This window comes from Triticum aestivum, chromosome 1B (genome assembly GCF_018294505.1).
Source record: "Triticum aestivum cultivar Chinese Spring chromosome 1B, IWGSC CS RefSeq v2.1, whole genome shotgun sequence".
NCBI classification, from domain to species: domain Eukaryota; kingdom Viridiplantae; phylum Streptophyta; class Magnoliopsida; order Poales; family Poaceae; genus Triticum; species Triticum aestivum.
This window is the reverse complement of record NC_057795.1, coordinates 503,484,014-503,556,102: the sequence shown is the minus strand read 5'-3', so window position 1 is coordinate 503,556,102 and position 72,089 is coordinate 503,484,014.

The window sequence follows — 72,089 nt, the reverse complement described above, 5'->3', positions numbered from 1 at the left end:
TGAAAGGTAAAGTTTTACTCCCCCTCTTCCAACAAACACAAGCCATGGCTAGTCGAATCCTCGGGTGCCCTCCATACCAACAACAATCTGGGGGAGTTTTGTTTCATTATTATATTTTAATTTTGCTCATAGGACTGGACATCCCAACTACCATCCACTTTCTCGTGAATGACAAGCGAATAAACACTCATCGTGAGAATAACCAACCTAGCATGGAAAATAATGACCGCCCCCTGTCACTTCATGAGTGATTCGGGCATACAAAACAGATTATTATTTGAAGATTTAGAGTTTGGCACATGCAAAATTATTTGGAACGGCAGGTAATTACCGCATATAGGTAGGTATGGTGGATGCAAATGGAATAACTTTGGGTTTACGGAAGTGGATGCACAAGCAGTATTCCCGCTTAGTACAATAGAAGGTTAGCAAATCGACTGAGGAGTGACCAACTAGAGAGCGACAACGGTCATAAACATACATTGAGATTAATCAACATTGAATACGAGCATGTGAGTAGGATATAAAACACCATGAACATAAATATCGTGGAGGCTTTGTTGGTTTTGATTCAACTACATGCGTGAACATGCGCCAAGTCAAGCCACTTGAATCATTCAGAGGAGGATACCATCCTGTCATATTGCACCATAACCATTCTAAATGCATGTTGACACACAAGATAAACCATTATCCACCCCTAGCTGTTAAGAATGGCATGAGTAACTATGATCTCTAATTGTCTTGCAAACATGTTTACTCATAATAGGCTGAATCAAGAATGATGAGCTATTCATACTTACAAGAACAAAATAGGTTGAGTTCATACCATCTTTTCTTCACCTCAATCAATTCATCAAATTTCGTTATTATTGCCTTTCTCTTGTACAACCGAACAATGTGAATAATAATAATAAGAGTGCACCTGTCGTGGACTAAGCAGGAATCTGCAAATATTTATCCAAAGGAGAAGACAAGGTACTATGGGCTCTTCGTTAGATCAACAATAATGCATATGAGAGCCACTCAACATTTTCATCATGGTCTCCTCCTTACAACCCAAAGAAAAGAAAAGAATTTCAAAGAAACACACTGAAATATTTTTGGAGTTTTTGTTTTTCTATGAAGGAAGCAAAACGAAAGAGAAACAAAAAACGAAAAAACTATATACACAAGAAAACCCCCAACAAGCAAATGAAGAACGAGAAATCTTTTAGGATTTTCTTTTAATATAACGAACTACTAAACACATAAAACCGGAGAGAAAACCCAGAAAGAAACGAGAAATATTTTTTAGTTTTCACAATTTTTCAAACACACGAGAAGAAAGAAAAATAAAGCTAACATGGATTATACAATGAAAAGGATGAACAGCGACAACTGGAATGAATATGTGATGCATGAATGTAATGTCGGTGAGAAATACGTACTCCCCAAGCTTAGGCTTTTGGCCTAAGTTGGTCTATGGTCATGGCTGGCCTGGATGATACCCGAAGTCGTAGTTCGGGTTGAACTGGATTGCAGGTGCCACTGCTTGGCGGGCTGCCTCGTTGAGGCGAGCGGTCTCCCTCGCCCTCTCATACTTCTCTACCTCCTCCATATGTATGAAATATCTTTGTTTTTCCTGAAAGTTAAAGAAGGCAGGAGCGAGAAGAGTAATATGGAAGACGCGGCGCCTGTTAAAAATAGTATGTACTGGAATGGCATGTCGCCCCTTTCAAGAAACTGGAAATGTTCCATAGCGGCATAATCAAGGAAAGCAGGCGGCAACTGAGTATCATTTTCTGTTATCGGTACCCCAAGATAATTATCTAAATGAGTGGCATAAATTCCACCATAGAAATCTCCATCTAAGGATTATTATGTAACCAATGTGCAACAATGGCCCCCAAGTTAAATAGTTTATCGTTCATTACTACAGCACTCTTAAGAATGCTCAGATCAGAGGCGCAAAGGTGACTATGGTCATGTTTACCATTAATGCATCTACCTATGAAGAGAGAAAAATAATGTAAAGCAGGAAAGTGAATGCTCCATATAGTAGCTTGTGTTATGTCTCTAGTCTCACCCCTAGTGATGCTAGCAAGGAACTCAATACAATCAGATTTACGAAGTTCAGTGTTAGTGCCCCATTGCGGAATTTTGCACACTTCATTAAATTCTTCAAGGTCCATGCAAAATGAGTTTTCATAGAGATTAAATATAATAGCACGCATATTGCGATGGACTCAATACTCAAATTTCCGCACAAAAGAATCAGTGAGATTATAATATTGCAAGCACTTATCTGACATGAAGTCCGTCAAGCTAGAATTGTGCACGTACATATCGAATTCTTCCTTAAAACCGGCTAGAGTCATGAAGTAATCTCAGGCTATTCGCAAGGTTGCACTAGAGCTTCCCGTGGTGATTCAAGGTCCAGCTCACGTAAAGAAAGCCTTGGGGATTTCTTACTCGAGGAACCACCTAGGAACATCTTCCTAAACATTTTCTCCCTCCGAAAATTTCTGAAAAAAATTAGTAACTCAAAATAAAAGTGAAACAAACTCAACAAAATCGATAGCAACTACTCCCACAAGTGTCTAGAGGCCATATCATGTACCAAAACTAGTTTGAGCCATATAAATTTGGCATGCAAGCTCAAGAACATGGTCAGCAACAGTTGCTAAATGTGCAAATAATAAACCACTAGAACAAAAACTAATTGGACCAACGGAGGAGTCGCATACCGATGAGCAATCACCCAAAACAGTTTTGGAAACGGAGTTACGAGCAAGGAGATTGAAAATCGTAGCAAGAAGAGCAAGAACACGGGCTATGGAGCAAGTTTGATTTTTTCTGGAGGAAGAGGATGAGCATGGGTGGCGGCAATAAGTGAGAGGGCCTACATGGGCCCTGTCTATGTCAAAACCGGCGGATCTCGGGTAGGGGGTCCCGAACTGTGCATCTAGGTGGATGGTAACAGGAGACAAGGGACACGATGTTTTACCCAGGTTCGGGCCCTCTTGATGGAGGTAAAACCCTACGTCCTGCTTGATTAATATTGATGATGTGTGTTACAAGAGTGGATCTACCACGAGATCAAGGAGGCTAAACCCTAGAAGCTAGCCTATGGTATGATTGTTGTTCGTCCTATGGACTAAAGCCATCCGGTTTATATAGACACCGGAGAGGGCTAGGGTTACACAAAGTCGGTTACAATGGTAGGAGATCTACATATCCGTATTGCGAAGCTTGCCTTCCACGCCAAGGAAAGTCCCATCCGGACACGGGACGAAGTCTTCAATCTTGTATCTTCATAGTCTTGGAGTCCGGCCGATGATGATAGTTCGGCTATCTGGACACCCCCTAGTCCAGGACTCCCTTAGTAGCCCCCGAACCGGGCTTCAGCGACGATGAGTCCGGCGCGTATATTGTCTTCGGCATTGCAAGGCGGGTTCTCCTTCAAACTTCATATTCCTGTCGAATAGTGTCCGGCTTCCTTATAAATGTTGCGCTCCTTGGCTTCTACGCCCAATAATGGCCTTCTTCCACGTGTCGTATGAATGCGAAAAGCTAGGGTATTTTTACATTTTACCCCCTAGCCGTGCGAACGAGCCGCCTATAAGAGAGGCGAGGATCTAGATCCAGCTCACACCATCCTCCATCCGCAAGCTCTCATCGAAGCGCCTCTGACAAAAATCCATTCTATCATGGATAGTTGACGCGGCTCCTCCTCTCGCACTCCCAGCCCTAAGCCAGGAGATTGGGGAAGATGCTCAGTTCCACACAGCGAGCTAGTGGCGCTCCAAACCGAGGGATATCTTCCCCCAGCTTTCATGGTTCCGGTTCGAGCCGGACTGGCCACCTTCTGGGGTGGAAAGCAGGCGGAGAGCGTCCCCAACCCTTCCAAAGGAGAGCGGGTATGCTTCGTCCCTTATCTAATAAGGGGACTCGGATTTCCCATACATCCATTTCTCCGGGGGCTCCTGGAGTTCTACGGACTCCAGCTTCACCACCTCACACCTGCCTCCATTTTGCACATCGCGGGCTTTGTAGCTCTTTGCGAGCTGTTCCTGGGCATCGAGCCCCATTTTGCGCTGTGGAAGAGATTGTTTTGCCTCGTACCCCGTTCTTACAAGGGGTCGATATATCAAGTGGGCGGAGCCGAAATATGGCGCATCGCCGGGACCGGATATCTATCCGGCACCCCGAAGAAGGCGTCCGAAGACTGGCCTTCGGAATGGTTCTACATGGAGGACGCCCCTCTGTCGGACCCATTTCGGATTGGCCTCCCGGAGTTCAGCAATGCTCCCTTGAAGAAACGCCTGAGTTGGCGCCCGCGGAGCCCTCAATGGGAGGATGATGGGAGTGTCCATTATCTGATGGGTCGGATTAGGTTACTGGCCCATTCCGGATTGACCATGATTGGAATCATGGCCACGTGCATTATGCGAGGGGTGCAGCCACTCCAATATAGGGGCCACCCTATCTGGGATTTCAACGGGGAAGATGACGCCACCCGTCACGGCCGCAGAGGGCCGAGCTCGGCAACCGATCTGGCAAAGATCCTGTCTGGCTTGTACAAGGGGGAGGAGGAGGACTTCCTTCGCACGAATCCATTGAATGGATTCTCCATGAATAACCCTCGGAGCTGGGTAAGCGAATGCTTATCTACCCGATCCATACTTCCAAAGTCAAGTATCTTACTTCGTGATTTCGACGCAGGAGCTGCGCCGGGACGTGGAGGGCATACGAAGCTTAACTCCACAGCCCGAGGATCCGGAACTATCCCTTGATCTGGCCTCCGAAGAGGATCCGGACATAAAGGTGGAGCTGATCAACGGGGTGTTCCACCAACTTAGCGTGGACAATGCCCTAGTCGCCATTACGGCTGACTACCCCGGTTTGTTTCCGGCCTCCCAGGTGACTACGATTGAGGTCTTGACACCATCATTTGATCCATGCTCAATTCTGACCACCCTATACTGATGGTGCATCGCAGGAGGTGCCATTGAGGCGGGAAGCCAAACCTGCGGCGGCTGACCAACAAGGGTCAGTTCGGCCCAGCAGGCGGAAGAGGAGTGCGACGCAAATAGAAACGTCGCCGCAACGGTACGGCGCACCGCTGTTTTTAAGGGAAGGATCCCTAGGAGGTATATTAATGCTCATAGCTTTTTCCAGGAGAAAGAGCGCTCGCTGCACAGTGTCCGGAGAGGTTGCCAATCAAGCCTCCGCCAGCCATGCTCCATCGCGTGGTCCGGAAGTGGAGGCGAACACAAGGCAAGAGCCGGATGCTCCTCCGACGGAGGATGCCGACAGGCTGTCCGCCACCCGGTCTGAGGTGGAGAGCGCCATGAATCACAGGCGTCGCCGGACAGTTCTTCGTGACGCGTGTTTCTCCCCAGAGGCGTTGAATGCCTTTGATGCGGGAAATGCGCACCTCCGTGCTGCTCAAGATGGTTTAACCAGAGCCACGGAGTAGTATGTGAAGGACATACGGGTAAGTAATTTTAATAGTTATATGTGCTAGTAGCCCCCAAGACTTAAAATAGTTAAAATAACTGATTTAAGGATCATTTATTATGCAGGATCTTACGGAGAAGAATACCCACCTGTCCCAGGAGCTCCAAGAGTGCAAGGCCCAACTTGAGGCCGCACTGGCCGCCACAGGGGGAGCCACAGAGACCCCCACTGGTAATACGTACTTCGAAAAGATAAGTAGTTAACAAAGTGCGGCATGTGCATAAATCTGACAATAATATTGCAGAGGGCACCAGACTAGATCCGGACAAGCAACAGCTACTGCGTCAGCTAAAGGCCGGCGAGAGGGTGCTTATGAAGGTGCAGCAGGAGAGGAACAAGCTCCAAGATGCCCACACCCAGCTAGGAAAAGAGCTGAAAGGTGTTCAGGCCCAGCTGTCTGGCTCCATGAAGGAGAATCAGCGGCTTCGTCGCGGCATTTATAGTAAGTGCTTGAGCAAATTCCTTTGAAAAGAAGAATTCGGCGAGGAAGTCGATTGACAGAAATGTGTCTTTAGGTGTGCTCACAGGTCGCCCTGTGGAGGAAATGCCCGGTTCAACGGGTGACCAACTTCCCAAGCTGGTGCAACTGCTCGAACGTGTTCGGCAGGCGATGAGTGGCGTCGTTCAGGCCTTATGGCCTTCCGTCTCCCTACCTGAGGGCCTTGGGGGGCTTGATGAGAAGCTTCAGGGAGTACGGCGACGTCTCCGTCTTTGGAAGATATCGGCCTACTGTCAAGGCGCCAGGGAGGCCTGGGCCATGGTGAAGAGGCGGTACCCGAAGGCTGACCCAAACCACATGGCCGAGGTCGGACCTGTGGGGCCTGATGGGAAGGAGATCCCTGTGAGCTTGATGTACGGCCAAGTAGAGCTGGCCGCGAAATATTCCCAACAGGACTATAAATTAGACAGCCTGTTAGATGGGATTGAAGAGGAGTACAATCAGTCAGTTTGACGATGTAATTTAAAATGACATGTAAAATGCCTTCTAGCCGGATTGTAGATCGTTTGTCTTTGCGGACCTTTTCGCTTCAACCTCGGGACCCAACAGTTTGGAGTGTGTCTGAATACCCTTACGGTTATAAAAGAACCGGGGCATGCATGGAGACAAGGCGTCGGGGTCATGATTGCTTTATCAGACAAGTGCCCAACTAGCTATGTTATATTACATGGTTAGTAAGAAACATCTTCCAGGGAGAATAGTTCCGTTAAGGGTTCCTTTCCCTGGGAGGCATGCCCTAAAGTGCATGTCCGGACTGCGAAAATAGCAGGAAAAGCATCTGGGGGCAGATAAATAATTTAAGTAATAAATCATCTTTCAAGTCACCGACCGAATATTCTCTTAAGAACGCTAGCTTTCGGCTTCACCCAGTCTGAGGTACACATCCGGCTGACCCGGCAGTAACAATCGCAGAGGTGCTCCCTTTACCTCCTAGCCAAACAATCGAGAACGTAGGGGTAAGCATAGGAGCCAAGCAACCCAGCTTGGCCAAAACTTAAGTCATATCGATGCATATAATGGTGAATAAAAGGTACATGCGGAAGTATGACACATGTGTTGGGCATGAAGCCCGTATAAATAAGCTTCTGTTAAAGAAGCCCCCAGGTATAATGAGTGCTAGGAGCACATCAAGTGTGTGCGAACCATGTGCAAATCAGCCTATCAAAGGTATTGAAAAAAAGGTGGGAAGAAGGAGGGGGACAAGAGACAGTGAAAATGTAAAAAGGTGGATGGAGGAGTGAGACGAACTCTGAGTCCGGCGTTAGGCGTAGAATCTTCGGAGACGGGCTGCGTTCCATGGGTTCGGCTCGAGTCGGTTGTCAGATGCGTTGCGTAGACGGTATGCTCCGCCGGTCAGGACTTGGTCGATGATGAAGGGACCTTCCCACTTGGGCTTAAGTTTGTCCTCTTTCTTATCCGGCAGGCGTAGAACAAGTTTGCCAACGTTGTAAGTTTTGGCCCATACTTCTCTACTTTGATATCTTCGAGCCTGCTGCTGATAAAATGCGGAACGAGCTTTTGCCATGTCCCACTCCTCCTCTAAGGCGTCCAAACTGTCATGTCGATCCAACTCGGGTTCTCTTTCTTCGTACATGCGCACGCGAGGTGAGTCATGAATTATATCGCAGGGCAGAACTGCCTCTGCGCCGTACACCATGAAAAATGGTGTGAATCCGGTAGTTCGGTTTGGCGTGGTCCGCAGCCCCCAGAGTACGGAGTCGAGATCCTCTACCCAGTGTGTGTTAGATTCCTTGAGGGACCGCACTAGTCTGGGTTTGATGCCGCTCATGATTAGACCATTTGCTCGCTCGACTTGACCGTTAGTTTGGGGGTGATAGACTGAAGCGTAGTCGAGCTTGATGCCCATGTTTTTGCACCAGAGTTTAACCTTGTCGGCTGTGAAATTCGTGCCATTATCGGTGATGATGCTGTGGGGGACGCCAAAACGGTGTACTACCCCGGATATGAAGTCTATCACAGGTCCGGATTCTGCCGTTTTAACCGGCTTGGCCTCAATCCATTTGGTGAATTTGTCCACCATGACCAATAAGTATTTGTGCTTGTGGGTTCCCCCTTTAAGGGGTCCAACCATGTCAAGCCCCCAGACCGCGAAAGGCCAGGTGATGGGTATAGTTTTGAGGGCGCTGGGTGGCATGTGGCTCTGATTGGCAAAGAGCTGGCAACCAACGCATCGTTGAACTAAGTCCTGAGCATCTTCCCGGGGTGTCGGCCAATAAAATCATGTACGGAAGGCCTTGCCTACAAGGGCCCGGGCTGCAGCGTGGTGCCCGCCGAGTTCGGCGTGAATTTCAGCCAGGAGATTTCGCCCTTCCTCTTCGGAGATACACCTTTGAAGGACTCCGGTTGTGCTTTTTTTATAAAGTTCTCCCTCATGGACCTTGTAGGCTTTAGATCGCCGAACTATGCAGCGGGCCTCATTTTGGTCTTCGAGAAGTTCCTGCCTGATTAAGTAGGCTAGGAATGGTTCTGTCCATGGGGCAATTACTGCCATTATTTCGTGGGCTGAAGGTGTTATTTCATTGTCTGAGCCACCGATTGTGTCAGAGTGGTCTGAGTTGGGTGAGGCAGCTGGCTCTGGATTGTTATTTCCGGACTCCTCTTCCCATAATACGGATGGCTTAAAGGGCCATTCCAGGAAGATGTTTGGAGGGACAGCGTCTCGTTTTGCGCCGATGCGTGCCAACATGTCTGCTGCCTGGTTATTATCCCGGGCTACATGGTGGAATTCGAGTCCTTCGAACCGAGCTGACATTTTTAGGACGGCGTTGCGGTAAGCTGCCATTTTCGGATCTTTGGCGTCAAAGTCTCCATTTACTTGGGATATTGCGAGGTTTGAATCCCCGCTCACCTCTAGGCGTTGAATGCCCATGGAGATTGCCATCCGGAGGCCATGTAGAAGGGCCTCGTATTCGGCTGCGTTGTTGGAGTCCATGTACATTATTTGAAGTACGTATTGGACTGTGTCTCCAGTTGGGGACGTCAAGACGACGCCAGCCCCCAAGCCAACCAACATTTTGGATCCGTCGAAATGCATGATCCAATTGGAGTACGCGATGTACTCTTTAGGGAGTTCGGCTTCGGTCCATTCGGGGATGAAGTCAGCCAGAGCTTGCGACTTTATAGCTCGCCGTGGTTTGTAGGTTATGTCAAATGGTAAGAGCTCAATGGCCCATTTTGCAATCCTGCCCATTGCGTCGCGATTGTTTATAATATCGTTGAGAGGTACTTCGGAGGCCACCGTTATGGAACACTCTTGAAAGTAGTGTCGCAGCTTCCGGGATGCCATGAACACCGCATACGCTATCTTTTGATAATGTGGGTACCGGGACTTGCATGGAGTTAAGACAGTGGATACGTAGTACACTGGTTTTTGAAGAGGGAATCTGTGCCCTTTTGTTTCTCGTTCGACGACGAGTACCGCGCTGACAACTTGATGTGTTGCTGCGATATATAATAACATAGGTTCGCCCAGGTTGGGCGCGGCCAGGACTAGATTTGTTGCCAGTATGGCCTTTATTTCCTCGAGTTCGGCCGTGGCAGCATCCGTCCATTCGAAGTGTTCGGTGTGCCGCCCGATCTGAGGCTCAAAGGCCAAGAAGCTTCCGGATTGGAAGCTTGGTTTGCTGGACACTTTCCAACAAATCCGGTCCGATGCCTGACTTTAGGTTTAGTATTTGATTAGCGTCCATCCCTCCGCGGGAATCCGGCATGGAGGGATCAGGAATCCAGACATAGTTGGTTTTTAACATAGAAGAAGAGTCGCCGCATTGTTCTTCTACCACAACAACGTGGTGGGTAACCTAGGGAGAGTTAATTTCTCTCAGATCGGTTTTAAGCCCAATCCGATCGTAGTCGGTAGCGGCTCCCAGGGCAGCGATGCGATCCAAGAGCTCGTTTACGGAGGAGAGCTCAATCGGATCTAGCTGCTCGGCGAATTCCGAGCTGACGTGAAGATCGCTTTTAATGACCTGAGAGGTCATTGCCGGAGCGGTGGCCGAACAGGCGGTCATAAGAAAACCGCCTAGCCGGATAGTTTGGCCGGCGGCCAAAGCTCCCTTGACGACGGTGCCGTCTTTAAAGACAGGAAAAGGCATCCTTCCTGATGGTGACAGCACAGAGGAACTCTCAATGAAAGCACCAATGTCGGTGTCAAAACCGGCGGATCTCGGGTAGGGGGTCCCGAACTGTGCGTCTAGGCAGATGGTAACAGGAGACAAGGGACACGATGTTTTACCCAGGTTCGGGCCCTCTTGATGGAGGTAAAACCCTACGTCCTGCTTGATTAATATTGATGATGTGTGTTACAAGAGTGGATCTACCACGATATCAAGGAGGCTAAACCCTAGAAGCTAGCCTATGGTATGATTGTTGTTCGTCCTATGGACTAAAGCCATCCGGTTTATATAGACACCGGAGAGGGCTAGGGTTACACAAAGTCGGTTACAATGGTAGGAGATCTACATATCCGTATCGCGAAGCTTGCCTTCCACGCCAAGGAAAGTCCCATCCGGACACGGGACGAAGTCTTCAATCTTGTATCTTCATAGTCTTGGAGTCCGGCCGATGATGATAGTTCGGCTATCCGGACACCCCCTAGTCCGGGACTCCCTCAGGCCCCACAAGCTTGCTAGCTAGGCGCGCCTTGTGAGCTTGTGACTCACAGGTGCACCCCCCCCCGGGGTGTGTTCAGTGCCACTAATTTTTATATTTTGCAGAAAAAATCATATTAAATTTTCAGGGCATTCTGAGAACTTTTATTTATTGCACGGATCATTCAGAAAACAGCATAATCATGTTCTACTTTATTAATTCTAATTAACAGAAAGTAAAATGTGGGTACAGAAAGTTGTGTTTACTAAATTCATCGACCACATGCCTGTCAAAAGGAATCCATTAATAAGGTTGATCAAGTCTTATTAACAAACTTCTTCTGAACGACACGAGACCGGAGAATCTTCGTATCACTCTAGGTTACCTCAACGGGGATATGCATGTCCCTAACAATAAGAATTTCATATATTTTTTTGACAGTAGTAATAGGGAATTCAAAACCTCCAATAGTAATTGTTGAAATTTTCCCAATGGAATTGATACTATTCACTTGAGGTTATTTCTTCGGGAAGTGTACTGTATGCTCATTACCATTGACATGAAGAGTGACATTGCCTTTGTTGCAGTCAATAACAACCCCTGCAGTATTCAAAAAGGGTCTACCAAGGATGATCGACATACTGCCATCCTCGGGTATATCAAGAATAACAAAGTTTGTTAAGATAGTAACGTTTGCAACTATGATGGGAACATCCCCACAAATACCAATAGGTATAGCAGTTGATTTATCATCCATTTTCAATGAGATTTCAGTTGGTGTCAACTTATTCAAATCAAGTCTTCGATATAAAGAGAAAGGCATAACACTAACTCCGGCTCCTAGATCACATAAAGCAGTTTTAACATAGTTTCTTTTAATGGAGCATGGTATAGTTGGTATTCTTGGGTCTCCTAGTTTATTTGGTATTCCACCATTAAATGAATAGTTTGCAAGCATGGTGGAAATTTCAACTTCCGGTATCTTTCTTTGGTTTGTAACAATATCTTTTATGTACTTGGCATAAGGAGACATTTTCAGAATATCAACCAAATGAAGGTGCAAAAAGACAGGTCTAAGCATTTCAACAAAGCGCTCAAATTCTTATTCGTCCTTATTATTTGAAGCTTTAGGTGAGAAGGCATGGGTTTCTGAACCCATCGTTCTCTCTCTTTACCATGTTTCCTAGCAATGAAGTCTCTCTTATCATATCTCTTATTCTTAGGTTGTGGGTTATCAAGATCAACAGCAGGTTCTATTTCTACATCATTATCATTATTAGGTTGAGCATCAACATGAACATCATCATTATCATTGTTATTAGGTTCATGTTCATCACCGGATTGTGTTTCAGCATCAGAAATAGAAATATCATTTTGATTCTCAGGTGTGTCGACAATAGGTTTGCAAAAGGCATGCAAAGTCCTATCATCTTTCTTTTTCTTTTTAGATGGACTAGGTGCATCGGTATTAATTCTTTGAGAATCTTGCTCAATTCTCTTAGGGTGACCTTTAGGATACAAGGGTTCCTGAGTCATTTTACCACCCCTGGTCATAACTCTAATAGCATGATCATTCATCTTATTGTTCATCTCATTAAGCAAATCATTTTATGACTTGATGACTTGTTCTACTTGAGTTTTTATCATAGATGCATGTTTACTCACACCCCTAACATCATTTACAGTTCTAAACATAAAGTCACTCAAGCATTAAATCATATAAGCATTTCGTTTCAGCTGTCTACTAACATATGCATTAAAGTTTTCTTGTTTAACAATAAAGTTATCCAATTCATCTAAGCATTGACCAACAGATATAGTATAAGGAACATCACCTTCATCGAATCTATAGAGAGAATTTACCTCTACTACCTGTGTCGGGATATCGAGACCATGTATTTCTTCAATAGGTGGTAAATTCTTGACATCTTCGGTTGTAATACGTACCTTTTTCTTTCATAGATTTCTTTGCCTCTTGCATATCTTCAGGACTGAGAAATAGAATACATCTCTTCTTCGGAGTTGGCTTGGGTGCATGGTGGTTTAGGAAGAGTCCAATCATTATCATTCCTCACTATATTATTCAATAGTTCTTCAGCTTGTTCAACAGTTTGTTCCCTGAAAACACAACCAGCACAACTATCTAGGTGGTCCCTAGAAGCATCGGTTAGTCCATTATAAAAGATATCAAGTATTTCATTTTTGTTTAGAGGATGATCAAGCAAAGCATTAAGTAATTGGAGAAGCCTCCCCCAAGCTTGAGGGAGATTCTCTTCTTTAATTTGCACAAAGTTAAATATTTCATGTAAAGCCGCTTGTTTCTTATAAGGAGGGAAATATTTTTCAGAGAAGTAATATATCATATCTTGGGGACTATGCACACAACCAAGAGCAAGCGAATTAAGCCATATCTTAGCATCCCCTTTTAATGAGAAAGGAAACAACTTAATAATATAGTAGTAGCAATTTTTTTCCTCATGAGCAAATAGGGTGGCTATATCATTTAGTTTAGTAAGATGTGTCGCAACAGTTTTAGATTCATAACCATGGAAAGGATCAGATTCAACTAAAGTAAGTAACTCTGGGTCGACAGAGAATTCATAATCCTTATCAGTAATGATGATAGGTGAAGTAGTAAACTTAGGATCATATTTCATTCTAGCGTTCAAAGATTTTTCTTTCAACTTGACTAGTAATTTCTTAAGATCATCTCTATCCTTATAAGCAAGAAAGTCCCTAACTACCTCTCCGCACATAACATAACCCTCAGGTATATCAGGCAAATCATATCTAGGAGACCTAGATATAATAGGTGTTTCAAAATTTTCGGTTTCAATAGTTTCACCTGTTTCAACATTCTCAATTTCTTTAGCTCTAGCAAGTTGTTCATCGAGAAATTCACCTACTAGCACAGTCTTATCAAGAAAAGTATTGGCATCATTCATAGAAGAAATAACATCATCAATTACTAGCAGGTGGCGGTGTCTCAAGCTTACTCAAATAGAAGGTTAATCAAGTGCAGAGCTAGATGGCAGTTCCTTACCTCCCCTCATCTTAGAGGGGACGATCTGAAGGAAATATGCCCTAGAGGCAATAATAAAGTTGTTATTTTATATTTCCTTATATCATGATAAATATTTATTATTCATGCTAGAATTGTATTAACCGAAAACTTGATACATGTGTGGATACATAGACAAAACACAGTGTCCCTAGTAAGCCTCTACTAGACCAGCTCGTTAATCAAAGATGGTTAAGTTTCCTAGCCATGGACATGTGTTGTCATTTGATGAATGGGATCACATCATTAGGAGAATGATGTGATGGACAAGACCCATCTGTTAGCTTAGCATAGTGATCGTTAAGTTTTATTGCTATTGCTTTCATCATGTCATATACATATTCCTTTGACTATGAGATTATGCAACTCCCGGATACCGTAGGAATTACTTGTGCGCTATCAAAGGTCACAAAGTAACCGGGTGGTTAATTATAAAGATGCTCTACGGGTATCTCTGAAGGTGTTTGTTGGGTTGGCATAGATCAAGATTAGGATTTGTCACTCCGAGTATTGGAGAGGTATCTCTGGGCCCTCTCGGTAATGCACATCATAATAGCCTTGCAAGCAATGTGACTAATGAGTTAGTTATGGGATGATGTATTACGGAACGAGGTATGAAGATACCGACGATCGAATCTTGGGCAAGTAACATACCGATGACAAAGGGAATAACGTATGTTGTCATTACGGTATGACCGATAAAGACCTTCGTAGAATATGTGGGAACCAATAAGAGAATCTAGGTTCCGCTGTTGGTTATTGACCGGAGAGGTGTCTCGGTCATGTCTACATAGTTCTCGAACCCGTAGGGTCCGTACGCTTAACGTTCGATGACGATTTTGTATTATATGAGTAATGTGATTTGGTGACCGAATATTGTTTGGAGTCCCGAATGAGATCCTGGACATGACGAGGAGTCTCGAAATGGTTGAGAGGTAAATATTCATATAAAGGACAATAGTATTCGGACACCTGAAGTGTTCTGGGGGTACCGGGTACGTACCAGGTCACCGGAAGGGGTTCCGGGCAACCCCCGGCAAACTATATGGGCCTAATGGGCCAAGATAGGGACAGACCAGCCCCTGAGGGGCTGGTGCGCCCCCCTATAGGCCGAAATAAGAGGGAAAGGAAAGGAGGGAAGGGAGAAGGAAAGGAGAGGATTAGGCATCTCCCTTTCCTTCCCCTCCCCCCTCTCTTTCATTCCCCCTCCGATGCATATGGAAGGGGGGAGGCCGACTTGGAGGAGGCGCCCAAGTAGGATCCCTCCTACTTCGGGCGCCCATTGCTACTCCCCTCCCTCTCCCACCAATATATATGGGGGGGGCACCGCTAGAACACACGATATTGATTCCTAGCCGTGTGCGGTGCCCCCCTCCATAGTTTACGCCTTCGGTCATATTCACATAGTGCTTAGGCGAAGCCCTGCACGGATCACTTCACCATCACTGATAGAGGCAAAGGTGTCCCGTTTTCGATGAGATGGTGGCTATCATTTTGGAGGAAGTCAACTTTGACGATCCGACTACGAACGTGCGAGGATGTCGCGCCTTAGCAATCGCTAAACCAACTCCGAGAGGTTATTGACCACGCCGGAGGACGATCAACCTGACCATGAAGGTCTGTTTCCTGCAGGCAAACGAAGAACAAGCAAGAAACTAAGATTGCAATCTGGATATTGCGAATATAAGAGGAAAGCTTTATTGATCAAGGTGGGGTTCTGTGACGCCTTTGTCTGGTCGTTGAACACAAACAAAGTACGCGAAGTTGCAGCTATGGAGAACTTTAATATAAACAAAACCCAAAGTCTAAATGGTGCCCTAAGGGCTGTATATATGGAGGAAGAGGGGGGAATTTCGTGGCCCTTGGTAGAGGGGTCCGAAATCAATCCTATCTCTTGTTTGCCCACACATATGGACTCTAAAAATAGCCTATACTTATGTATTTCGAAATTACATGGGCCTGGCCCAATAATAAGGTGATGCGGCACCTAGAATAGCCTCGGGACGAAATTTATGAAGTGGCATCTTGTATATTTCGTCCAAGGCTTCATGCACCCATTATGGTGGCTTCAAAGTCCTAAAATCATCACTTGTAACTCCGTTCTTGTTCCCCTTGCGCATGCCATCATCTCCATACTTGTTCTTGCTCCAATGTTCATCATTCTCCAAGCTAGTCCCTTCATTTCTAAGCAAAACAAATGTATCAAATTTAGGCAACATCATATTCTCATGAACATTAGAATCATTACCAAGAAACGAAAGTACCTGATAATTTAATTGGCGTGCGCGAGCTCTAGTAACTGGTCCAGTATATGTAGCAGTAGGGGCTGTGGGTGTAACAATGGTATTGATGTCCTTTGTTGGAAATATGCCCTAGAGGCAATAATAAAATGGTTATTATTGTATTTCCTTGTTCAAGATAATTGTCTATTATTCATGCTATAATTGTATTGACCGGAAACCGCAATACATGTGTACATGTGTGAATACATAGACCACAACATGTCCCTAGTGAGCCTCTAGTTGACTAGCTCGTTGATCAACAGGTGGTCATGGTTTCCTGACCATGGACATTGGATGTCATTGATAACGGGATCACATCATTAGGAGAATGATGTGATGGACAAGACCCAATCCTAAGCATAGCACAAGATCGTGTAGTTCATTTGCTAAAGCTTTTCTAATGTCAAGTATCATTTCCTTAGACCATGAGATTGTGTAACTCCCTGATACCATAGGAGTACTTTGGGTGTACCAAACGTCACAATGTAACTGGGTGGCTATAAAGGTGCACTACAGGTATCTCCAAAGGTGTCTGTTGGGTTGGCACAAATTGAGACTGGGATTTGTCACTCCGTATGATGGAGAGGTATCTCTGGGCCCACTCGGTAATGCATCATCATAATGAGCTCAATGTGACTAAGTAGTTAGTCATGGGATCATGCATTACGGAACGAGTAAAGTGACTTGTCGGTAACGAGATTGAACGAGGTATTGGGATACCGACGATTGAATCTCGGGCAAGTAACATACCGATTGACAAAGGGAATTGCATACGGGATTGCTTGAATCCTTGACATCGTGGTTCATCCGATGAGATCATCATGGAACATGTGGGAGCCAACATGGGTATCCAGATCCCGCTGTTGGTTATTGACCGGAGAACGTCTTGGTCATGTCTGCATGCTTCCCGAACCCGTAGGGTCTACACACTTAAGGTTCGGTGACGCTAGAGTTGTTATGGGAATTAGTGTGCAGTTACTGAATGTTGTTCGTAGTCTCGGATGAGATCCCGGACGTCACGAGGAGTTCCGGAATGGTCTAGAGGTAAAGATTTATATATGGGAAGTCCTATTTTGGCCACCGGAAAATGTTCGGGATTTTTCGGTATTGTACCGGGAAGGTTCTAGAAGGTTCCGGAGTGGGGCCCACCTGCATGGGGCGACCCACATGAACGTGGGTAGTGAGGGCAAGGCCCCACACCCTTGGTCAAGGCGCACCAAGATCCCCCCGTAGAAGGAATAAGATCATATCCCGAAGGGATAAGATCAAGATCCCTAAAAAAGGGGGATAACAATCAGTGGGGAAGAAAATGATGGGATTTCTTTCCTCCCACCTTTGCCAACGCCCCAATGGACTTGGAGGGCAAGAAACCAGCCCCCTACACCCCTATATATAGTGGGTAGGTGCATGGGTGCTTCACCCTGCCCCTGGCGCAGCCCTCTCCCTCCCCAACACCTCCTCCGTAGTAGTAGTGCTTGGCGAAGCTCTGCCGGAGAACTGCAAGCTCCACCACCACGCCGTCGTGCTGCCGGAGCTCTCCCTCAACTTATACTCTCCCCTTGCTGGATCAAGAAGGAGGAGACGTCCCCAGTCTGTACGTGTGTTGAACGCGGAGGTACTGTTGTTCGGTGCTTAGATCGGATTCGGCCGCGATCTGAATCGCTTCGTGAACGACTCCACCGACCGCGTTCTTATAACGCTTCCGCTTGGCGATCTTCAAGGGTATGAAGATGCTCATCCTCTCCCTATCTTGTTGCTAGAATCTCCATAGATTGATCTTGGTGATGCGTAGAAAATTTTGAATTTCTGCTACGTTCCCCAACAGTGGCATCATGAGCTAGATCTATTGCGTAGATTCTATGCACGAGTAGAACACAAGTTTTTGTGGGCGCTGATTTTGTTCAATATGCTTACCGTTACTAGTCCTATCTTGTTTCTACAGTATTGTGGGATGAAGCGGCCCAGACCGACCTTACACGTACACTTACGTGAGACAGGTTCCACCGACTGACATGCACTTGTTGCATAAGGTGGCTAGCGGGTGCCAGTCTCTCCCACTTTATTCGGATCGGATTCGATGAAAAGGATCCTTATGAAGGGTAAATAGCAATTGGCATATCACATTGTGGTTTTGGCGTACGTAAGAAACGTTCTTGCTAGAAACCTATAGCAGCCACGTAAAAACTTGCAACAACAATTAGAGGATGTCTAACTTGTTTTTTGCAGCATATGCCGTGTGATGTGATATGGCCAAGAAGGATGTGATGAATGATATATATGTGATGTATGAGATTGATCATATTCTTGTAATAGGAATCACGACTTGCATGTCGATGAGTATGACAACCGGCAGGAGCCATAGGAGTTGTCTTTATTTATTGTATGACCTGCGTGTCACTGAATAACGCCATGTAATTACTTTACTTCATTGCTAAACCGTTACCCATAGTAGTAGAAGTAATAGTTGGCGAGACAACTTCATGGAGACACGATGATGGAGATCATGGTGTCATGCCGGTGACGATGATGATCATGGAGCCCCGAAGATGGAGATCAAAAGGAGCAAAATGATATTGGCCATGTCATGTCACTATTTGATTGCATGTGATGTTTATCATTTTTATGCATCTTATTTGCTTAGAACTATGGTAGTAAATAAGATGATCCCTCATAATAATTTCAAGAAAGTGTTCCCCCTAACTGTGCACCGTTGTGAAAGTTCGTTGTTTCGAAGCACCACGTGATGATCGGGTGTGATAGATTCTAATGTTCACATACAACGGGTGTAAGCCATATTTACACACTTGAAACACTTAGGTTGACTTGACGAGCCTAGCATGTACAGACATGGCCTCGGAACACAAGAGACCGAAAGGTCGAACATGAGTCGTATAGTGGATACGATCAACATGAAGATGTTCACCGATGATGACTAGTCCGTCTCACGTGATGATCGGACATGGCCTAGTTGACTCGGATCATGTATGACTTAGATAAGTAGAGGGATGTCTATCTGAGTGGGAGTTCATAAGATGAACTTAATTATCCTGAACATAGTCAAAAGGTTTTTGCAAATTATGTCGTAGCTCGCGCTTTAGTTCTACTTTTTTAGATATGTTCCTAGAGAAAATTTAGTTGAAAGTTAATAGTAGCAATTATGCGGATTGGGTCCGTAAACTGAGGATTGTCCTCATTGCTGCGCAGAAGGCTTATGTCCTTAATGCACCGCTCGGTGTGCTGAACCTCGAGCGTCGTCTGTGGATGTTGTGAACATCTGACATACACGTTTTGATGACTACATGATAGTTCAGTAATGTTAAACGGTTTAGAATTGTGGAGCCGAAGACGTTTTTGAAACATCGAGGAACATATGAGATGTTCCAAGGGCTGAAATTGGGATTTCAAGATCGTTCCCACGTCAAGAGGTATGAGACCTTCGACGAGTTTCTTAGCCTGCAAACTAAGGGAGAAAAGCTCAATTGTTGAGCATGTGCTTAGATTGTCTGAGTACTACAATCACTTGAATTGAGTGGGAGTTAATCTTCCAGATAAGATAGTGATGGTTCTCCATAGTCACTTCCACCAAGCTATTCGAGCTTCGTTATGAACTATAACATATCAGGGATAGACATGATGATCCTTGAGAAATTCGCGATGTTTGACACCGCGAAAGTAGAAATCAAGTAGGAGCATCAATTGTTGATGGTTGGTGAAACCACTAGTTTCAAGAAGGGCAAGGGCAAGAAGGGATACTTCATGAAATGGCAAATCAGTTGCTGCTCTAGTGAAGAAACCCAAGGTTGAACCCAAACCCGAGACTAAGTGCTTCTATAATGAGGGGAACAGTCACTAAAGCAGAACTACCCTAGATACTTGGTAGATGACAAGGCTGGCAAGGTCGACAGGAGTATATTGGATATACATTATATTGATGTGTACTTTACTAGTACTCCTAGTAGCACCATGGTAATAGATACTGGTTCAGTTGCTAAGTGTTAGTACCTCGAAATAAAAGGCTACGGAATAAACAGAGACTAGCTAAAGGCGAGGTGACGGTAAGTGTTGGAAGTATTTCCAAGGTTGATGTGATCAAACATCGCACGCTCCCTCTACCATCGGGATCGGTGTTAAACCTAAATAATTGTTATTTAGTGTTTGCATTGAGCATAGACATGATTGGATTATGTCTATCGCAATATGGTTATTAATTTAAGGAGAATAATGGTTACTCTGTTTATTTGAATAACACCTTCAATGGTCTTGCACCTAAAATGATTGGTTTATTGAATCTCGATCGTAGTGATACACATGTTCATGCCAAAAGATATAAGATAGTAATGATAGTACCACCTGCTTGTGGCACTGCCATTTGAGTCATATTGGTATAAAATGCATGAAGAAGCTCCATGTTGATGGATCTGTGGACTCACTCGTTTTTGAAAAGTTTGAGACATGCGAACCATGTCTATTAGTATGTACGCATGAAGAAACTCCATGCAGATGGATCATTTGGACTCACTTGATTTTGAATCACTTGATACATGCAAATCATACCACATGGGCAAGATGACTGAAAAGCCTCGTTTTCAGTAAGATGGAATGAGAAAGCAACGTGTTGGAAGTAATACATTTTTTATGTATGCAGTCCAATGAGTGCTGAGGCACGCAGTGGATATCGTTATGTTCTTACTTCACAGATGATTTGAGTAGATGCTGAGTATAATTACTTGATGAAACACAAGTCTGAATTATTGAAAGGTTCAAGTAATTTCAGAGTGAAGTTGAAGATCGTCGTGATAAGAGGATAAAATGTCTATGATATGATCATAGAGATGAGTATCTGCGTTATGAGTTTGGTATGCAATTAAGACATTGTGGAAATTGTTTCACAACTAATACCGCCTGGAACACCATAGTGTGATGGTGTGTCCGAACATCATAGCTGCACCCTATTGGATATAGGGCTGCAAGAAAAGCTCGAGGCTCATGAGCCGCTCGAGATCGACTCGTCTTTTGACTCGACTCGAGATCGACTCGAAAAGAAACAAGCTGAGTTTGAATACTTTATGTAGCTTGACCGAGAAACGAGCCGATCTTGAGCCAATGTTGGCTCGCTCGATTTTAGCTCGATAGCTCGACAGAATATCATTATGTTAAATGAGCATGCCATATATTAAATGAAAATAAGATAATTTATTACCATATATGTTGTTCATAATTTTTCTCCATTTTATTTACCAACGAACATGGAAACTTAATTAAGTGCAGAGAAGATTTAGGCCTAATTATGGCACGTGGTTGATATGTGTTAAATATCCTATAAAAAATATCCTATATTTTTACCAAAGGTTCCCAGCATATTCACCTTATTTTTTTTGTTTTTATCCATATATTTATAATTTTTACCATCTCATTTAGCTCGAAACTAGCTCGAGATCGACTCGAGATCGTTACAAGCTGAGCACGAGTCATGTTCTACAGCTCGATCGTGAGCTTCACTTAGTTTGAGCTCGCTCGAATTTTCATATGAGTTGAGCTGAGCCAACTCCAACTCGCTCGAGCTCGACTCGTTTGCAGCCCTAATTGGATATGGTGCATACCATGATGTCTCTTATCAAATTACCACTATCATTTTGGGGTTAGGCATTAGAGATAACCGCATTCACTTCAAATAGGGCACCACGTAATTCCGTTGAGATGACAATGTATGAACTATGGTTTAGAGAAACCTAAGCTATCATTTCTTAAAAGTTTGGGGCTGCGGTGCTTATGTGAAAATGTTTCATCCTAGTAAGCTCGAACCCAAAATGGACAAATGCATCTTCATAGGTCACCCAAAACAGTTGGTTATACCTCCTATTTCAGATCTGGGAGCAAAAGTGATTGTTTCTTAAACGGGCCCTTTCTCGAGGAAAAGTTTCTCTCGAAAGAATTGAGTGGGAGGATGGTGGAGACTTGATAAGGTTATTGAACCATCACTTCAACCAGTGTGTAGCAGGGCACATGAAGTTGTTCCTGTGGCACCTACACCAATTGAAGTGGAAGTTGATGATAGTGATCATGAAACTTCGGATCAAGTGACTACCAAACCTCGTAGGACGACAAGGACAAGTACTGCTTCAGAGTGGTACGGTAATCCTGTCTTGGAGGTCATGTTGCTAGACAACAATGAACCTACGAGCTATGGAGAAGCGATGGTGGGCTCGGATTCCGACAAATGGCTCGAGGCCATAAAATCCGAGAGAGGATACATGTATGAAAACAAAGTGTAGACTTTGGAAGAACTACTTGATGGTCATAAGGCTGTTGGGTACAGATGGATTTTAAAAGGAAGACGGACAATGATGGTAAGTATCACCATTAAGAAAGCTCGACTTGTCGTTAAGATGTTTTCCGACAAGTTCAAGGAGTTGACTACGATGAGACTTTCTCACTCGTAGCGATGCTAAGAGTCTGTTGGAATTATATTAGCAATTACTGCATGATTTATGAAATCTTGTAGATAGGATGTGAAAACATTATTTCCTCGACGATATTCTTGAGGAAAGGTTGTATGTGATACAACCAGAAGTTTTTGTCAATCCTGAAAGATGTTAACAAGTATGAAAAGCTCCAGCAATCCTTCTAAGGACTGGAGTAAGCATCTCGGAGTTGGAATATACGCTTTGATGAGATGATCAAAGATTTTGGGTTTATACAATGTTTATGAGAAACTTGTATTTCCAAAGAAGTGAGTGGGAGCACTATAGAATTTCTGATGAGTATATGTTATTGACATATTGTTGATCAGAAATGATGTAAAATTTGTAGACAGCATATAGGGTTATTTGAAAACTGTTTTTCAATGGAAAACCTGGATTAAGCTACTTGAACATTGAGCATCAAGATCTATAAGGATAGATCAAAATCGCTTAATAGTACTTTCAAATGAATACATACCGTGACAAGATTTTGAAGGAGTTCAAAATAGATCGGCAAAGAAGGAGTTCTTGGTTGTGTTATAAGGTGTGAGTATTGAGTAAGACTCAAGACCTGACCACGGCAGAAAAGAGAGAAAGGACGAAGGTCGTCCCCTATGCTTTAGACATAGGCTCTACAGTATGCTATGCTGAGTACCGCACCTGAAGTGTGCCTTGCCATGAGTTAGTCAAGGGGTACAAGTGTGATCCAGGAATGGATCATAGGACAGAGGTCAAGGTTATCCTTAGTAAATAGTGGACTAAGGAATTTTCTCGATTATGGAGGTGGTAAAAGAGTTCATTGTAAAGGGTTACGCCGATGCAAACTTTGACACTAATCTGGATTATTCTGAGTAGTAAACCGGATTCGTATAGTAGAACAGTTATTTGGAATAGCTCCAAATAGAGCGTGGGAGCTGCATCTAGGAGATGCCATAGATATTTGCAAAGCACACACGAATCTGAAAGGTTCAGATCCGTTGACTAATAACCTCTCTCACAAGCGAGATATGATCAAACCCCATGGGTGTTGATTCATTACAATCACATAGTGATGTGAACTAGATTATTGACTCTAGTGCAAGTGGGAGACTATTGGAAATATGCCCTAGAGGCAATAATAAAATGGTTATTATTGTATTTCCTTGTTCATGATAATTGTCTATTATTCATGCTATAATTGTATTGACCAGAAACCGCAATACGTGTGTGAATACATAGACCACAACATGTCCCTAGTGAGCCTCTACTTGACTAGCTCGTTGATCAACAGATGGTCATGGTTTCCTCACCATGGACATTGGATGTCATTGATAACGGGATCACATCATTAGGAGAATGATGTGATGGACAAGACCCAATCCTAAGCATAGCACAAGATCGTGTAGTTCGTTTGCTAAAGCTTTTGTAATGTCAAGTATCATTTCCTTAGACCATGAGATTGTCTAACTCCCTGATACCGTAGGAGTACTTTGGGTGTACCAAACGCCACAACGTAATTGGGTGGCTATAAAGGTGCACTACAGGTATCTCCGAAAGTGTCTGTTGGGTTGGCATGAATCGAGACTGGGATTTGTCACTCCTTATGACGGAGAGGTATCTCTGGGCCCACTCGGTAATGCATCATCATAATGAGCTCAATGTGACTAAGTATTTAGTCACGGGATCATGCATTACGGAACGAGTAAACTGACTTGCTGGTAACGAGATTGAATGAGGTATTGGGATACCGACGATTGAATCTCGGGCAAGTAACATACCGATTGACAAAGGGAATTGCATACGGGATTGCTTGAATCCTTGACATCATGGTTCATCCGATGAGATTATCGTGGAACATGTGGGAGCCAACATGGGTATCCAGATCCCGCTGTTGGTTATTGACCGGAGAACGTCTCGGTCATGTCTGTATGGTTCCCGAACCCGTAGGGTCTACACACTTAAGGTTCGGTGACGCTAGAGTTGTTATGGGAATTAGTGTGCAGTTACCGAATATTGTTCGGAGTCCCGGATGAGATCCCGGACGTCACGAGGAGTTCCGGAATGGTTCGGAGGTAAAGATTTATATATGGGAAGTCCTATTTTGGCCACCGGAAAATGTTCGGGATTTTTCGGTATTGTACCGGGAAGGTTCTAGAAGGTTCCGGAGTGGGGCCCACCTGCATGGCGGGCCACATGAACGTGGGTAGTGGGGGCAAGTCCCCACACCCCTGGTCAAGGCGCACCAAGATCCCCCCTTAGAAGGAATAAGATCATATCCCGAAGGGATAAGATCAAGATCCCTAAAAAAGGGGGATAACAATCGGTGGGGAAGAAAATGATGGAATTTCTTTCCTCCCACCTTTGCCAGTGCCCCAATGGACTTGGAGGGCAAGAAACCAGCCCCATCCACCCCTATATATAGTGGGGAGGTGCATGGGAGCTTCACCCTGCCCCTGGCGTAGCCCTCTCCCTCCCCAACCCCTCCTCCGTAGTAGTAGTGCTTGGCGAAGCTCCGTCGGAGAACTGCAAGCTCCACCACCACGCTGTCGTGCTGCCGGAGCTCTCCCTCAACTTATCCTCTCCCCTTGCTGGATCAAGAAGGAGGAGACGTCCCCAGTCTGTACGTGTGTTGAACGCGGAGGCACTGTTGTTCGGTGCTTAGATTGGATTCGGCCGCGATCTGAATCGCTTCGTGAACGACTCCACCGACCGTGTTCTTATAACGCTTCCGCTTAGCGATCTTCAATCGTATGAAGATGCTCATCCTCTCCCTCTCTTGTTGCTAGAATCTCCATAGATTGATCTTGGTGATGCGTAGAAAATTTTGAATTTCTCCTACGTTCCCCAACATCCTCATCATCATCCCCTTCTTGAAATGAAGTCGTCCTCAATGGAAGCTCATCTTCCTCACCCAAATAAGGCTTCAAATCTGCAATGTTAAAAGTGGGACTAACCCCAAAATCTGCAGGCATCTTAAGTTTATATGCATTATCATTTATTTTCTCCAACACCTTAAAAGGACCATCAGCACGAGGCATTAGCTTTGATTTACGCAAATCAGGAAATCTATCCTTACGCAAATGTAACCAAACAAGATCTCCAGGTGCAAACACAACAGGTTTTCTACCCTTATCTCCAGCAAGTTTATATTTAGCATTCATACGCTCAATGTTTTCCTTAGTTAACTCATGCATTTTTTAAATCAATCCAGCATGTTGTTTAGCATCAAAATTAACCTTCTCCGAAGATGGAAGTGGCAACAAATCAATAGGAGCACGAGGTAGGAAACCATACACAACTTCAAAAGGGCACATCTTAGTAGTAGAATGCAATGAACAATTATAAGCAAATTCAATATGAGGCAAGCATTCCTCCCACATTTTCTTATTATTCTTCAAAACAGTCCTAAGCATAGTAGACAATGTTCTATTGACTACTTCAGTTTGTCCATCAGTTTGGGGGTGACAAGTAGTACTAAAAAGCAGTTTAGTCCCCAACTTAGCCCATAAACATCTCCAAAAGTGGCTAAGAAATTTAGTATCACGATCTGAAACAATAGTAATTGGCACACCATGAAAGTGAATAATTTCACGAAAGAACAAATCAGTAACATTAACAGCATCATCGCTTTTATGACATGGTATAAAGTGTGCCATTTTCCAGAATCTATCCACGACAACAAATATTCTATCCCTCCCCTTCTTTGTTCGAGGTAAACTGTCGGGGAAACTGATCCACGGACACCTATGGGGCCGGCGGACCGAGCCCCTTTCGGTTCGGCGGGGGGCGGAGATCGCACGAAGAGCAGATCGAGGCGAAGCACACGAGCATTTTACCCAGCTTCGGAGCTCTCCAGAGAGATAACACTCCTACTGCTGCTTGTCTGATTGTATTGAGTTCTTGCTCGGGTGCGCTGAATGCTACAGTACACACGAGACCGAGCGTGAGTGTTTTCTGGTTTCGAACCCCACGAACTCCCCCTCTACGTTGCGCATGGGCCTCCTTTTATATGCTCAAAGGGGTCACCGACAGGTGGCAACGCAGACAAGGGCAAAAACGGAAAAGGAGTTGCGGTTGGTACAGCTATCTGTACAGTGTATCCTACCTAACCCTGACGGCAGGGGACAAAGGCATTGAATGCCCGTCTGCTTCGCCCGAATAGTGTAAAAAGGACCGTCAGGGACGCCACCGCTTGCCACGATGGTAATCTTGTCAGCTTCGCTCGCCACCTCGCACCGCTGGCTGCACAGCCTCCTGCCACGCGCGCCTGGAAAGGTCCCAAGGTGACACGTTGGTGGAAGTGCTGGAGCATGGGTACAGAGTGGTAGCCTGCCGCGGCAAGCGCCTTGCCGCGGCCGTTGTCTTGTCGCGTCCGGAAGCTTGTCGCTCACCGGGCCTTGCCGGGACGCGCGGCGCGTCGTGGCAAGTTCCTTGAAATGCCTTGGTTGGCCTTCCCGGCAAGCTCCTCTTGCCGGGGCCTTGTCTCCTTGGCTTAAATACTTTGTTCTTGAATGGCTCCAAAGGAACCACGAAGGAGCTTGGCGGTCACCCGGCAAGCCTTGCCGCGGGGCGCTGCAACTGCCCGTGCACAAGTTCGGGATACTAGGGTACCCCTACTCTAGTACACCGACAGGAGCCCTCGGGCCTGGGCCACACATGGTGCCGAGCGCTGTTAGCCAGGCCCAAAACAGGGCACGGGCACGCGCGGCCTGGGTTACGCCGTATCTTACTCCGTATCCACCGCGCCCTCCCCCAACGGCACGCGTCGAATGCGGCATCGTGGGAGAGATCATGGGTGGTTTCTTTATTCGGAAGGACGAAACGTCCGCCCCCTCCCTCTTTATAAGCAGGGGAAAGAGGGGCAGTTCGCCCATCTCGCTGGTCGTTACTCCAACTTCACAAATCTCCGCCGCTCCCCCCTTCTTCCCGAAGCTGAAAGAGAGCAGCGCTCCGCCCCCCATTGCCACCAGCACCACCAACACCGTCGATCTCCCCCACCACCTCCGCCATGGCTCCGAAAGCCGACAAGGGGAAGGGCGTGAAATCGGTCGAGGCGCAGCGGCTCGCGGCGCTGCGAAAGGAGCAGGCCATCTTCCCCCCTCAGCTCGGCGCGAAGGAGCTAAGGGAGTAGTACTACCTCTTCTGGTCGATGGAGACGCGAGCGCATCCGCGCACAAAGGTACTCCCGGTTGCCGCTTTTGAACTGGCTCCAAACGGGTACCCCTTCTTCGCGCTATTCTTCTACTGCGGGCTCTGCCCGCCCTTCTCTGAATTCTTCTGTTACATCACAAACACCTACGGGTTCCGCCTCCTTGACTTCACCCCCAACGCCGTTCTGACCATGGCAGTTTTCGCACATCTCTGCGAAAACTTTGTCGGAATCCATCCAAACGTAGCCCTTTTCCGCCACTTCTTTATGCCCCGGGTTGAGAGAGGGGAGCCTCTTGCCGGCGGGATCGCTTGGATCTCAAGAGTCGGCAAGAAGGAAGCTTATCTGGAGGGAGAGCTCCGCAGCAAGTGGGAGGAATGGAGAGTAGAGTGGTGCTGGATTGTCGAGGAGAACCCGCAGCCATTTACTGCCCTGCGCCAAACCCCAATAGTACGCGGCAACGATTGGAGCAACGTGGCCCCGGAAGATGACAGGCTGAAGATTGCCGTCACCCGGATCTTACGCCTCAGGCTTGCGGGGCTCACCGTAGGCGCCGTTGGCGCAGACTTTCTTCGCCGCCGCATCGCCCCCCTCCAGGAGAGGAGGAGACCCGCCTGGGAGTTCCAGAACTCGGCGGATATCATGAGGCTGCGCCCAGGCCTCAACTTCAACTTCACGGTCTTGGAACTAGATGCGATGCTCCTGGAGCTGTTCAAGCGCGATCCTCAACATCCATTCATGTTGCCGAGGAGTGTCGTTCCGTTGTGCAACAATTCTTCGCTCGACCGCATCCGTGCAATGATGCCGCTGTGCGATTCGCATGGAATCGTTCCAACTTGGCAAGAGCCGGCAGACGCCATTGTGCAGGAGTTCTTCGAAGGCTTGGTAGAAGTGCCGGTCCGCACCGACGAGCAGAAGAGCCTCACCCGCGACACCACCGATGCGGAGATGCAGCGCATCGCCACCAGGCTGGAAGAGGCGGCGGCAGCCGCTGCCGCAGGTGAATTTGGATTCACCATGGAGGAGGCAGAGGCAGCCGAGGCGGCAAGCCTTGCCGAGCGCGAGGAGTTTGCCGGCGAGGAAGAGCTTGCCGGGCCCGAAAATGAGTCGAGCGAGCCCGGCGAGGGAGAGCTTGTCGGGCCCGAACCTTCAGACAGCTTGCCGCAGGCGGAGCCCCCAGCCCCGCGAAGAAGGCGTCTCCGCAAGGCCGCGGGCGTAGCGGGGCGGGAGACGAGTCAACAGCCGCCGAGCCGCGCGACACGCTCTACCGCGGCAAGCACCGTTGCCGCGGGAGCGCCTCACGCCGCTGCGGCAACTAGAGCGGGGTCTTCCCGGTCCACCGCTACTGCTCCTGCGAAGCGGACAAGGGAACCCACTCCTCCGCCTTGTCGCACCGGAGGCGAGCCGGACTTTGATCTCTCCGCGCTCAGCTCCAACGAGGAAGAAGAAGAGTAAGATTCCTTACTGTTCTTGTAGTTCTTCAACTTTTGTTGTTTTGTCTTGTATCTCATTTGCTTTACTCTGAACTTGTTCCTTTTCAGGACTCTAGCCCAGAGAGCGGCGAAGAGAGCCAAGGTCCCGGTGATTGTCATCGAGGACGAACCCACCGCGACAGCAGAGGGCGTGCCCGAGACCACCTTGCCGGACCCGGCAACTACTCCCCAAAGCAGCCCCAAGCGCAGCCCCCCACGTAAGTATATGGTTTACTTCATGCTGTCAGGCACGCATGGGTGATCTTTCTTTGCTGATATTTGACTGCTGGTTTGTGCAGGAGCAGAGCAGCCTCACCAGGAGTGCCCAGAGGCCGCTCCCGAAACGCTATCTGCTTCGACTACACCGCCAAGGGAAGATTCCCCGGTAAGGGAGCGTTCTCCGGCAAGGGAGAATTCTCTGGCAAGGGGCAGTTCTCCGGCAAAGGACAGCACCAGTGATCCTCCGGTGGTTGAGACCACGACTGCAGATCCTAGCACAGGTAACCCTTTTGCTTGAAAACTTCCCTTGGGTTCTTCTTCTTCTGACTTTCTTTTTGAGTATTTGCTTGACTTTTCTCCCCTCTTTGATCGTCAGATCCATCTGCCGTGGAGCCAATGGAAACCGAGGTCGCCGGCGAGGAGAACGCGCGCGGCAACAACAATGACGCCGCCGCCACCAAAGAAGAGGCCGGTGCTGATGATCCCGCCGGTGAAGAGGCCGCCAAGGCTGCCGCCGCAGAAGCTGGCGAGGAATCCGGCGATCGCACTGACGGCCCCGAGGCCGCAGGAGCGCCAGGCGCTGCACCGACCGCCGATCCCTTTGCTGCTGCTGCAGCGCCAGGCTTCGAAGAGCCCCAGCCCGGCGCCTATTTGAAGGCCGGCGATGGCGTCTTCATCAAGCTCCCCTGGGCGTCGAGCTCCAGGGCGCCGGTCGAAGGAGAAACTTTTGACGAAGAGGTGCTCGCCTCCGCTGGGCTGGCGCTGGTCGACGCGCCAAGCAGCAGCAGCGACGAGCCTGAGGAGGAGCGGCTACTGTGGAAGCTGCTGTCGCTCTACCGCGCCCGACAGGCCAAGCTGGCATTCCGAGAAGCGCTTGTCGCGAATGCGGGAGTGGACATTGAGAAGCGCGCGGAGGAGCTCCGGAGTCTCAAGCAGGAAGCTCTCCGGTCTCTGGCAGAGGAGCGGGAGCAAGTCGCCGAGGAGCGGAAAGCTTTTCTCCTCGCGAAGGCTGAGGTTGAAGAGCAACAGCGGCTCGCTGCCGAGAAGCTGTCTGTGCAAGAAGGAGAGTTGGCGCAGTGCAAGGTCAACCTTGACAGCCACGAGGAGGAGCTTGCCGCGCGCGAGCAAGCAATTAGCGGGGCTCTCAAGGAGGCAAGGGATGCTGCCGCAGCTGCCGAGGCCGCCAAGAAGGAGCTGGAGACGAAGGTGGCGCAGCTGGAAGCCGATCTCAGGGCGAGCGGCGAGGAGCTTGCCGCGCTCAAGCGTGAGCGCGAGAAGGACGCTGCCACTCATGGTGAGCTGCAGGGTCTTCTCGCTGAGAGGAGCAAGGAGCTCAGCGCCACCAAGGATTCCAATGCAGATCTCGAGTTGAAGTTGGCTACTTTGACTCAGACGCTGGACGGCGCCAGGGAGCGGGAGGTGGCCTTGTCGGAGAAGATCAAGGCCGACGAGGCGCTGCTGGCGAATGCTGCTGCCGCCCACGACGCTTTCAGTGAGACTGTGGAGCACTAGATTGAGGGTCTTGTGGATCTTGCCGACGCCATCGACGGGGAGCTGGCGCAGCTGGGGATGGAGGATCTCGGGTACTCCTCCAACGAGCACCTCCAACCCAGCGCCAAGCTCAGCTTGTTCTTCAAAGGCGTGGCGACGGCCCTCCAGCGACTCCGGGAGAAGATCCCAAAGCAGCTGGCTGACGAGTCGCGCAAGATCTGCACAGGAGCTCTCCAGAAGGTGCTGATGAAGGTGGCCTTCCGCAACCCAGGCCTTAACTTCACCAACGTCCTCAAGTCCTTGCCGCCGGATGCTGATCTGGAAGCGCTCAAGGCCCTTGTCGCACCCATTGTGGACAAGGTGAGCGAGATCAAGAGGGTTGAGGGCGATCGCGTAGACTAGGCCGCCCGTTTTCTCTTTTTCCTTGTCACTGCTGGTCATGTTATGAGAACAATCTGTTAGAGCTGCGATAAGCTATCTTGTAATATAACTCTATTTTGGATAGAGATTGCTATGTTATTTCCTTTACTTGATTCCTTTCTTTGTATGTTTTTGCCCTATGCTTTTAGGGAACTTGCCGGTGCAGGCACCTTAGCCGCGAGCGCTGAGTGCGGGACGTCAGCAGCCTGCTGGCGGTGCCGCTACCGGCAAGAAACCTTGTCGCAACTAGTCGCAGCTCACTTAAATTGTTGAGCGGACTCGAAACAAAGTAAGGGCGCAACTAGCTACGAGTTGGTTCCTCCGCGCACAGGTTTTCCATACAAATCACGGTCATTCAAGGAAGATAACTTAAAAGTTAAAACTGATTGCTCAAACTTTGGAAACTTAGCTTTTCTGTCATTTGCTTTCCGGTAAGGCGAAAACTTGCTTGAACGATGTCTGGTCCACACCATTATCTTCTCCTTTCCCCCCCGGCAAACTTGTGGGCGAGGGAACCTTCCTTTCCTTTTTGAGCAAAAGAAAGAAGAGAAAATAAAGATATGGAGCCTCACGGCTCGTTACTGCTTATCGGGAGTAGGTGCTGCACAAAGTGTCAGATAACGCATGCAAAGAAATTAGAAAGCATGAAATTGACAAGATGTGCGGAGCACATGAGCTTTACTTATGCACGGGGTCTGCGCCCGGTTTTGTACAAAGGATTACATGCAACATCGGCAAGACTTGTACAAAAGGTGGTTGCCGGAACGGGTTCCGGCAACCACGCCCTACGGGTAAAACTTACGAAGATGCTCAATGTTCCAGGAGTTGCTCACCGGAATGCCATCTTCGGTCTCAAGGAGGACAGCGCCAGGCCTAGTGACTCGTTTCACCCGATAAGGGCCTTCCCACTTCAGCGTCAACTTGTTGGAATTCTTGGCGGACTGAACGCGCCGAAGAACAAGGTCGCCTTCCTCGAAACTTCTGGCACTAACTTTGCGGCTATGGTAGCGGCGCAAAGCTTGCTGGTATCGAGCAGCTCGTACAGCAGCCTGAAGACAGTCCTCCTCAAGGAGCAGCGTGTCATCTTGTCGCAGCTGCTCTTGCTCAAGCTCATCATAAGCGAGCACTCGAGGTGACCCGTATACGAGTTCCGTGGGGAGAACTGCCTCTGCTCCATAGACTAGAGCGAAAGGTGTCTGGCTAGTGGCTCGATTTGGCGTTGTCCTGATCGACCAAAGAACCACCGGCAGCTCCTCGATCCAGTTCTTTCCGCACTTGTGCAGCCTGTCGAAAGTTCTGGTCTTGAGCCCGCGCAGCACTTCAGCATTTGCCCTCTCCTCTTGACCGTTGCTTCTTCGATGAGCAACAGAAGCGAAGCAGACCTTGGCGCCAAGATCTTGGACGTACTGCATGAAGGTGCGGCTCGTGAATTGCGTGCCGTTGTCGGTGATGATCCTGTTAGGGATCCCGAAGCGGCAAACAATTGACCTGAAGAACTTGACTGCTGACTGTGCTGTCACCTTCCTCACTGCTTCCACTTTCGGCCACTTTGTGAACTTGTCGATTGCAACGTACAAGTACTCAAAGCCCCCGACAGCTCGGGGAAAGGGGCCGAGGATATCGAGCCCCCAGACCGAAAATGGCCAGGATAAAGGGATCGTCTGGAGAGCTTGAGCTGGCTGGTGTATCTGCTTGGAATGGAACTGGCACGCTTCACACTTGGTTACTTGTGTAGTTGCATCCTGGAGAGCTGTCGGCCAAAAGAAACCTTGCCGGAACGCTTTGCCGGCAAGTGCTCTTGTGCCAATGTGGTGGCCACATATGCCTTCATGTATCTCTGCCAATAGCTTTTGTCCGTCTTCCCGGTGAATACACTTCAATTTCACCCCGTTGAGTCTTCTTCTGTACAGTGTGTTGTCGACAAACTGGTACATACTTGACTACCGGGCTACTCTTTCCGCTTCTTCTTGCTCTTCGGGAAGTTCTCCTGTCTGAAGGAAATGGACAATCTGCCGTGCCCATGCTGGAGCTTGCGGCTCGACAACAAGGACTAAAGGCACATCTGCTGCTGTGGGAACATCCGCTTCTACGGCGAGAACTTGTGGCTCAGCCGGAGCTTGATGTTCCCCGGCAAGCTTGCCGGAGCAAAACTTGTCGGGAGCGTCTGCTTCAACGGAACAAGCCCTAGGGCTCGCCGGAGCAGACTGCTCCTCAGCACCCTTGGTGTTGATTTTGATGACCTTCTTGGCGGCGGCTTCGGGGAGCTCTGCCGGAAAATAGTCACCAGAAATCAACTTTCTCTTCTTGCTCTGTCCAGTTGATGGCGTTACAGATGGTTGAGTCAGCTTGAGCACAAAGATCCCTGGTTCCACAGGTAACTTAAGTGCGGCGCACTTCGACAGGCCATCAGCAATGTCATTCTGAGCTCTTGGAACATGCTCCATCTGTAGGCCGTCGAAGTGCTCTTCTAGCTTTCTTACTTCATCAACGTAAGCTTCCATCAACGGACTCTGATAATTCTTGTTCACTTGGCGGACGACAAGATGTGAATCACCCCTGACAATGAGCTTCTTGATCCCAAGGTCTGCTGCGATCCTGAGACCGGCAAGCAATCCTTCATACTCTGCAGTATTGTTCGTTGCTTGCTCCTTGGGAAAGTGCATCTGGACTACGTACTTGAGGTGCTCTCCGGTGGGTGCAACAAGTAGCACGCCCGCACCGGCGCCTTGCAGCGAGAAGGCACCATCAAAGTACATCAACCACTCTTTGCTTTCTTCCTTGACGGGGATGCTCGTTTCTGGAATTTCTTCATCTTGTGTTGGCGTCCATTCTGCTATGAATTCTGCCAATGCTCTGCTTTGGATAGTTGAAGTGCTCTCAAACTTGAGGCCAAAGCTTGACAGTTCTAGTGCCCACTCGACAATCCTGCCTGTCGCTTCTGGATTTTGCAATATCCTCTTCAGCGGAAAACGAGTGACGACTGTGATCTCATGTGCTTGGAAGTAATGGCGCAGCTTTCTCGAGGCCATGAGAAGGCCGAAAAGCAATTTCTGCACACCAGAGTACCTTGACCTAGCCCCCTGCAAAAGGGAACTGACAAAGTAAACTGGGCGTTGCACCATTCTTTTCTGCATCTTCTCACGCTCCTGTGCAGATCCATCCTTGTCGGGACCAGAGCTTGCCGGTGAAGTCCCCTGCTTGTCGCTGGATGCGTCTGCCGTGGTTGCTGGCTCATCGTCCGCCTCCCTCTCCGCTACTAACGCAGCACTAACCACTTGATTGGTTGCCGCTATATACAGCAGCAACTTCTCTTGTGGCTTAGGTGCGACAAGTGTTGGAGTGGAGGACAGGTATCTCTTCAAGTCCTGCAGCGCAGCCTCCGCCTCCGGAGTCCATTTCATTGGACCTACCTTTTTCAATATTTTGAAAAATGGCAGGGCACGCTCAGCAGACCTAGAGATAAACCTGCTGAGAGCAGCTACGCAACTGGCAAGTCTTCGTACATCCTTGACGCGCTTTGGTGCTTCAATCTGCTCAATGGCCTTGATCTTGTCGGGATTGGCTTCAATTCCCCGCTGAGACACGAAGAACCCGAGAAGCTTGCCGGCGGGGACTCCAAGCACACACTTCTCGGGGTTAAGCTTGAGGTTGATCCTGCGTAGATTTGCAAAGGTTTCGTCTAAATCTTGAATCAGAGTTGCTTTGTCCTTGCTCTTGACCACTATGTCATCCATGTATGCTTCCACATTTCTGTGCATTTGTGGCTCAAAAGCGTCATGGACTACCCTTGCAAATGTTGAACCAGCATTCTTTAAACCGAAAGGCATCCGTATGAAACAGTATGTGCCACATGGGGTGATGAATGCGGTCTTCTCCTCATCCTCTTCTGCCATGAAGATCTGATGGTATCCTGGGTATGCATCAAGAAATGAAAGCAAGTCACATCCGGCCGTGGAGTCAACAATCGGGTCGATGCGCGGCAAGGGAAATGGGTCTTTGGGACAAGCTTTATTGACATCGGTAAAATCGATACAAAGCCTCCATTTCCTGTTTGCCTTGCGCACTACTACAGGATTGGCCAACCACGTAGGATGGAGCACTCCTCTGACAAGGCCTGTTGCTTCCAATTTCTTGATTTCTTCTGCAATGAATTCTTGGCGCTCCACTGTCTGTTTCCTGACTTTCTGCTTGACGGGCCGCGCATGAGGACAGACGGCAAGATGGTGCTCAATTACTTTCCTGGGAACACCGGGGATGTCAGACGGTTGCCACGCAAACACGTCGACGTTCGCCCGCAGGAAAGCAACGAGCGCGCTTTCCTATTTAGGGTCGAGAGTGGCACTGATGGTGAAGGTACCACCAGTGCCATCCTCCTTGGCGGACACCTTCTTGGTCTCTGGTGGAGCTACCATTGTCTTCTTACACTTGCCGGTGGAGCTCGATGGTGCGTCCTCGACGGTAGCGCAGCACTCCGAAGAGGTGCGCTTGCCGGAGTGGGCATCAGAACTCTTGCCGGACTTGGTCTTCTTCTTCGCCCCGGGAGCTTCAACGGCAAGTGACTTGCGATCTGTTGCGGCTACTGCTTCCCGGTAGATCTTGTCAGCGCAGATAAGGGCATCCTTCTTGTCGCCAGGGACAGAGATGACACTTATCGGGCCTGGCATTTTCAGTACGTTGTATGCATAGTGAGAGGCTGCCATGAATTTGGCGAGCGCTGGACGACCGAGTATCCCATTGTAAGGCAATGGAAAATCAGCAACGTCAAAAGTGACCCTCTCAGTCCTGAAGTTCAACTTGCTGCCAAATGTCACCGGCAACGTGATCTTTCCCTTCGGCTTGCTCCTTCCCGGATTGATTCCTTGGAATGTGCCGGTCTCCTCGAGCTCGCTATCAGGGATCTGGAGTTTCTGGAGTACCGCGGAGGAGATCAGGTTCAAGCCGGCCCCGCCGTCAACTAGCATCTTAGTGACCTTGAGGTTGCGGATAGTTGGTGAAACCAACATTGGCAAGCACCCGACCGCAGTTATGCGATCAGGGTGGTCCTCAATATCAAAGATGATAGGCGTGCTGGACCATTTCAGAGGCTTGCGTGACTCGATGGGTGGTTCTGCCGCATTGACTTCCCGCACCCACTGCTTGAGCTGGCGGTGTGAAGTATGCAGAGAAGCACCGCCGTCAACGCACAGGACCTCTGTGGCTTTCTGGAACTCCTGCTCATCGGTCTCGTCATCATCCATATCTTCATCGTCGTCGTCATCTTCATCCTTGTCACGGCCGCGGGGAGGTCTGTCTCCTTGCCGCTGCTTGGCCTTGCCGCGGCGTCCTCCTCGGCCGGGACGTTTCTTGCTGGCTCCTCCAGCACCTTCCTGGGCTTTCTCCTTGTCGCGCCGCTCGTATTCAGCCTTTTGCTGCTCGACAAGCTGCTCGACCTTTTTGCAGCTCTGGAGGTCATGGCCCTTGGTGCGGTGGATCTTGCAGTACTGCTTGTTGGTGCCGTCCTGCTTGTCGGCGACCGCCACAGCCTGGTAGTTAGTGCCCGCGACAACCTCCTTGCCGGAGCTACCAGCCTTGGCTTTCTTGCCGGACTGCTCAACGACTAGCACCTCTTTGCCTTTCTTTTTCCTATTGTTCCGCCGCCGGTTTCTCTTTGCCGTGGCAGTCTCCTCACTATCAGATCCTCCTGCTCATGTATTCTCTCCGGGGAGTTTTCTCCCTTCCTCAGCACGCGCACACTTGTTGGCCAGGGCATATAGCTCACTGACGTCTCTGATCTTGCACATCGCCATCTCCTCCCGCATCCTGCGGTTTCGCACGTTCTGATGGAACGCGCTAATCACCGCGGCAGGGTGGACGTCTGGGATGTTGTGATGTACGCGGCTGAATCTCTGAATGTACTTGCGCAGGGGCTCTCCTTCCTTCTGGGCGAGCAGATGAAGGTCACTCTCTTGGCCATGAGGCTTGTGGCCGCCCGTAAAGGCGCCGACAAACTGATGGCATAGGTCTGCCCAGGAGGATATGGAGTTGTCCGGCAAGTGCATGAGCCAGGATCTGACATTGGGTTTGAGCACCAGTGGGAAGTAGTTGGCAAGGATCTTGTCGTCTCGTCCCCCGGCAGCCTGCACCGCGATGGTGTAGATGCTGAGGAACTCCGACGGATGCGACTTGCCGTCGTACTTCTCTGGCACGTCTGGCTTGAAATTCTTCGTACTGGGCCACTGGACTTGCCGCAGCTCACGAGTGAACGCAGGGCAACCTACCGCGTACGGCAAGTCGCCTAGTTCCCCTGGCGCATGCATGTCGACAGAGGGCCCAGCGCGCTGGTCTGATTGACGCCATGTTTCTCTTCGGCGCTCGATGCGAGTACGAGCGTCTTCTTGCTGTCATTCGTGAAGAACTTGGCGCTGATCGCGGCGAGCTCGTGGATCTGATGATGCGGTGGAGTCGCTGTCGAGGTGGATCCGGCGAGTCGGCGATCTTGGCCTTCGGGGTGGAGAGTGCATGGTGGTTGCACCCCCACCAGTCTCGTCGCCACCGGCTTGTGCCTGGCAGTCCTGCCGCGGCCGTGATGTACTCGGCTGCCGCGGAGTGTCGCCGTTGGCGAAGCCGATGAGACTCTGAATGGTGGCCCTCCATCCGTCGATCTTGTCTTCTGTTGGAGGGTAATCCAGGAGCAGTTGAGCTCGCGCCAAAGCTTCTGCTGGAGTGGTGGGCGGCAGTGGCGAACGGTGCGAGGAGCGGGATGTGCTCGGACTTCTAACTATGTTAGAAGGAGCAGCATCCCGTCCAGGCGACCGTGTCTCGCTTGTGCCAGCACGCAGGTGCGCATGCTGGTCCTGAGCACCCCGAGATCCACCAGCTCGATCTTGGTCCAACGAACGCATGGCAATGCGAATACCATGACGTTGTTGGTCTTGCACCTCCTGAGATGGGCGCGGTACATGTACAGACGCCGAGGTCTGCGCGGCCTTGTCCTTGGACCTGGCAGCACCGTGAGCTCCCTCGTCGATGTCCGTTCTTCCGCCGGTGTCTGCCCCACCACTCGTTTGCTCCGGTGGTGGTGGGACCGACATGGATGGAACAGCTGCCGCCGAAGTCTTCTTCTTCGGTGGCATGTCGATGAAGAAGATGAAGATCTAGCTCGTGTGAACGCCGGATCAGGTTCACACAATCTCGACGCCCCCTACCTGGCGCGCCAAAGATGTCGGGGAAACTGATCCACGGACACCTATGGGGCCGGCGGACCGAGCCCCTTTCGGTTCGGCGGGGGGCGGAGATCGCACGAAGAGCAGATCGAGGCGAAGCACACGAGCATTTTACCCAGCTTCGGAGCTCTCCGGAGAGATAACACTCCTACTGCTGCTTGTCTGATTGTATTGAGTTCTTGCTCGGGTGCGCTGAATGCTACAGTACACACGAGACCGAGCGTGAGTGTTTTCTGGTTTCGAACCCCACGAACTCCCCCTCTACGTTGCGCATGGGCCTCCTTTTATATGCTCAAAGGGGTCACCGACAGGTGGCAACGCAGACAAGGGCAAAAATGGAAAAGGAGTTGCGGTTGGTACAGCTATCTGTACAGTGTATCCTACCTAACCCTGACGGCAGGGGACAAAGGCATTGAATGCCCGTCTGCGTCGCCCGAATAGTGTAAAAAGGACCGTCAGGGACGCCACCGCTTGCCACGATGGTAATCTTGTCAGCTTCGCTCGCCACCTCGCACCGCTGGCTGCACAGCCTCCTGCCACGCGCGCCTGGAAAGGTCCCAAGGTGACACGTTGGTGGAAGTGCTGGAGCATGGGTACAGAGTGGTAGCCTGCCGCGGCAAGCGCCTTGCCGCGGCCGTTGTCTTGTCGCGTCCGGAAGCTTGTCGCTCACCGGGCCTTGCCGGGACGCGCGGCGCATCGTGGCAAGTTCCTTGAAATGCCTTGGTTGGCCTTCCCGGCAAGCTCCTCTTGCCGGGGCCTTGTCTCCTTGGCTTAAATACTTTGTTCTTGAATGGCTCCAAAGGAACCACGGAGGACCTTGGCGGTCACCCGGCAAGCCTTGCCGCGGGGCGCTGCAACTGCCCGTGCACAAGTTCGGGATACTAGGGTACCCCTACTCTAGCACACCGACATAAACCTAAAACAAAGTCCATAGATATATCCTCCCAAGGAACACTAGGTATAGGCAAAGGCATATATAAACCATGAGGATTGAGTCGTGACTTAGCTTTTTAACATGTAGTGCAGCGAGCAATAAAACGCCCAACATCCCATCTCATCTTTGGCCAAAAGAAATGTGTAGAAAGTACATCCTCCGTCTTCTTCATGCCAAAGTGTCCCATTAATCCTCCTCCATGCGCCTCCTGCAACAACAAAAGACGAACGGAGCTAGCTGGAATGCATAGCTTGTTAGCACGAAACACAAATCCATCATTAACGACGAACTTGTTCCACATTCTTCCTTCTTTACAATTCTGCATTACATCTTTAAAATCAGCATCATGCACATATTGATCTTTGATGGTCTCCAAACCAAATATTTTGAAGTCAAGTTGTGAATTCATAGTATAGCGACGAGACAATGCATCAGCAATAACATTTTCTTTTCCCTTCTTGTGTTTAATGACATAAGGGAAAGTCTCAATGAATTCAACCCATTTAGCATGTCTACGATTCAGTTTAGCTTGACTTTTAATATGTTTCAAAGATTCATGATCAGAGTGTATAACAAATTCTTTGGGCCATAAATAATGTTGCCATGTTTCTAAAGTCCGAACAAGAGCATATAATTCTTTATCATAAGTAGAATAATTCAGACTAGGCCCACTCAATTTTCAGAAAAGCATGCAACAGGTTTGCCATCTTGTAATAACACACCTCCTAATCCAATTCCACTAGCATCACATTCAAGCTCAAAAGTCTTATTAAAATCAGGAAGTTGGAGTAAAGGAGCATGTGTCAACTTATCTTTCAATACTATGAAGGCTTCTTCCTATGAGGTACCCCAAACAAAAGGCACATCTTTCTTTGTAAGCTCATTGAGAGGTGCAGCAATGGTGCTGAAATCTCTCACAAAACGCCTATAGAATCCAACGAGGCCAAGAAAACTCCTCACTTGTGTGACTGTTTTGGGCTACGGCCAACTCTCAATAGCTTCAATCTTGGCTTTGTCAACTTCAATTCCCTGTGGAGTAACAACATAGCCAAGAAAAGATACTCGGTCGGTGCAAAAGGTGCACTTCCCAAGGTTACCAAACAAACATGCATCACGTAGAGCAATAAAAACAGCACGTAAATGTTCCAAATGTTCTTCCAAAGATCTACTATAAATCAATATGTCATCAAAGTAAACTACCACAAATCGTCCAATGAAAGCACATAAAACTTTGTTCATTAATCTCATGAAAGTACTAGGTGCATTAGTTAACCCAAAAGGCATGACTAACCACTCATATAATCCAAACTTGGTTTAAATGTTGTTTTCCATTCATCTCCCAATTTCATACGAATTTGATGGTATCCACTACGCAAATCAACTTTGGAGAATATTGTAGAGCCACTCAATTGATCAAGCATATCATCTAGCCTAGGAATAGGATGACGATAACGAATAGTAATATTATTAATGCCTCTACAATCAACACACATACGTGATGTACCATCCTTTTTCGGCACTAGAATAATAGGAACAACACAAGGACTAAGGGATTCGCGTATATAACCTTTGTCGAGCAGCTCCTGTACTTGACGCATAATCTCCTTCGTCTTCTCTGGATTGGTACGGTATGGTGCACGGTTGGGTAATGATGCACCGGGAATTAAGTCAATCTGATGCTCAATCCCTCGAATGGGAGGTAATCCTGGTGGCACGTCTTGTGGAAAGACGTCAGCGAACTCCTGCAAAATGTTAGTGACAGCAGGAGCAAAGAGGAAGGCACATCCTCGAATGAAAATAATGCTTATTTGCACACAAAAGCATAACAAACAGATTTGCTAAAATCTAGCTCACCAATATCATATTTAGTGGCAAGTAAACATGCACTTTTCAATTTAATTTCAGAAGCAACACTAGATGGTTTACTATTAAGCTTCATTTGTTGCTCAGATTCTTTTGCCACAATCTGATTTTCACTCTTATTTTTCTCCTGTTTTGTTTTATTAGCTCTATTAATATCATCTTTCAAAATGGACTCGGGAGTCATAGGAAGCAAAGTAATATTTTTATCCTTATGAACAAGAGTATATTGATTGTTTCTACCATGGTGTACAGAATTTTTATCAAATTGCCATGGTCGACCAAGTAATAAGGAACATGCTTGCATAGGTACCACATCACAATCAACATAATCAGCATATTTACAGATACTAAAATGCACACGAACAGTACGTGTTACCTTAACCTTGCCGTTGTTGTTGAACCATTGGATGTAGTAAGGATGTGGATGTGGTCTTGTGGTCAGAGATAGCTTCTCCACCATCTCCATGCTAGCCAAGTTGTTGCAGCTCCCTACGTCTATGATGGCGTGCACAGAACACTCCTTCACAACGCCCTTTGTATGGAACAAATTGTGCCTCTGATTTTGCTCGGCTTGTTTGACCTACACACTCAAAACACGTTGAGCAACTAAACATTCATACCTGTCAGTGTCTTCAGGAGCCATGTATTGCGTCTCATGATCAGAATCATCTCCACCATGTTCTTCCCATGTAATAAGAGCCAAAGTCTCCTCATCATAGTCACTAGCGGACTCATACCCACCATCCTCAGTAGCAATCATCACACGTTGAGATTTGCATTCTCTCGCATAATGACCTCTTCCATTACAACGACGACAAATAATATCACTTGTGTGCCCTGTGGATGCCATGGAAGAAGAACTCTATGCAGGCCCGGCAGGTGCGCTCTTGGCAGATAATGGTGGTTGTGCCTGCTTTCTTGTATCACGGCTGGAGGTGGCACTTGATGGAGGTGCTGGTGCAGTTGAAGTAGAAGATGCACGCGGTGTCCATGATGAAGGTCGGCCTGTAGAGAAGTTAGTTCGCGCCAATGCTTGTCGATCCTGCACTTCACGTTCAGCTTTACAAGCAAGATGGAATAAACGAGTGATATTATTATACTCCTTATACTCTAGAATGGTCTGAATCTCTCTATTTAATCCACCCATAAAACGTGCAAGCATAGCTTCATTCTCCTCAACAATACCACATCTAATCATGCCAGTTTGTAATTCCTGATAATATTCTTCTACAGAATTTTTTCCTTGTCTTAAACGCTGCAATTTTTGAAGCAATTCACGTTGATAATATGGTAGAACCTAACAAGTACGCATAGCAGTTTTCAAAGCAGCCCAAGTAGTTGGAATAGGATATAATCTACAATGTTCAGACCACCATACACATGCAAAACTAGTGAAAGCACAAACAGCAGCAGCAACCCGTCTCTCCTCGGGATATTGTAAACATGTAAAACGTTGTTCAGTTTCTAACTCCCAAGTAAGATATATATCAGGAACATATCTACCCTCAAATGGTGGAATATTCAATTTCAGTTTAGGAATATGGTCATTATCTCGTACCTGAGGTGGTGGTGCAGGCCTACCGTTGCGAATATATACCTGAGGTCGACCTGCTGGTGGTGGTGCTGGTGGCTGCACGTAGTTCTGATTTTGATCAACCTCATCCTCGTAATACTCCTCCACCTCTGCAGTAGCAGGAGGAGCTACAGAAGCACCAACAGTAGTAGCAGCGGCACCAGAATTTTGCCCTGGCTCAATAGGAACACGTTGTGCTCGCCCTACTGTATCGCGGCGTAGAACTGGTTGTGGGAGACGTTTGAGTAATTCATCAAACTTGGCGTCCAACTTGGTGTCAATTGTCTTCTCAATGTCATCCATCCTCTCCAATGCCTTTCCAAAGCTGTCCATCACGTCTTCCATCTGTTGACCCAATATTTGATGAAACTTATCATGAAGCTCCTTGTTCATCATGTTCTCCCAGTCAATCTCGTCGGCTTGTGTTCCTGCCATAGTTAGCAGCAATAGAAACAGACAAGAATATGATCCTACAGACTACTGGAATATGGTGGTGGTGGTGTATCACAAACCCGTCAAGCAAATCTCAAATTCTTACCAGTTCTTACCCTGCAGCAGGAGGTGAATGGCAACCATTGTAGTCAAAACTCTCAAAGCTTGGATAGAGCGATTACCAGGGAGAGTCAAACGCATGACGTAGATGTATGTGGAGTTGGGAAGGCTTATAATATGGTAGCAAAAAGGGTCAGCAATAATCAATTCAGAGATGCAAAGTTGAATAAACGCTCAAAGACGGTACTGTGCTGGTCCTAGGCTAGACCGTGCTAGAGACGCGAGCCTAGAACACTAACAAAACCACGGCACGACACGTAATCAAGGGAGGAGCACACTCTGGATTTTTTTTCCTTTTATTTTTCAGTTTTTTGCACTTTTTTTTGCTCCGCAACATTTTTTTCGAAAAAGTCTACAAATGGCCTAAAAACTGCCTAGCTAGAATTTTCCAGACTTAGTTTTTTTAAACTGGAACTATTTTTTCTACTGCGGGTAGCAAGACAGATCGGGAGTCCTACTCTGTCACGACTCGGAGTAAGGCGTGATCTCGAAATCCAAAACAGAGTAACAAAATACTGGACTCGGACTAGGACTGGTGGCGGAGATGAATCTAGTGGAACTCGGACTGGTGGCGGAGATGAATCTGATGGAACTCGGACTGGTGGCGGATATATGTTGCAGGTGGACTCGGATTGGCGTGATGGCAGCGGATATGTGGTGGCGTATATGGACTCGGATTGGTGGTGAATATGTGGTGGTGGTATATGGCAGCGGCGATGAAGTTGGTGCCGTGGTGGTATATGGCAGTGCTACGTCTTGAGCATGCGTTGGTTTTCCTCGAAGAGGAGAGGGTGATGCAGCAATAGTAGCGTAAGTATTTCCCTCAGTTTTTAAGAACCAAGGTATCAATCCAATAGGAGGCTCCTCACAAGTCCCACGCACCTACACAAACAAACAAAGAACTCGCAACCAACGCAATAAAGGGGTTGTCAATCCCTTCACGTCCACTTGCGAAAGTGAGATCTAATAAAGATAGTATGATAAGATAAATATATTTTTTGGTATTTTATAATATAGATGCAAAAAGTAAAGATGCAAATAAAAGTAGATTGGAAGCAAATATGATAAGAGATAGACCCGGGGGCCATAGGTTTCACTAGTGGCTTCTCTCAAGATAGCATAAGTATTACGGTGAGTGAACAAATTACTGTCGAGCAATTGATAGAAAAGCGAATAATTATGAGATTACCTAGGCATGATAATGTATATAGGCATCACGTCCGTGACAAGTAGACCGACTCCTTCCTGCATCTACTACTGTTACTCCACACATCGACCGACTCCTGCCTGCATCTAGAGTATTAAGTTCATAAGAACAGAGTAACGCTTTAAGCAAGATGACATGATGTAGAGGGATAAACTCAAGCAATATGATATAAATCCATCTTGTTATCCTCGATGGCAACAATACAATACGTGCCTTGCAACCCTTTCTATCACTAGGTAAGGACACCGCAAGATTGAACCCAAAGCTAAGCACTTCTCCCATGGCAAGAAAGATCAATCTAGTAGGCCAAGGCAAACTGATAATTCGAAGAGACTTGCAAAGATAACTCAATCATACATAAAAGAATTCAGAGAAGATTCAAACATTATTCATAGATAAACTTGATCATAAACCCACAATTCATCGGATCTCGACAAACACACCGCAAAAAGAGTTTATATCGAATAGATCTCCACAAAAGAGGGGGGGACATTGTATTGAGATCCAAAAAGAGAGAAGAAGCCATCTAGCTAATAAGTATGGACCCGTAGGTCTGTGGTAAACTACTCACAACTCATCGGAGGGGCAAGGATGTTGATGTAGAAGCCCTCCGTGGCCGATTCCCCTCCGGCAGAGTACCAGCAAAGGCTCCAAGATGAGATCTCGCGGATACAGAAGGTTAGGGTGGTGGAAATTGTGTTTCGTCTACCCCCCAGATGTTTTTGGGGTACGTAGGCTTATATAGGAGGAAGAAGTACGTCGGTGGACGCCCGAGGAGCCCACGAGACAGGGGGCGTGCCCTATAGGGGGGCGCCCTCCTATCTCGTGGAGGCCTCGGCTGCTTCTTGACTTGCACTCCAAGTCCTCTGGATCACGTTCGTTCCAAAAATCACACTCCTGAAGGTTTCATTCCGTTTGGACTCCGTTTGATATTCCTTTTCTTCGAAATACTGAAATAGGCAAAAAAACAGCAATACGGGCTGGGCCTCCGATTAGTAGGATAGTCCCAAAATGATATAAATGTGACGCCCGGATAATTAGGCTACAGTAATCCCACGTTAATGATGCCACGTCACCACAGTTACTGTTGATAATCTCGTGTTAGTCCAAAATCGATTCAAATCCTAATTTGAATTTAAGGCAAACAATCAAAGTTTTCAAATATTAAAACTAAAATGTTCGGCTTGTGGAAAATAATTAACTAATTATTGGTGAGGAAACCACACTTCTGTAAAGTATTTATATGCACTATAGTAAGTAAAACAGCGGCAAAAACAATTATTTAAATACTTTTTAAAAAACTAAACAATTACAAACTATTTTATTTTAGGTGCCAAGTTAATTGTGGTAGTGGCATAACTATTAATACTGTTTTAGGTATAACTTTTTGTATTTTATATAAACTAAAATTTAACAAAACAGAAAAGTATAATAACTAAAAGGTAAAACAACAAAACGAGAAAAAACCCTTTGGCCAACTGGGCCAAACGGCCCAGCTGGCCAGCCCACCAGGCCACAACCGGTCAGTCCACACCCCACTCATCCCCTTCCTCCTGCTACAGGAGGCAGAGGAGGGCGTGGCAGCCATCCCAGCCACCCTGCCCGCCAATGCCGCAGTGCAGACATCCACCGCTTCCCCCATTCGGATAAGGTCGCGCCCAGCCTCGTCTGTCGTCTCCCTCGCGGTCAAATCCTAGCGCCCACTTTCCCCTCTCCTTCGCTCGCTCTCGCATCCGCGTCGCGCAGCCGAGCCTCATCGCCATGGCCGAACTCGCCCACGTAGCCACCGTCGTCCCCGGGCCGTGAGACAGTGTCCGACCGCTCCATCGTCGTCCGCTACGTCGTCCTCGCAGAGCAAATCGAGCAGGAGAGCCCCACGTCGCCACCATCGAACTCGTCTTCGACCGTCTGCATCACCGGCCGCCGTCGTCGATTCGCTCGATCCCGACCTTCCCTGGCCTCCTCGAGCTCGTCTTCGGCACCGCAGTGAGCTCCTCCTCCACCCCCCTGCTTGCCCCCCTCGATTCATTGTTGTAGCCTCCGTCCCCGAGCTCATCCGATCTCGCGCATATGCGTACATACGAGCGTGCGTGCTCGGAGTTGCTGCTGCTCCTGCGTACTTGCTGCTGCCACTCGCGCCGCCCGCGTGGCCGACCCCCATCACCCCGTGGCCGCGACCGTGACCCTGAACCCCGCTCCTGCCTGCTGCCGCCTAGGGTCGTGCCCTGCTCCCCTTACTCGCAAGCACCAGCGCGCCTCCTCCCTGTTGCTGCCCGATGCTTCTGCTAGTTTCTATTCCTTCTGCTGCTGCCGCGTGCTCTAACTGCTGCTGCCCAGCCCGCGGATGCATGCGTGCCTGCGTCCCTGCTGATGGCGTCGCTGGTTTCAGCCGCCGGCACCCTTGTGTGCTCGTGCGTGCTGCGGCTGCAGCTACTGCCTCTGTCCAGGAGGCCGGATCCCATTAGATTAGTACTAATCCCTCTAGTACTAATCTCCTTTCAGTACTAACTCTCTCTTTTTGCTTTAAGCAGAAAATGTATCCTTTATTCAACGTTCAAAAACATAGGGATACAAATGATATCGGGCAAATCAGTAAGCCACAAATGGCGCCCGGGAGGGAGAGAAGCAGCCGCCTTAGCTAAGGCATGGGCTTCCTCATTATGTTTCCTATTCTCATGCACAAACTGAATGTTTTGGATAGAGCGTCTTCTATGCTTTTTTTTACTTTTTAGATAAAAGGCGATAGCCCGACTTTATAAATAAAGTCACCAGGAAGAGTCACAGCCAACCACGAAACCACATAAGTTTAACAAAGCCGACAAAGAAGCACAGATACAAGCCATCCAGCCTAAATGGCACGCAGGCCTCCAAACCAACAGCCAAAACACTAAGGAAGATCCCGCCTAGAAAGCCGCGGCTGGGTGGACGTCGTAGATTTCATTCTGGATAGCATATCGTCGAAAGCCTCTAGATCCCCATCCTTAATCAATGATCTCCACTGCTGCAAAAAGATAATAGCTTTAAATAAGCAGTTGACTGGGTTAGTTGGAAAAATGTGTTCAATAGTGAACTTGTTCCTAGTAGTCCAGAGCGCCCAACAAATCGCAGCCCAGCCCACCATGAAAACCCTCTTAGAATGGCCTACTAGGGAATCAATGCACCGCCTCAAATCACCAAAGGAGGAAGGGTTCCAATTAACCCCAAGCCAAAGTCTAATGCAAGTCCAAATGAATTTAGCTAGAGAGCACTAGAAAAAGACATGCTCAGTATGTTCAAGGGCACCGCAAAGCTGACATGAGTCCGAGCCCGGACCATTCCTCTTTTTAATCTGATCAGCCGCAGGGAGTTTACGACGATGAGCTTGCCAAAGGAAGATCTTGATCTTGGGAGGGATGCGTGCAGACCAAATGAACTTAAACTTATCCGTGCGGGTACCAACGATCAGTTTCAAATACGCCGACTTTACCGAAAACGCCCCGAAGAGGAGTGAGGCCAAACCACGGAGTCCTCTTCCTCCGAGAGCAGGGGGAAGCAGGCAATAAGTCGATGCCAATCTTCCAACTCTACTAGGGAAAGAGAGCGCCAGAAATCTAGAACCCAGCCCTGAGTCGAGAGCTCAAAGATAGAGATCTCGGGATCAGCACAGAACGAGAACAGAGTCGGGTGGGACACCACCAACGTGGTGTCCCCAACCCACCAATCTAACCAAAAACGCGTGGACTTACCGTTACGGACAACGAACTTCACAAGGGACTGGAAAGCCGGCCTAATGCTAACCAGCTGGCGCCAGAATTGAGAGCCTCCACAGGCGGTAGCGAACATAGGGCTGGAAGAAGGGAAATATTTCGCTTTTAGGAGATTAAGCCAAGCGGGGCGATCGACGAGGAACATAGTCTTCCACCACCATTTTAACAGCAGGCATTTATTCATGATTCTGGTGTTAATGATGCCAAGACCCCCCATGCTCTTAGGTCTACAAATGAGATCCCACTTCACCATCCTATATTTGCGTTTATTATCTGAGGAATTCCAGAAGAAAGCACCCCTGTGCTTATCGAAGCATGAGTGCGTCCCTTCGGACAGCAGGTAGAAACCCATAAGGAACATCGGGAGCGAGGAGAGGCAGGAGTCGGTAAGGGTAACCTTGCCCGCCTGGGTATTGTATCGGCCTCGCCACGGCAGAACTCTATTGCCAACCTTAGTCACAACCGGGGAAAAATCTTTAGCCAACAACTTAAGATGGGAGATGGGCAGGCCCAAATATTTCAGAGGGAAAGACCCGAGAGAACAGTTCAGGAGGTGAGCCACTCGCTGCGCCTCCACATCAGATACCCCCGTCACAATAGCCTCGCTCTTAGAAAAGTTGATTTTAAGGCCTGACAAAGCTTCAAAGCATAGAAGAATAAATTTCAGATTTGTGATGGAATGATCATTAAGCTCCACCAAAATGATGGTGTCGTCCGCATATTGTAAGTGAGAAATGCCATTAGGAATGAGATGAGAACTAACAAGTGAAATATGTCCAGCAGCCGCTGCACGAGCCAGAATGCGAGAGAGAGCATCAACCACAAAGTTGAAAAGCAGGGGAGACGTCGGCGTCTTCTATGCTTGATCTCCTCTAAGAGAGCAAAATAACGGCAAGGGGCACCATTATGGATATTTGAAATCACCTCGAGGCAGTCCGATGCAACACACATGGAGTGAACATGAAGATCTGCAGCAAGAGCAAGAGCTTCGTTACACGCCTGGGCTTCTAGTATCGTTGGATCAAGCAAACCCTTCGAAGATAACTGCGGAGGCACCAAGGAACATGCCCTACCAATCCCTGCATATCACCGCTGAAGTGCCACGATCTCCAATTTTGGAGAGGCCACCATCAACGTTCATCTTGTACTAATTCTCTCTTGTACTAACGCCCCCCACTTTGGGCCTATTACATGTGGCCCCACTAGGTAAATTGATTAACTAAAATAATTTTATCACATATTACACTTACATGTGGGTCCACTAACCCTGTTGACTGGTCAATCATTGACCTGGTCAACAGTCAACCAAACCCCCCTGACCCCACTGTCATAGACTAGGCTAGGCAACCCCTGGGTACACTTAGAATTTCTGTTTTAATTTCGAATTAATAATAATTTCAGGAATTTCAAAAATGAATTAAAACTTTGAAAATTATTATAAAATAATCCGTAGCTCGGATGAAAATACTTTGTACATGAAAGTCGCTCAGAACGATGAGACGAATCCGAATACGCAGCCCGCTCGTCAGCCACACGCCCCTAGCATAGCAAACCTGCAACTTTTCACCTCCGGTTCATCTATCCGAAAACCCGAAACACCGGGCATACTTTCCCGGATGTTTCCCCCTTCCGCCAGTATCACCTACTACCGCGTTAGGGCACACCTAACACCACTCATTGTCATGTCATGCATCGTCATGCTTATGTTTGCATTGTATTTACTGTTTCTTCCCCCTCTTCTCTCCGGTAGACTACGAGGCCGACGCTGCTGCTGCCCAGTTCGACTACGGAGTTAACGACCCCTCCTTCTTGCCAGAGCAACCAGGCAAGCCACCCCCCCTTGATAACCAGATATCGCCTATTCTTCTCTATACTGCTTGCATTAGAGTAGTGTAGCATGTTACTGTTCGGTTATTCCTATTCTTTTGCATAGCCTGTCATTGTTGCTACAGTCATTGATACCTTACCCGCAATCCTAAATGCTTAGTATAGGATGCTAGTTTATCATCATTGGCCCTACATTCTTGTCAGTCTGCCTTGCTATACTATTGGGTCATGATCACTCGGGAGGCGATCATGGGTATATACTATACATATATACATACTATACATATGGTGACTAAAGTCAGGTCGGCTCAAAGAGTACCCGCGAGTGATTCACGGATTGGGGGCTGAAAGGACCTTTGTCCCGACGGCCCTCTGTGTGGATCTTTGTGGCGGAGCGATAGGGCAGGTTGAGACCACCTAGGCGAGAGGTGGCCCTGGCCCTGGTCGGCGTCTGCGGTTACTTCATAATAACACACTTAACGAGATCTTGGAATTTGATCTGAGTCTGGCCACTCGCCTATACGCACTAACCAACTACGCGGGAACAGTTATGGGCACTCAACGTCGTGGTATCAGCCGAAGCCTTCTTGACGTCAGCGACGGAGCGGCGCGCGCCGGATTGGACTGGAATGCCTGCTCTTGTATTAGGGAGGCTAGGTCTGCTTCCGGCCGCCCTCGCAACGTGCAGGTGTGCAATGGGCGATGGGCCCAGACCCCTGCACGCATAGGATTTAGACTGGCGTGCTGACCTCTCTGTTGTGCCTAGGTGGGGCTGCGACGTGTTGATCTTCCGAGGTCGGGCATGAACCAGGAAAGTGTGTCCGGCCAAATAGGATCGAGCGTGTTGGGAAATGTGGTGCACTCCTGCAGGGAAGTTTATCTATTCGAATAGTCGTGTCCCTCGGTAAAAGGACGACCCGGAGTTGTACCTTGACCTTATGACAACTAGAACTGGATACTTAATAAAATACACCCAGATAAGTTCCACAGACAACCCGGTGATCGCTTTTCCACAGGGCGACGAGGGGAGGATCGCCGGGTAGGATTATGCTATACGATACTACTTGGAGGACTTCAATCTACTCTCTTCTACATGCTGCAAGACGGAGGCTGCCATAAGCGTAATCTTCGATAGGACTAGCTATCCCCCTCTTATTCTGGCATTCTACAGTTCAGTCCACTGATATTGTCTCCTTACACATATACCCATGCATATGTAGTGTAGCTCCTTGCTTGCGAGTATTTTGGATGAGTACTCACGGTTGCTTTGCTCCCTCTTTTCCGCCGTTTTCCTCTTCTTCTCGGATGCTGCAACCAGACGTTGGAGCCTAGGAGCCAGACGTCACCGTCGACGACGACTACTACACTGGAGGTGCCTACTACTACGTGCAGGCTGCTGACGACGACCAGGAGTAGTTAGGAGGATCCCAGGCAGGAGGCATGCGCCTCTTTCGATCTGTATCCCAGTTTGTGCTAGCCTTCTTAAGTCAAACTTGTTTAGTTATGTATGTACTCAGATATTGTTGCTTCCGCTGACTCGTCTATGATCGAGTACTTGTATTCGAGCCCTCGAGGCCCCTGGCTTGTAATATGATGCTTATATGACTTATTTATGTTTTTAGAGTTGTGTTGTGATATCTTCCCGTGAGTCCCTGATCTTGTTTGTACACGTTTGCGTGCATGATTAGTGTACGATTGAATCAGGAGCGTCACAATAAATGTGTAAAATAAAGCCCATAAACATCCAAAAGGGGTAATATAATAGCATGGAACAATCAAAAATTATAGATACGTTGGAGACGTATCAAGCATCCCCAAGCTTAATTCCTTCTCGTCCTCGAGTAGGTAAATGATAAAAAGAGAATTTTTGATGTGGAATGCTACCTATCATAATTCTTAATGTAATTTTCTTTATTGTGGCATGAATGTTCAGATCCAAATGATTCAAAATAAAAGTTCATATTGATAAAAGAAATAGTAACACTTCAAGCATACTAATCAAAGTAATCATGTCTTCTCAAAATAACATGGCAAAAGAAAGTTCATCCCTACAAAATCATATAGTTAGGCTATGCTTCATTTTCGTCACACAAAGATGTTCCCAACTTCTATACCCCCGATGACAAGCCAAGCAATTGTTTCATACTTAAATAATCTCAAACTTTTTCAACCTTCACGCAATACATGAGCGTGAGCCATGGATATAGCACTATGGATGGAATAGAATATGATGATGGGGATTGTGTGGAGAAGACAAAAAAGGAGAAAGTCTCACATTGACGAGGATAATCAACGGGCTATGGAGATGCCCATCAATTGATATCAATATGAGGAGTAGGGATTGCCATGCAACGGATGCACTAGAGCTATAAATGAATGCTCAACAAAAGAAAACAAGTGGGTGTGCATCCAACTTGCTTGCTCACAAGACCTAGGGCATTTGAGGAAGCCCATCATAGAAATATACAAGCCAAGTTCTATAATGAAAAATTCCCACTAGTACGACAAATACAACTTATGAGACTCACTATATGAAAAACATAGTGCTACTTTGAAGCACAATATATGAGACTCACTACATGAAGAACAAGGTGCTACTTTGAAGCACAATTGTGGAAAAAGAGATAGTAGCATTGCCCTTTTTATTAATTTTCTTTTTTTCTTTTTCTTTTTTTCTCTTTTTTGGCCTTTCTTTTTTTTTTTGGGCCTTTCTTTTTTTTGGGCAATGCTCTAATAATGATGATCATCACACTTTCATTGATTACAACATATGAATTACAACTCGAAACTAGAACAAGATATGACTCTATATGAATGCCTCCGGTGGTGTACCGGGATGGTGCAATGAATCAAGAGTGACATGTATGAAAAATAATGCATGGTGGCTTGCCACAAATACGATGTTAACTACATGATCATGCAATGGCAATATGACAAAAGTAAAGTATGTCATGATGATGAACGGAATGGTGGAAAGTTGCATGGCAATATATCTCGGAATGGCTATGGAAATGCCGTAATAGGTAGGTATGGTGACTGTTTTGAGGAAGATATAAGGAGGTTTATGTGTGATAGAGCGTATCGTATCACGGGGTTTGGATGCACCGGCGAAGTTTGCACCAACTCTCAAGGTGAGAAAGGGCAATGCACGGTACCGAAGAGGCTAGCAATGGCGGAAAGGTAAAAGTGCGTATAATCCATGGACTCAACATTAGTCAAAAGAACTCATATGCTTATTGCAAAAATTTAGAAGTCATCAAAAATAAAGTACTACGCGCATGCTCCTAGGGGGATAGATTGGTAGGAAAAGACCATCGCTCGTCCCCGACCGCCACTCATAAGGATGCACAAGCCAGGTACACTTCATGTTTCAAATTTGTTAGACAACTTTAACCATACGTGCATGCTACGGGACTTGCTAACTTCAACACAAGCATTCTTTAAATTCATAATCATCCAACTAGCATGACTTTAATATCACTACCTCCATATCTCAAAACAATTATCAAGTATCAAATTGATCATAGCATCCAATTCACTCCCTATGATAGTTTTTATTATACCCAACTTGGATGCCTACCATTCTAGGACCAATTTTAAAACCATAGCAAATACCATGCTGTTCTAAAAGACTCTCAAAATAATATAAGTGAAGCATGAGAGACTAGCAATTTCTACAAAAATAAGTCACCACCGTGCTCTAAAAGATATAAGTGAAGCACTAGAGCAAAAACTATCAAGCTCAAAAGATATAAGTGAAGCACATAGAGTATTCTAGCAAATTCTAATCAAGTAGGCTTCTCCCAAAGGTGTGTACAGCAAGGATGATTGTGGTAAACTAAAAAACAAAGACTAGTATAATACAAGACGCTCCAAGAAAAACACATATCATGTGGCGAATAAAAATATAGCTCCAAGTAAAGTTACTAATGAACGAAAACGAAAGAGGGGATGCCTTCCCGGGGCATCCCCAAGCTTAGGCTTTTGGCTATCCTTGAATATCTTGGGGTGCCTTGGGCATCCCCAAGCTTAGGCTCTTGCCACTCCTTATTCCATAGTCCATAAAAGCTTTACCCAAAACTTGAAAACTTCACAACACAAAACTCAACAGGAAATCTTATAAGCTCCGTTAGTGAAAGAAAACAAAACCACCACATAAGGTACTGCAATGAACTCATTCTTTATTTATTTTGGTGTTAAACCTACTTTAATCCAACTTCTCTATGGTTTATAAACTAATTTACTAGCCATAGATGCATCGAAATAAGCAAACAACACACGAAAAACAGAATCTGTCAAAAATAGAACAGTCTGTAGCAATCTGTAACTAACGCAAACTTCTGGAACATTAAAAATCCTACCAAAATAGGAAGTCCTGGAAAATTTGTTTATTGATCAGCGGCAAAAAGAATCAACACAAAAGCACGTTTATGTGATTTAACAAAATTATATTCGTGCGCGTAAAGTTTCTGTTTTTCAGCAGAATCAAATCAACTATCATCATAGGTTATCTTATAGGTTCTACTTGGCACAAACACTAATTAAAATATAAATACACATCTAAACAGAAGGTAGATGCAAGATTTATTACTAAACAGGAGCAAAAACAAAAAAAACAAAGAAAATTGGGTTGCCTCCCAACTAGCGCTATCCCCCTAGCTAGGCATAAAAGCGAAGATAGATCTAACGAGTGCCATCTTTGGCACTAAATTCCTAAGTAGCCCGCATGATAGATTCTGTCACATCCTAGTTAGCCATGCATTAGAGTGTTGCATCATGTTTACTCTTTCATCAAAAACCTGAAATGGGGATGACAGAACCCCCAGTCCCCTCTGAATCCAATTAGGGTTTACTAAAAACTTTTTCAATGAACCTGAAATGCCCTTCTAAAATGCCCATCATTTTTGTCTTGGTTCAGAACCTCTGCCAAAAGTGGTGCACATTTTCCTGGGCCATCCTAGGGTTTTTGAATTAAATCATAAATATTTGAATTTGGGCATTTAAAATTATATAAAATATTTAAATGCTCAAATATCTCCAAACTAAAATGTTTCATGTTGGAAATAATCCAACTATGGACCGGGAGTAGTTTGGTGATTTTAGGAGTTGCCTAAGTATTTTATTTAATTCAACAAAGTTGCAGAAGTATTAAAAAAACAGAAAACAGAAAGAAATGGAAAAAACTTACCTGGCGCCCAGCACCCGGCCCACCTGCCGGCCCAGCCCAGCACCGCTCCAGCGAGCTGCTTGCCGGCCAGGCAGGCAGGCAGGTGCCCGACGGCGACCGCAGCGCGCGCCACGCACCTGCTCGCCGCCTCGCCGCTCCCCTCGCCCGGTGATGTCGTGGACCGGCCTCCCTCGCTCCCCCGAACCCCCCCAGACACCCCCTCTCCTCTCCAGCTCCTCCCCCTCGCGCTCCCCCGCCATGGCCGACGCCACCATCGCCGTGCCTTCGTCGTAGCCGTGCTCCCCGCCGCCCGTGCGTCCTCTCATCGTGTCCAGGAGCTCCGCCGCTGTCCACTCCATCGAGCAAGCCGAGCCCCGAGCGCTCGCAACGCCCGAGTCCACCGCAACGACCTCGCCCGAACCGCCGTCGCCGGAGATCCCCTTCAACGCCGTCGTCGCTCCGGTCCATCTCCGGCCACACCAAGGGCTTCGCCGCACTCACTGTGAGCTTAGCCATCTTCCCCTTCCTTCCGTTCTTGCTCCCGAGCCGTGTAGCAACCTCCCGGAGCTCAACCGCACCCACCGCCGTGGAGCTCGTCGCCGACGTGCTCCCGGTCACCCTCCGACCACTCCACGGTGTCCATCATGCTCACCGTGTCACTTAGCACCTAGCTAGCCACTCCCCGAGCCTCACCGACCCCTCTAGCATCAAGTTCGTCTTCGGCCGAACCCCGGTGGCCGCCAAAGTCGTCGCCGGCGCCAACTTCGGCCACCCCGACCCCAACGGATTCCACCAAGAGCTGCGGCTCGTCCTCAGCTCCACTCCGGTGGTCTCCGCGACCCATTTGGTGGCCGAAACAGCCAAAACCACTCCCGCCGCCGCGTCGGGCTCGCCGGCGGCTAAACGCCGGTGCAGCCGACCCGGGTTTGACCACGGGTGGGCCCTGGTTGACTCCCCTGAGTCAATGACAGGTGGGGCCCAGCCCTGTTAATTAAACAGGTTTAGTTTTAACTAAACTTTAATTAATTTAATCACCCTGACATGCGGGACCCACTGTCAGGTTTGACCCGGACGTGTTCCGTTGACCTGCTGACGTCACACTGACGTCAGGCTGACGCAATAGTTGATTTTCTGGAATTATTCTAATATAGGAGATTCCAGAATATAATTTAAACTTCAAAAATTCATAACTTCTATTCTGTAACTCCAAATCAGACAAATTATATATGAAAAATGATCAGAAAAATCCAATCTATCCATCTGTACTATTTTCATGCATGATTAAACAAGTTAACTTGATGTTTAATGCAGAACAAGGAAAAACACTTTAAAGGGCCATGTTTGAGTTTGAAATTTGAATCTTTGATTCAAATTGGTTCAAACCCTTCTGGTCCTAGCTGCATTAGCCCAACACACTCATATTGCTATGTTTCATGCATACATCATATTGTTGCACATTGTTTGGTGATGGTTGTGTATCGGTGTTCTTTGCGGCAGGATCTGCCTCCGAGGAGTATCGTGATTACCCTAACGAAGAACCGTATTAGTGCATCGAACCATCAGGCAAGCAACCAACCATTTGATCATATCGATACAATCCCATGTTCTCGCTCCTGCTCTCTTTTACTGCATTAAGACAACGCGTTTCAAACTGATGTGTGCTACGGTAGTTGAACCCACTTCCTCTACATGACCTGTCATTGCCACAGTAACTAGATGAAACCCACTAGCATGTGTAGGAGTTGATTGAGCCATATGTATGTGTTGTTCCTACCTTGCTATGCCTGCTATGCTTAGAGTCGTGTCAGGTCTGGTTCATCTGGGTGATGGGCTGGAGTGAAATGATTATGTCGGTAATAAGAGTGGTGTGGTGAACACGATTTGGTAAAGGTATCGATGAGAGGCCATGTAGGAGTACATGGTGGGTTGTTTCATTGAAGCCGACCTTAAGCACTGAGATCTGTATGTGTGATTTAAGAATCAGCTACTACCATGCATTGGGCCCTGAAATATGACCCCGCTCGACTTCTTATTCACCCTAGCTCTCTGTCCAGGAGTTGCAAGTAGTTTCTGGTGTTTGTAGCCTACTGGAGGCCGTGGACAGCGCTGACCGTAGGGGTGGGCTGTGATGCGGTAGGTACGTGGCCGGGTGTACCGAATACCCGTTAGGTATCTCGGGAACCCTGTTCACATCGTTCGGGGCCGTATGGGAAACCTCGGCCAGACTCCCTGCGGATGGAACCCGAATAGGCGATAAACCTGGACTAGAGGCTTAAGTGTTTAGGTAGGTCGTGGTCTACACCCACGTCGGTTTTCGCTTGAAGTCTGCCGAGCACATGTCGTGTGCAGACGCTAAGTGGTGGAAACATGTATGAAGAAGTACACCCCTGCAGGGTTATCATGATCTATTCGAATAGCCGCGTCCGCGGTAAAGGACTACTTGGTTGCCTATACAGTTCATAGACAAGTAAATGGAATCTACTAAAAGCCTCAAGATAAGTGTGAGTGCCGAGGATGGCTCTTCCGTAGGAAGACGGAGGTGGATCCTCGGTAGTGTATTGAATTGGTGAGTAGTGGACTCGTGTGCGCAAAATCATTTCGAGTTGGAGTCTCGTAGGTTAGCCTAGCCAAGAGTCAAAGCTGGCTTGCTGCAACAACTCCACCAACCCTTCTTGATAATATGCATGTATGTAGGACCTGATGTAAGTCTTGTTGAGTACCTTTGTACTCATGTTGCTATAATTTACATTTTTTACAGAAGACGCTGCAACCCCTTCTGATGGGTTCTACGTAGACGTTGACATCAATGAGTAGGCTAAGGCCCAGGTGGTGATCCTGAGCTTGTGAAGGACCTCGTAGTATAGCTAGGCTTTCCAAGCCTCTTTTATTTTACTAGTTGTCTGTACTCAGACAAGTTACTTCCGCTGCTGGTTTGTATGACTGTATGACTTGAATGCTGGGTCGTGTGACCCGTACCGTTGTGTATGTTATGTATGGCTCTCTGAGCCTTAAATAAAGTACTTGTGTCATAGAGTCATGTTGTGATGCCTTGTTGTATTTGCACATATCGAGCATATTGTGTGTATGTTTGAAATGCTTGGTATGTGTGGGATCTGACTATCTAGTTGTTTGTCCTTAGTAGCCTCTCTTACCGGGAAATGTCTCCTAGTGTTACCTCTGAGCCATGGTAGCTTGCTACTGCTCGGGAACACTTAGGCTGGCCGGCATGTGTCCTTCTTCGTTCCTGTGTCTGTCCCTTCGGGGAAATGTCACGCATTGACTACCGGAGTCCTGTTAGCCCGCTACAGCCCGGTTTACCGGAGTCCTGCTAGCCCAGTGCTACAGCCCGGACCCACTTGCTGATGACCGACATGTTCGTTGCTGGGTCATGGATGCCTGTCCCTGTAAGTCTGTGCCACTTTGGGTTTACGACTAGTCATGTCAGCCCGGGCTCTTTATCATATGGATGCTAGCGACACTATCATATACGTGAGCCAAAAGGCGCAAACGGTCCCGGGCAAAGGTAAGGCGACACCCGTGGGGTTACCGTGCGTGAGGCCGCAAAGTGATATGAGGTGTTACAAGCTAGATCGATGTGACATCGAGTCAGGGTCCTGACAGCGTTGGCATCAGAGCCGGACTGCCTGTAGGTTCTCCAAGCCAAACCGGTCGATGTTGAGTCTAGAAATTCTTTAGTTATATGTAGGGGAATTGTTTGTGGGTTGGAACGTAAGGCTCTTTTTACTCCTTTATCTTATGACATTCTGATCTGAGTCAGTCTATTCTTCCACCGGGGGTTAAGGAATTAGGATCTATTCTCTCTATCAGGATCACGTGTTACTAATCAGTAGTACCTTATAGGTTTGATGGTTACAAGCCTAGTTCATTTCTTCTACCACGTTATGTTGTTAGGATGGATTCAGAACTTTGATATGATGATGTTGAGTGTGTATGAAATCCTTTGTCAAATGTCTCAAAATCCTTCTTGAGCATTTACAGCTGTTATGCTGCCGAAATTTTGCTAGAAATTCTAATGCCTTTGCATTATGATTGTGCTTTCAGATGGCCACTCGCGACCTTAATCAAGGGGTTCGCCTGACTCGATGCCTAGATGTACCCGGCCATACTGCCATGTTGGTCAGGGTAATGACTGAGGCTGGATACCGTTGGTATCCTGAGTACACGGTCGAAGAGCAATTGCGAGACTTTAATCAAAGCCAGTATCTCTGCACTGTCAGGATATTTCCATCTTATCCTGGGTCCACCGAGCCCCTTCACTGCTCCTATGGACTCGGGGTTACTATTGAGATGGCTGTGCAGGACGCCGCCTACTCTACGATGACCATCATGCGAGTCAGATCTGTTCTATTTCGGGACTCTGATTTCCGGTATATGCCAGGATCACTTCCGGGAGCACAAGGGTATCTCCAGGCTATCTATGCTGACCCCACCCAGGAGGATTCACGGACTCGCACCACTGTTGAGATGCTCGAGGATAAGGACCGTGAAAATCGGGCCTTGAGGTTAGAGCTCTTCAATACCCGTGCTGACCACTGGGCCACATTGACTCGGTTTGCACCAACGGTGCAAGCTGGATATTCGGATATGCGCGATCTCTATCCTGTGAGATCTGCTTTGCCAGACGTGATGGGTTGGCGTGATGTAGGAGGCATCACCCCACCTCGCGGTCCCCGCAGGCCACCGTTTGTTGGTCCAAGACCTCATCCTAGCCCCTATGGTCCATAAGCTCCGCGAGATCGTCTGTTTCCGGATGATCATGTTGAGCTTCCAGGCTATGGAGGTGACTTCTACGAGGACTACTACGGATCGGTCTGAGTTAGTGGTAATATCACTAGTTCGTGTTAGTTGTGTCGTCTATCGTCCTGCGTGACTCGTGGGATATGACCTAGTTTGTATCGCCTTCCGGAGGTGTAGAAAAATAAGGTATAGGAGCTTGGAATGCCTCCGATGAGATGTAATCCTCTTTTCACCGTAATAGTACCTTGTTTGGTCTTGTGCTAAACCCTGTATGGTGTGTATGATGATGGAATAAAGAAGCAGTTTCTGTATCTACCATGTCATACGGATGATCATCTTGCATTCCGAGTTATTCCTTACATTCTGTATCCTATGTCGGAATTTTATCATCCTGACTAAATCATTGTCTTGTTTACCTAGGATGGTCAACACGCGCACTAACCCTGCTCCCCAAGAGCAGGCTGAAGGCAGTGAAGTCAGGAATGCAAATCTGCCTCATCCTCCTTCCCTAGCCGAGGTTATGATGGAAGCCGAAAGAAACAAGCGGGAGACCAACCGTTTGTTGGAGCGTATTGAACAGAACACGGCACACCATCAGAGGACTAACGTGGTGTCACTCAGTGATTTCATCAAGTTACATCCACCCACGTTCCACCACTCCGTCGAGCCTCTCGACGCTGATGACTGGCTTCGCAGTATTTCTCACAAACTGCGTTCCGCGCTGGTAGCGGAGGCTGACAAGGTCACCTTTGCTGCATATCATCTTGAAGGCCCCGCCAGTCTATGGTGGGAGAATTATGGAGCTATGCGCCCAGCGGGCCATGTCACTACTTGGGCTGAATTCAGCGAGGCTTTCCGTGAACATCACATTCCGGAGGGTCTCATGGACCGTAAACGTGAGGAATTTTGCAGTTTCACTCAGGGCCGACTCTCTGTGGATGCTTACAGCAGGGAGTTCGGTAACCTCGCACGATATGCAACTGAGGAAGTTTCTACTGATGCCAAGAAGCAAGCAAGGTTCCGTAAGGGGCTTAGTCCTGAGCTTCGCCGCGACCTCCGTCTGCATGAGTGCACATCTTTTCAGAAACTTGTTAACAAGGCCATCAGTGCTGAAACTGGTCAGACTGATTATGACGCAACACGCAAGCATGGCCGTGACATGGGTTCCTCATTCGGTGCTGGTCCTCAGAAGCGCCGCGTGTGGGTGCCCAACACCGCCCTGCCACCCAGGTTCACACCGAGGCCATCTTTCCAAGGCGCCTCGCCCCGTTCAACAGTCTGCACCAGCCAAGCCCTATGGGGGTCCAACCAACAATGCTCCTCCACGTACCAGTTCCATGACTTGTTTCAAGTGTGGGGAATCTGGTCACTATATGCGTGAGTGTCCCCAGACCAACCCCAACCAATCTGTTAAAGCTGTTGGCCGTGGCAAGCCAACAGGGAAAGTGTTCCACGCCAAGCCGGCCACCGCTACACGTGGCCATGTCAACTGTATCTCTGCCGAAGAAGCTCAAGAGGATCCCAACGTCGTTCTCGGTACGCTCCTTGTTAATTGCCACCCGGCATCTGTTCTTTTCGATACAGGAGCCTCTCATTCATTTATATCCGAGAACTATGCTCGTTTGCATAACACCGCATTCTGTAACATGCCATCCACTATGGAAATTTCTACTCCCGGTTCTAGATGGCAGACCTCCAGGGTAAGTTATGGAAATGAAATCCAAGTCGACAGACTTGTTTTCCTTGTATCTTTGATAGCTCTCAAATTTTCAGATATTAATATCATTTTGGGTATGGACTGGATGTCAGCTCATCATGCCAAAATTGATTGCTTCTCTAGGACTGTTCAACTCACTCATCCTTCGGGGAAGATAGTCAATGTCTTGACCCGATTAGCCAAGCGACAATTATATTCTCTTAACGCCAGCCCTTTGCCAGACCTTGAGGATGTTCCGGTAGTCCGTGACTTCCCGGATGTCTTCCCAGAGGAATTGCCAGGTGTTCCACCTGACAGGGATGTGGAGTTCGTAATAGACCTCATTCCAGGAACCGTTCCGATTGCTAGAAGACCCTATAAGATGGCACCACTAGAACTAGCCGAGCTTAAGAAACAACTCGATGAGTCCTTGAAAAAGGGTTTCATCCGACCTAGTTCATCTCCGTGGGCTTGCCCCATCCTCTTCGTCAAGAAGAAGGATGGTATGGACCGGATGGTTGTAGATTACCGACCGGTCAATTTGGTCACAATCAAGAACAAATATCCGCTCCCTAGGATCAACGACCTGTATGATCAGCTCGCTGGATCCTCAGTCTTCTCCAAGATGGATTTGAGGTTGGGCTACCATCAAATCAAAATCAGAAACGGGGACATTCCTAAAATGGCCTTTATTACTCATTATGGCCAATACGAGTACACCGTCATGTCCTTCGGTTTAACCAACGCTCCAGCCACCTTTTCTCGGTTAATGAACTCAATCTTCATGGAGTATTTGGATAAATTCGTCGTAGTTTATCTCGATGATATACTCTGCCGAACATCTAAGGCTAGTGTTGAAGAAACTTCGAGAGCACCGCCTTTATGCCAAGTTTTCCAAATGTGAATTTTGGTTGTTAGAAGTGACCTATCTGGGTCATGTAATATCTGGTAAAGGTATTGCTGTTAACCCTGAGCGAGTTCAAGCCGTCCTTAATTGGACTCCACCTGAATCGGTCAAGCAAGTTCGGAGTTTCCTTGGCCTAGCGAGCTATTGTCGTCGCTTTGTCGAGAACTTCTCCAAAGTTGCTAAACCTCTAACTGAACTCCTTAAGAAGGATAAAAAGTTTGAATGGACTCCACAATGTGAGCACAGCTTTCAGGAACTGAAAAGACGCCTGACTTCTGCTCCCGTTCTGGTACCGCCAGACTTCTCTAAGGACTTCGTTATCTACTGCGACGCCTCGCGACAAGGACTAGGCTGTATTCTCATGCAAGATCGACATGTAATTGCTTACGCCTCACGGCAATTGCACCCACATGAGGAGAATTATCCTACTCATGATCTAGAGCTTGCAGCTGTAGTCTATGCACTTAAAACCTGGCGACATTACCTCCTCGGTAATCGTTGCGAAATATTCACTGATCACCAAAGTCTGAAGTACATCTTCACCCAACCGGATTTGAATCTCAGGCAAAGACGTTGGGTCGAGTTGATCACAGATTTCGACTTAGGAATAACTTACACCCCAGGGAAAGCCAACGTCATGGCTGATGCACTAAGTCGTAAATCTTATTGTAACAACCTGATGTTACAACAAAGTCAACCGTTTCTCCATGAGGAATTTCGGAAGCTTAACCTTCACCTTGTTCCTCAAGGATTTCTTTCCACCTTGGTGGCGGAACCTACTCTTACGGATCAAATCATCGCTGCCCAGAAGCGAGATAAGGGAATAGCTAAGATCAAGGAGAACATTGCTAGCGGAGGTGCTAGTTGTTTCTCCACAAATGATCATGGTGTTGTGTACTTCGAGAACCGTTTAGTGGTTCCCAAGAACCAGCATCTACGACAGTTGATCCTTAAGGAGGCTCATGAATCTCCTCTCACCATTCATCCGGGTAGTACCAAGATGTATCAGGACCTACGCCAGAGGTTCTGGTGGACTAGGATGAAGAGAGAAATTGCTCAGTATATTGCTAATTGCGACGTCTGTCGTCATGTAAAAGCAGAGCATCAACGGCCTGCTGGCACCCTTCAACCCTTAGCTATTCCTGAATGGAAATGGGATAAAATTGGTATGGATTTCATTACCGGTTTTCCCAGGACCAAGAGAGGGAATAATGCTATTTTCGTCGTTGTCGATCGTCTTTCCAAAGTAGCCCATTTCCTACCTGTTCGTGAGAGTATAACCGCTAGTCAGCTGGCACACTTATACATCTCCCGAATAGTGTCTCTCCATGGTGTTCCTTTGGAAATTAACTCGGATCGAGGAAGTATTTTCACCTCTCGATTTTGGGAAAGTTTCCAAAATGCTATGGGAACCCGTCTCTCCTTTAGCACCGCTTTCCACCCTCAGTCGAGTGGTCAAGTGGAACGCGTCAACCAGATTCTAGAAGACATGCTTCGAGCCTCTGTTATCTCATTCGGAATGGATTGGGAGAAGTGCCTTCCATTTGCCGAATTCGCTTACAACAACAGCTATCAATCTAGCTTGGGTAAAGCCCCTTTTGAAGTTCTCTATGGACGACGGTGTCGAACACCCCTTAACTGGTCAGAGACCGGGGAAAGACAATTCTTTGGCCCGGATATGATTCAGGAAGCAGAAGAACAAGTTCGCATCGTTCGTGAAAAGTTGAAAACAGCCCAACCTCGTCAAAAGAGTCAATATGACCGAAAACATAAGGCTATGACTTTCGAGGTTGACGAGAAGGCTTATCTTCGGGTTACCCCTCTGAAGGGAACCCATCGTTTCGGTATCAAAGGCAAATTGGCTCCTCGTTACATTGGACCTTTTCGCATTCTCGCCAAACGAGGAGAAGTTGCCTACCAGTTGGAACTACCTCCACACCTCTCCAGAGTCCATGATGTCTTCCACGTTTCTCAACTCAGGCGTTGCTTCTCGGATCCTATCCATGGAGTGGACCACGAAACGCTTGATCTCCAAGATAATCTTACATATTGAGAGTACCCCATTCGTATCCTCGATCAGGCCGAGCGTACCACTCGACGTCATAATATCAAGTTTCTCAAAGTACAATGGTCGCACCATTCTGAGGATGAAGCAACTTGGGAAAGGGAGGATCGTCTTCGACTTGAGTATCCCGCCTTCTTTCCGGAGGAACCCAAATCTCGGGACGAGATTCTTTTGAGTGGGGGTGAGTTGTCACATCCTAGTTAGCCATGCATTAGAGTGTTGCATCATGTTTACTCTTTCATCAGAAACCTGAAATGGGGATGACAGAACCCCCAGTCCCCTCTGAATCCAATTAGGGTTTACTAAAAACTTTTTCAATGAACCTGAAATGCCCTTCTAAAATGCCCATCATTTTTGTCTTGGTTCAGAACCTCTGCCAAAAGTGGTGCACATTTTCCTAGGCCATCCTAGGGTTTTTGAATTAAATCATAAATATTTGAATTTGGGCATTTAAAATTATATAAAATATTTAAATGCTCAAATATCTCCAAACTAAAATGTTTCATGTTGGAAATAATCCAACTATGGACCAGGAGTAGTTTGGTGATTTTAGGAGTTGCCTAAGTATTTTATTTAATTCAACAAAGTTGCAGAAGTATTAAAAAAACAAAAAAACAGAAAGAAATGGAAAAAACTTACCTGGCGCCCAGCACCCGGCCCACCTGCCGGCCCAGCCCAGCGCCGCTCCAGCGAGCTGCTTGCCGGCCAGGCAGGCAGGCAGGTGCCCGACGGCGACCGCAGCGCGCGCCACGCACCTGCTCGCCGCCTCGCCGCTCCCCTCGCCCGGTGACGTCGTGGACCGGCCTCCCTCGCTCCCCCGAACCCCCCAGACACCCCCTCTCCTCTCCAGCTCCTCCCCCTCGCGCTCCCCCGCCATGGCCGACGCCACCATCGCCGTGCCTTCGTCGTAGCCGTGCTCCCCGCCGCCCGTGCATCCTCTCATCGTGTCCAGGAGCTCCGCCGCTGTCCACTCCATCGAGCAAGCCGAGCCCCGAGCGCTCGCAACGCCCGAGTCCACCGCAACGACCTCGCCCGAACCACCATCGCCGGAGATCCCCTTCAACGCCGTCGTCGCTCCGGTCCATCTCCGGCCACACCAAGGGCTTCGTCGCACTCACTATGAGCTTAGCCATCTTCCCCTTCCTTCCGTTCTTGCTCCCGAGCCGTGTAGCAACCTCCCGGAGCTCAACCGCACCCACCGCCGTGGAGCTCGTCGCCGACGTGCTCCCGGTCACCCTCCAACCACTCCATGGTGTCCATCATGCTCACCGTGTCACTTAGCACCTAGCTAGCCACTCCCCGAGCCTCACCGACCCCTCTAGCGTCAAGTTCGTCTTCGGCCGAACCCCGGTGGCCGCCAAAGTCGTCGCCGGCGCCAACTCCGGCCACCCCGACCCCAACGGATTCCACCAAGAGCTGCGGCTCGTCCTCAGCTCCACTCCGGTGGTCTCCGCGACCCATTTGGTGGCCGAAACGGCCAAAACCACTCCCGCCGCCGCGTCGGGCTCGCCGGCGGCTAAACGCCGGTGCAGCCGACCCGGGTTTGACCACGGGTGGGCCCTGGTTGACTCCCCTGAGTCAATGACAGGTGGGGCCCAGCCCTGTTAATTAAACAGGTTTAGTTTTAACTAAACTTTAATTAATTTAATCACCCTGACATGCGGGACCCACTGTCAGGTTTGACCCGGACGTGTTCCGTTGACCTGCTGACGTCACACTGACGTCAGGCTGATGCAATAATTGATTTTCTGGAATTATTCTAATATAGGAAATTCCAGAATATAATTTAAACTTCAAAAATTCATAACTTCTATTCTGTAACTCCAAATCAGACAAATTATATATGAAAAATGATCAGAAAAATCCAATCTATCCATCTGTACTATTTTCATGCATGATTAAACAAGTTAACTTGATGTTTAATGCAGAACAAGGAAAAACACTTTAAAGGGCCATGTTTGAGTTTGAAATTTGAATCTTTGATTCAAATTGGTTCAAACCCTTCTGGTCCTAGCTGCATTAGCCCAACACACTCATATTGCTATGTTTCATGCATACATCATATTGTTGCACATTGTTTGGTGATGGTTGTGTATCGGTGTTCTTTGCGGCAGGATCTGCCTCCGAGGAGTATCGTGATTACCCTAACGAAGAACCGTATCAGTGCATCGAACCATCAGGCAAGCAACCAACCATTTGATCATATCGATACAATCCCATGTTCTCGCTCCTGCTCTCTTTTACTGCATTAAGACAATGCATTTCAAACTGCTGTGTGCTACGGTAGTTGAACCCACTTCCTCTGCATGACCTGTCATTGCCACAGTAACTAGATGAAACCCACTAGCATGTGTGGGAGTTGATTGAGCCATATGTATGTGTTGTTCCTACCTTGCTATGCCTGCTATGCTTAGAGTCGTGTCAGGTCTGGTTCATCTGGGTGATGGGCTGGAGTGAAATGATTATGTCGGTAATAAGAGTGGTGTGGTGAACACGATTTGGTAAAGGTATCGATGAGAGGCCATGTAGGAGTACATGGTGGGTTGTTTCATTGAAGCCGACCTTAAGCACTGAGATCTGTATGTGTGATTTAAGAATCAGCTACTACCATGCATTGGGCCCTGAAATATGACCCCGCTCGACTTCTTATTCACCCTAGCTCTCTGTCCAGGAGTTGCAAGTAGTTTCTGGTGTTTGTAGCCTACTGGAGGCCGTGGACAGCGCTGACCGTAGGGGTGGGCTGTGATGCGGTAGGTATGTGGCCGGGTGTACCGAATACCCGTTAGGTATCTCGGGAACCCTGTTCACATCGTTCGGGGCCGTATGGGAAACCTCGGCCGGACTCCCTACGGATGGAACCCGAATAGGCGATAAACCTGGACTAGAGGCTTAAGTGTTTAGGTAGGTCGTGGTCTACACCCATGTCGGTTTTCGCTTGAAGTCTGCCGAGCACATGTCGTGTGCAGACGCTAAGTGGTGGAAACATGTATGAAGAAGTACACCCCTGCAGGGTTATCATGATCTATTCGAATAGCCGCGTCCGCGGTAAAGGACTACTTGGTTGCCTATACAGTTCATAGACAAGTAAATGGAATCTACTAAAAGCCTCAAGATAAGTGTGAGTGCCGAGGATGGCTCTTCCGTAGGAAGACGGGGGTGGATCCTCGGTAGTGTATTGAATTGGTGAGTAGTGGACTCGTGTGCGCAAAATCATTTCGAGTTGGAGTCTCGTAGGTTAGCCTAGCCAAGAGTCAAAGCTGGCTTGCTGCAACAACTCCACCAACCCTTCTTGATAATATGCATGTATGTAGGATCTGATGTAAGTCTTGCTGAGTACCTTTGTACTCATGTTGCTATAATTTACATTTTTTACAGAAGACGCTGCAACCCCTTCTGATGGGTTCTACGTAGACGTTGACATCAATGAGTAGGCTAAGGCCCAGGTGGTGATCCTGAGCTTGTGAAGGACCTCGTAGTATAGCTAGGCTTTCCAAGCCTCTTTTATTTTACTAGTTGTCTGTACTCAGACAAGTTACTTCCGCTGCTGGTTTGTATGACTGTATGACTTGAATGCTGGGTCGTGTGACCCGTACCGTTGTGTATGTTATGTATGGCTCTCTGAGCCTTAAATAAAGTACTTGTGTCATAGAGTCATGTTGTGATGCCTTGTTGTATTTGCACATATCGAGCATATTGTGTGTATGTTTGAAATGCTTGGTATGTGTGGGATCTGACTATCTAGTTGTTTGTCCTTAGTAGCCTCTCTTACCGGGAAATGTCTCCTAGTGTTACCTCTGAGCCATGGTAGCTTGCTACTGCTCGGGAACACTTAGGCTGGCCGGCATGTGTCCTTCTTCGTTCCTGTGTCTGTCCCTTCGGGGAAATGTCACGCATTGAGTACCGGAGTCCTGTTAGCCTGCTACAGCCCGGTTTACCGGAGTCCTGCTAGCCCAATGCTACAGCCCGGACCCACTTGCTGATGACCGACACGTTCGTTGCTGGGTCATGGATGCCTGTCCCTGTAAGTCTGTGCCACTTTGGGTTTACGACTAGTCATGTCAGCCCGGGCTCTTTATCATATGGATGCTAGCGACACTATCATATACGTGAGCCAAAAGGCGCAAACGGTCCCGGGCAAAGGTAAGGCGACACCCGTGGGGTTACCGTGCGTGAGGCCGCAAAGTGATATGAGGTGTTACAAGCTAGATCGATGTGACATCGAGTCGGGGTCCTGACAGATTCATAAGGTAATTTGACTTTCTTTCTTGGAAAGTGCTCCGTACCTTTCTTTAATGGAAATTGGAATCTAATATTCCCTTCCTTCATATCAATAATTGCGCCAATCATTCTAAGGAAAGGTCTACCAAAAATAATAGGGCAAGAAAGATTGCAATCTATATCAAGAATGATAAAATCCACGGGCGCCAAATTTCTATTTGCAACAATGAGAACATCATTGATTCTTCCCATTGGATTTTTAATGGTGGAATCCGCAAGGTGCAAATTTAAAGAGCAATCAGCAAGATCATGGAAACCTAGAATATCACATAAAGTTTTCCGAATCGTGGAAACACTAGCACCCAAATCTCACAAAACAAAACACTCATGATCTTTAATTCTAATCTTTTGTAGGTTCCCACTCATCATGAAGTTTTCTAGGTATAGAAACTTCCAAATTAAGTTTTTCATCATAAGATTGCATCAAAGCATCAACAATATGTTTGGTAAAAGCTTTGCTTTGACTATAACCATGAGGAGAATTAACAACGGATTGCAACAAGGAAATACAACCTTCTAAAGAACAATTATCATAATCAAAATCCTTAAAATCCGAGATAGTGGGTTCAATGCTATTTAAAGTTGTGACCTCTCCAATCCCACTTTTACCAAATTTAGCATCAAGATCTAAAAACTCCAAATTTTTGGGACGCCTTCTAGGTAAAGTTGACTCATCATCAGTCCCATAATTATCAAGATTCATATTGCAAAACATAGATCTAATAGGAGACGCATCAATAACTTTAAGATCCTCATCATTATTTTCATGGAAACTAGAAGAACACACTTTTATAAAGCTATATTTCTTTGCACGCAATCTAGCGGTTCTTTCCTTGCACTCATCAATGGAAGTTCTCATTGCTTTGAGAGACTCATTGATATCATGCTTAGGAGGAGAAGATCTAAGTTTAAGAGAATCATCATCAAGCGAAAATCTATCAACGTTCCTAGCCAAATCATCAACTTTGAGCAATTTTTCTTCAAGCAAAGCATTAAAATTCTTTTGATAAATCATAAATTCTTTCACACTATTCTCAAAATCAGAGGGCATCTTATTAAAATTACCATAAGAATTATTGTAGGAATCTCCATAATTATTAGAGGAATTACTAGGGAACTGTCTAGCATTAAAGTTTCCTGTATAAGCATTGTTTCTAAAACTATTCCTACCAACAAAATTCACATCCATAGATTCATTATTATTCTCAATCAAAGAAGACAAAGGCATATCATTGGGATCAAGAGGAGTATTTTTAGTAGCAAACAATTTCATAAGTTCATCCATCTTTCCACTCAAAACATTTATTTCTTCTATAGCATGCACTTTTTTGCTAGAAGATCTTTCGGTGTGCCATTGAGAATAATTAGCCATAATATTATCAAGAAGTTTTGTAGCATCTCCTAACGTGATTTACATAAACGTGCCTCCCGCGGCCAAATCTAAGAGATTTCTAGAAGCAAAGTTCAAACCGGCATAAAAATTTTGTATGATCATCCATAAATTCAAACCATGAGTAGGACAATTGCGAAGCATAAATTTCATTCTTTCCCAAGATTGGGCAACATGCTCATGATCAAGTTGTTTAAAATTCATAATATCGTTCCTAAGAGTAATAATCTTAGCGGGAGGAAAATACTTAGAGATAAAAGCATCTTTGCACTTGTTCCAAGAATCAATACTATTTTTAGGCAAAGACGAAAACCAAACTTTAGCACGATCTCTAAGTGAAAACGAAAATAACTTCAATTTGACAATATTGTTATCCGTATCTTTATTCTTTTGGATATCACACAAATCAATAAAGTTGTTTAGAGGAGTAGCGGCATCTTCACTAGGAAGGCCAGCGAATTGATATTTCATAACAAGATTTAGCAAAGCAGTATTGATTTCACAAGACTCAACATCATTAAGAGGAGCAATCGGAGTACTAAGGAAATCATTATTATTGGTATTCGAGAAATCACGCAATTTGGTATTATCTTGCGCCATGGCACCAAGTAATCCAACACACAAGCAAACAGAAAAAGGAAAGCGAAAAAGAGAGAGGAGGAGATTGGGAAAGAGAGGGCGAATAAAACGGCAAGGGTGAAGTGGGGGAGAGGAAAATGAGAGGCAAATGGCAAATAATGTAAATGCGAGGGAGATGGGTTTGTGATGGGTACTTGGTATGTCTTGACTTGAGCGAAGACCTCCCCGGCAATGGCGCCAGAAATCCTTCTTGCTACGTCTTGAGCTTGTGTTGGTTTTCCTCGAAGAGGAGAGGGTGATGCAGCAATAGTAGTGTAAGTATTTCCCTTAGTTTTTGAGAACCAAGATATCAATCCAGTAGGAGGCTCCTCAAAATTCCCATGCACCTACACAAACAAACAAAGAACTCGCAACCAACGCAATAAAGGGGTTGTCAATCCCTTCACAGCCACTTGTGAAAGTGAGATCTAATAAAGATAGTATGATAAGATAAATATATTTTTGGTATTTTATAATATAGATGCAAAAAGTAAAGATGCAAATAAAAGTAGATTAGAAGCAAATATGATAAGAGATAGACCCGGGGGCCATAGGTTTCACTAGTGGCTTCTCTCAAGATAGCATAAGTATTACGGTGGGTGAACAAATTAATGTCAAGCAATTGATAGAAAAACGAATAATTATGAGATTATCTAGGCATGATCATGTATATATGCATCACGTCCGTGACAAGTAGACCGACTCCCGCCTGCATCTACTACTATTACTCCACACATCGACCGACTCCTGCCTGCATCTAGAGTATTAAGTTCATAAGAATAGAGTAACGCTTTAAGCAAGATGACATGATGTAGAGGGATAAACTCAAGCAATATGATATAAACCCCATCTTGTTATCCTCGATGGCAACAATACAATACGTGCCTTGCAACCCTTTCTGTCATTGGGTAAGGACACCGCAAGATTGAACCCAAAGCTAAGCACTTCTCCCATGGCAAGAAAGATCAATCTAGTAGGCCAAGCCAAACTGATAATTCGAAGAGACTTGCAAAGATAACTCAATCATACATAAAAGAATTCAGAGAAGATTCAAATATTATTCATAGATAAACTTGATCATAAACCCACAATTCATCGGATCTCGACAAACACACCGCAAAAAGAGTTTACATCGAATAGATCTCCACAAGAGAGGG